This window comes from Globicephala melas, chromosome 7 (assembly GCF_963455315.2).
Source record: "Globicephala melas chromosome 7, mGloMel1.2, whole genome shotgun sequence".
Lineage (NCBI taxonomy): Eukaryota > Metazoa > Chordata > Mammalia > Artiodactyla > Delphinidae > Globicephala > Globicephala melas.
This window is the reverse complement of record NC_083320.1, coordinates 20,684,397-20,745,344: the sequence shown is the minus strand read 5'-3', so window position 1 is coordinate 20,745,344 and position 60,948 is coordinate 20,684,397. Positions and strand designations below refer to the sequence as shown.

Below are 60,948 nucleotides of genomic sequence, written 5' to 3'. Positions count from 1 at the left end.
CTGAGTAAAACGCTGACGTTGCAGCGCCCTCACTCCATTTCTCTCACTGGAATAGTTGACCGTGCTTGGAATGGTAGAGGGGGATCTTCAGATTTGCCATGCGGAACCCTTGAGGGCGCCCAGGCTCGGAGAGGGGCTTCAGTGGATGGAGGTGAGACCGTGGAGTTGAGAGTGACCCCAGGCCCCAGCCCAGTCCTACCGGCTCCCAAGGCCCCCCGGGTAAACATGTGGTCAGCAGCTCTGGGTCCCAATGATGAACTGTATAGGGAGGGGGTGGGACCAGGTGCACAGCAGCCCGGAGCCAGGTCCCAAATGACGTGGGTACCTGAGCGGGATGTCCGGAGGTGAGGGTTGTAGGAGTAGGGGGCATGGTGGAGTGGGCCTGGGGGTGGCATGGGCCCTGAAGGGGGAGCAAGTCTGAGAAGAATCCTGGCCCCCTCCTGCCCCCCACCCACCCCAGGCAGTACGTGGATGAGCAGCTGCCAGCGGAGAGGCCAGGAGACAGTCCCGGGGCAGGTGATGCCATGTGGCCTGACCTGGACCACACGGCCTTCCTGCGTGCCACTCTTCCTGTCCCCGCCCAGCACAACTCATCAGCACTCCCGCCCAGGAAAGTGAGGAAGGCCGGTCCGTCTCTGGCCTCCCAACGCAGCTGTCACACCCTCCAATCTCTGCCGTCAGGGCGCTGGCTGAACGGCTGCACATCTGCAAAGCTGTGTACGGGCCCAGTGGTCTCAGGGAAGAGAGCTTCAGTGGTGCTTCCGAAGGACACATGCCCAATGACAGGCCAGCCCCTTGCCAGGCAGGGACACTCCCAATGTCTCTGCTTTGCCATGTGACTCGGACGGGGCAGGGCACCGGAGGGGGGGGGTGTCCGGGTCGGGCAGAGTGGAGATGCCCCCAACTCTGTCCCCTTGCTGTGCCCATGGATGGAGGCCCTTGTTGGAGGTAGTCAGGGGGGTGCATGAAGGGCAGTGCCCTGCTGTGGGCTCGCAGGTAAAGAGGGGACATGGAGATGAGGAGAAGCGGCCGGAGGAAGGAAGGGCGGATGGTAGAACAGTGTAGGAATTGTGGTCCTTACGTCGCTGGAGGGTTGAAATCAGAGTTACTAGCCATTTCATAACTTTCCTCTTCAGCGGGTGGAAATGGCAACGGGGTGCTGGGCAAGAGCAGGAGGTAGGATTCACCTCTGCCAGAGGTTCCCAGGAGTTGAGAGCTTGAGAGGAACATTCTAGCATTGCCTTCCTTAAAGTCCTCTCTGAGGAGAAGAGACCCATCATTTGCTTAGGAGTTGATTAAGATCGCTTTCTTTAGCAGCGGGAGCTGAGATTAGATGGTAAAAATGATAACAGTCCTAGTGCTAACGCTGCTGAACTGCAGGACCACCCTCCCGCCTAAGCGCCTTGTGTAGGGAACTCACTGAAAGGGTTTCCGAGAGATGGAGAAGGGGGCACCTGGGTTTGGGTCTGGGGGCCCCTCTGGAGGGAGCAGGCCCTGGTTTTGCCTCCACCTGGTCCTCTCTCCTTCCCTCTGTCCTCTCTCTCCCTTCGCCTACCTTCCCTGGACCCTCGGAGGAAGGTGACGCAGGCTAACTGAATGCGTAACTTTATTAAATAAATGCTTTGTCACGACAAAAGACAAAGATCAAGGAGTAACATAAATTATAAGTTGAATAAATAGTATACAGCAATCTTCACTTTTTTAATAAAACGTGAGATCCTCAGGTTTTTTGTTTTGTTTTTTTTTGTTTTTCTCGTTTTTTATTTCCTTACGTACAAAACACTAAACAGGAGGCGAGCTCTTCCACATTCAGGTGATTTTTTCCCCCCCGCTTTTTCTTTTTCTTTTTTTTTTTCCACAAACAGGTTTTGTTTGTTGGTTTTTTGTTTTTTTTTCATCCTTTTCACCAGTAAAGATTATGAGCATTTATTAACAAAAAAAAGTTGAAAACAAAAAAAGAGGAGAGAATAGCGCTATGGTCTGTATGTATGTCAAATTATAAAGAACTACAGTAATATGTGCTGTGGTTATTGCTGTCTAAAAAACAAACAAACCGGTAGGCAACTCGGAATCTGAAGGAATCTTGTCTGACAACTGTCTATCCGTGTGGGCTACTGTGTGATGCTGGTGGTGGACGGTCCGGGACTCAGGCTGGTGGCCGAGGACCAGAGAGGCGGGGTGAACGGGTGCAGGGCGGCTGACCCCCCTCACCTCCCCTTTCTCCCATCCAAAAAAAGTTAAAGAGAGGAGGCCAGAGTCTGTGGAAATGGCTAAACTATATATTCCATTAGAAAACCAAGAAAGTATGTTTATAAAAAGACACCAAAAGCCTATGAGAAAAAAAAAGTGGAGAATAGTGCAAAATAAGTCTTGCACTTTAGTGGTTTTAAAAATAAAGACAGTACAACGCCCAGGTTGCTGGCCGGTAACCTCTGTTCCCTTGGCCCACTACCTCTCAAAATAGAGCCTCCTTTCTCTTGGAAGCCAAATCTGTCCTCTCCGAGACCAGAGGGTTGCTTCTCCTTGGCCCACTCCTCTCTGCAATTGTCATCTGAGCTGGATCCCTCTTGGGGGCTAAGTGGATGGAGGGGGGGGCACTGCCCCAGTTGGAGGGGGGCTGGGCAGTTGCTTGGTAGCCCTGTGGCTGCTGACGAGCTGGGCAGTGGGAGAGTGGTGGTCCAGGCCCGCCTCCCCGGAGGAGGTTGGCCCTGCTGGGTTACCATGGAGACCACAGAGGTGGTGATAGGGAAATGGGCGAGGGGACAAGGGATGGGACCACACAGGGCCTCCCATCCTCCCCCCCGTGTGGGGGCTAAATGTCTCCAGGCCTGTCTGTCCAGGCCTGGCTGTCCGAGAAACTTTCGAGTCTCTTCCGTCCCAGATGCCCTGCTTTGCCCCTGTGCGTGGGGCAGCTCTAGGGGCAGGGGGAATCAGTCCTGGCTAGGCCTCCCTAAGTGACCTGGCAGTAGAGGCGGACACAGGTCTTCACTGCCAGAGCGAGGCATGAGTCAAAGGGGGATGGGGAGAGACCTCCTGTTGGCGCAGTGGGCCAACGTTTAGACTTGAGGCCACAGAAAACCCAGAGCCTAAGGCCTCTGGGTGAGCAGACAGCGGCCAACAGGCAGCCTGGGGTCAAGAAGGTCCCTGCTCCGGGACTTCACAGCTGGAGCTCACCACACCTGCCTTCCCGCCACCTCGCCCAGGGGAGGGCTCACCTTCCTCAATGTCTGCCTCCCCATGGGCTCCCACTCTGGGCTCAGGCCAGACCTCCCTCTGTCTGAAGGTCCAGCATCCTCTAGGGAGTGGCCAGCTGACCAGAGTCCTCCCCCCGCCCCGTCCTCCCTGCAAGCACGAGAGAGAGACTCACAGGTTTGGGTTAGTCAGTGTGAGCTTTGGAGGCCTGAAGAGACGGGTGGCATTAAAGCAGGTCCCAATCCCCCACCTTACGGCTGACGGCAAAGAGCCCATGGAAGGAGCACAGGCCCCTTCAAAGTCCAGTAAACAGCGGGAGGAAAAGACAGCCCCTCTCAGTAACCAGGAACCAGGTCCAGGCCTCAGGGGGTGGGGAGAGCTCTGCAAATCCCTGGTTCAGTCTTTTCTTAGGGGGAATGACCCCCCAGTATCCACTCGGTAGATCCCAGGTAGACGACTGATCAAGATGCAAAGAAAGAACGGGCGGAAAGAACAGTGAAGTGGGAAAGGCTGACGATACTGGCCTAAGACATTGAAAGGTGAATCGGGGGCTTGGGGACAGTTGCGCAGAGAGCTGGGGCACGGTGACACAGCAGGTCAGGGAAGTCCTCACGACTGCCAAACCCCTCAGGCCCTTTGTCCTGCGAAGATCGACTGCCTCTTCCATCCCAGCCAACCGTCCTGGCCAGGGAAGCAGGAGACATCCCCCCAAGTTCCAGAGCTGCAGGCTTTCCACTAGCTGGAGTGTGTTTGCTCCTTAGCTATCCCTCTTCACCGTCCCCAAGTTAGATGCTGGTGTGGTCTCCACGGCGTCGTGTCATCAGGAAAGAGTGGAGAAAGCTGCGTTCACAGCGAGAAAGGGTCTCCTTCTCCATGTCCAAGACCCTTCTCCTGGCCGGCGATCTCCATCCTCAGAGGGCAGCCCCAGGGCTGCCCACTTGTTGGGGGGAGTCCGTGGAGGATGGGATTTTTCTTGGTTCAAAGTCTGGCTGTCAAATGACAGCACCCCCAAAACACACATTCCCCGCTTGTCCTGGGCTTTTCCGCCATCCTCCACCCCAGGACGGAAGCCAGAACTGGCCGGAGTGGATGAAGAGCTTGAAACCCTCTCTGGCCTCAGTCCCTTATTGCAGGGTGAAGGTGGGCAGGTGAGCACATAGGCTTGTCCCTTCCAAACTATGGCTGGTCTCTACTGATCCTGTTTCTGTCCAGCCACTACAGTCTAGAACCCATCGAAAGTTACCCACCTTCCCTGGATCCAAGGCCTGGATTAAGCACATTTCTCTCTTACAACCTGTTCCCCCAACTTCCTCTCTCCTTCCCCTTAAATTCCAGAGGCATTATCAGGTGGGGACCCAGGGAAGTGTCTCTTGGCTTTGTTCTCTTTTCTGTCGCTTCGCTCCAAAGCTAGAGCGGGACAGTCAGCCCCCTGTCTCTCCAGCTCTCTGCCCCTCGCTTCAACTACTCTGGCCTGAACAATCACTTTTACTGTTTCCCCATATTTAAACCTTTCACCTCCATCTCCCTCTTTGCCGTCTCTCATTTCAGTCTCTCTCCTGCTCTGCCAGCGTGAAGGCTGAAAGAGGCTTTCCAGAGGCAGGCTCTGTCCAGATGAAACAAAAAGGCTGGGCAGGACCAGGGGGTCGAACTTGGACCTATCGGGTTCACTGGGTGTGGGAGTCCAGAGACAGTGACTTCCCAAGGGTCTAAAGGTGAATGGGATGTCCTGGGGAGCTCGGTGGGTGCACCGCGGGGTGTGCTCATCCACCTGGCTTGGTGGTACATGAACACACACACATGGGAAATCACGAAAAAAATCCAACACTGTGTCCCACAAAGGGTTGAGTTTGCCACTGCTCATGGGAGGCAGGCATTATGGGTTGTATTACAAGAAGATGGGTTTTCTTGGTTTTCCCAGAATAAGGACGCTCTTCAATGCCCCCAGAGGAACTACTTGGAAAAGTTAATGCAAACCTTTGACAGAAAGGAAGGAAGAAAGAAAAAAATCAAGAAAATAGATTTATATGCCTATATAATACTATATGGAGCCTTGTAGATAAATACAAGCCCACTTTTTGTTTTTCCAGCCTATCCTCCCCCACAAAGGCTGTGCTAGCTGCGAACTGGATGCAATGAAGGGCTGAAACTACAGGCTTCGTTCAGCGCAGAGTTTTAGCCGCCCTGGAAGAACCCATCTTCCCACTATTGGGGGTGTGGATTGATTTCTCAGAGTCTGCAGGGGGAGTGAACTATGCGCACATACTTCATATTCACGGAGCCACTTAGGGACACCTGCCTATCTAACATCACTCAGTTATGAATTTGCTGTGTGTTGAGAGGAATGGAATGCATTTTAGGTTTTGTAAATTTGAGGGAGAGAGAACAGTGTCGGGGTGGGAGGAGAGGAAGGACCCGTCGAGCCGTGCAAGCTGCTGGCTGCAGGCGGAGATTGATCCAGGAGAGGCACTGACGCCTGTTGTCTTTTCCTTTCTCCCCCTGTGACCCATCCAAACTGGGCAAATTCCAAGGGTGTCATCGAAGGCCACACCTGGGGCTGCACCCGCTCCTGCCCAAGCGGCTCCCCACCTCGGGCCGGGGCTGGACGTAAAGGCGGCTGCTTCCGGCCCACACTCTGCTCTTCCTTCTCGTGACTACTCGTCCTCCCCTCTCTCACACACATCTGCTTCCCTCCCTTTTCTTTCTCTTGTTCTTCCTCTCTTGCCCTCCCTGTTCATTCAACTTGCCTCAAAAAGAAAAACTTTTTTAAAGGGGGGGGGTGTCTCCTTAGCTTTGTGCATCTCCATTGTTGCCGTTTTCAAAGTTGAGACCTTGCCAGAGATTCCGAGGTCCTCAGTTTCTTCAAATAGATAGATATATGTATTTTCTTCCCTTAAATGAGATGAAATGAGTGGCGTCCTGGGGTGGAGGGAGGCACTGGCTGGAGTCGGGGCTGGGGGGGTGGGATGGGGTGAGGGAAAGATGGGGAGGGGACGCGTCACTCAACATTGCTGCTGTCGAAGGTGTGGCACTGAAAGTCCCCGTCCACATATTCCATGCCTGGCAGCTTCATCCCGTACTTGTCCACGCACCAGCAGATGCCACGTTTGCGGCCACGGGAAGGCTTGCACTGGGGTGGGAGAGTGACAGGCAGTGAGGATGGCTGTACCCCGAGGCTCTGCTCCTGCCTGGCCCTTCAACCTCCCTTCCTCAAGACAGATCCTCACCCCCGGAGAGTTGAGGGAGCTGTACCCAACCCTGGGGGTTCTGATGTCCACACTGCATGGGCGGACGGTGGGGGGGGGGGCGGGGGGGAAGTGCTGATTTAGGCAGTCTTCCCTAGGCTAGCTCCTACGACTTTGTTTCATGTCACCCATTCAGGGTCCTCCAACTTGGTATTTTCCAGAGAATGATATAACCTGATCATGATCATGATGATGAAAATGATGATAAATTAAATTGTTAAATAATAGTAGTAATAGGAGGCATCACATGTATAGCTGTATCACCTACAAGGCACCGCCTAACACTTACTATATTGTAGGTACTGTTCTAAGTACTTTATAAAGATTAGTCCATTATTCCTCATAATCATGTGAGAATAATAGGTAAAATTATTCTCCATCTTACATGAGAAACTGGAGGCAGAGACATTGACTAACTGGGGTAAGAGGACACAGCTAGTAAACAGGAGAGCCAAGCACTCACGCAACGCTGTCTGGTTCTTGACTCCTAACCTAGAGGAGGGATGCCCTCATCAGAGTCATCTGGGAGGGCATTTGTTAGAAATGCGAATTCTCAGAGTCTGCCCGAGACCTACCATCAGAAACTCTGGGGTGGGACCAGCAATCAGTGTTTTAACAAGACCTCGGGGTGATACTGATGCCCTAGGAAGTCTGAGATCACTACCCTAAGGTAATGTGTACTCCTTAACGGGCTCAGATGACTGCTTCATCAGCCGTTGCCCAAAGGGTAGCCTGGCTGTGAATGGGACACTAAATGATTTCAAGTGGTATGTGGTTAAAACACGTTTTAGAGTCATGTATATGTATATATTTATGTGTGCCTATCAGAAAATATCACATCCAACGTGTGACGTGACGCGGTGATAGAAAGTTTCCTTTATAGATGAATTCATGTATGTAAGGTGAATCATTAAAACGTCAGCAGATTATAGTGTAGGAGGGAATGGGGACAATCACGACTGTGACGGGGGCAAGGATTTTGGAGGTTTGGGACAAAGTGTTGTTAATGACAGAAATTCAGGCATTTAGAGGTGGAGGTTTCTGGCAAGTGCCCTGAACTTGGGGCTTGGCACGGGGCGTACCTGCTTTCTCTTGTAGAATCCTTTGCGGTCACAGTTGGGCAGGTACACGGCGCGGGGCACCATGCGCGGGCTGGCTTTGAGCTCCTGAAGGGAAGCCTCCATGTGCCTGCGGCAGGGACCCTGTGTGCGGACAGGAGAGGTGAGAGGCGTGCCAGGACCCGCGGGAACCACCAGGACGTGCAGAAAGCATGGCTGGGGTATGGGGGGGGGGGCGTGGTAAAGGGTCTGTATGGAGAGTCACCGCCTTCCGTCCCCAATACCTGCCACCCAAGGTCTCCCTCCGCCTCGCCTGCCGCGCCCCCTGGGCGTATAAAGTGCTGGCACGCACGCTCATTTAGACGCAGGCTAAGGTGGAAACCTGGGGCGATGGCGGAGGCTGCGGGGTGTGGATGCAGAATCCTTGAGACTCACCTGCTCAGACTCCTGTCTCATCTCAGGTGCAGAGATGACCCGGGGGTGGGCGGTGTTCTCAGCTCCCCCCACGAACTTGGACTGGGTCAGCTTCTTTCTGCGGTCCTTCTTCACGGCCTCGGCCTTCAGCTCGGAGATGCGGGTGTGCTTGGGTCGGAAAATCTTGGGTGAGTAGGTCTCCTCCGCCATCTCGGAGGTGGTCGGTTCCTCGTGCTCGCGGGAGTCTCTTTCTGCAGGGAGAAGGGGGCTGAGGCCCAGCCGTGCAGAGACCGAGGCTCGAAGGATTGGGGTGAGGGCACGGGCTCTCTGCCCTCCTGGACTCGTCCAAACTGGGGAGAGCAGGGAACTGAGAACCAGGGCACGAGTCGACACTCGTGTAAGTGGTGGGAAATCCGGGGCGACTTCATGGGGTAGGAGAGTGTTGGAAAAGTCAGGCTGATACAGGAGGGGACGTTGGACAGGAGGGAGAGGATATTCTGGGGACGGGGAGGGCGAGGGCTGTGGGAAGGGTCTTGCTTGTTGGGGGGCTGGCTAAGTAGATGGGGTGGTGGCCGGAGGCGGGGCTGTGATGTAAGAACACATTCTGGAGACCTAGGCTGTCGGGGGAAGTAGGCGACGACCAGAACGTGGCCAAGAGGCCAAGTCCATCCTTTTGGTGTTTTCGGAACTGCTGGAGTTGAGATATATCTGGAGCCGGGAAACCAAGGGCAGGAGGGTCCTGGGGTGTCTGGATGGGCAGGGGGGTGGGACCATCAGGCAGAACAGGAAGAGGGGAGCCGGGAAAGCCAGAAATGTAGGGTCTGGAGGGGATCAGTGCCGGCGGCTGGGGGTGACGTGGAAGCCCGGGGCCTTGCTTCCTTCTCAGAGCTGGCTCTGTGCTCTGTGCCCTGGGAGGCTGGGACATAACTCAGCTCCAGGCCAAGAGAGGCAGACTGCTGGCTGCGGGTGGAGTGGTTATATATAGCAGTGACTTGGTGACAGTCTATATTTAGCTGACTTATGACCTTTAAAGAACTAGGACTTTGTTCATTTATTTGTCGATCTGTTCATTCCAGCCTCCGGCCTTTTCTTGGTTCACAGATTTCCATGAAATTCTCATCTCACAGGCGCCCTTCTCTGGGTCCCTCCTCTCAGCGCCCTGATCTCACCAGCCTAGGCAGACCCAGGGCAGGAGGTCTTCGATTGCTCTTCCCAGGTGGGCAGGATGCCCAGGGTGAGAGCAGGTGTAGGGCAGGGGGGGTGCGGGCAGGGAACCCTGTCTTCACTGCCCTCTTTTCTTTTCAAATTCTAGAAAAAGAAAATAGGGCTTTGGGGGTGACCCTGAATAACTCAAATAGACTGAAGAAGAATCCGGTTGTCCACCCTCGCTGCTCTCACCGGGCTGCCCAGGAGCTGAGATGGCAAGGCATGGGTTGGGAAATGGAAGGAGAGGAATCTGAGGAGGTGGTGTCGAGGAGAGGTGCAGGGAGGGAGCAGTTCTGTGAGAGGACACTGTTTGGTGTGCCCGGGGCAGGAGATTTCAGCCCAGGGGAAGTTCCAGGTGTGTGTTAGGAGAGGTATGTGGAGGCCTGGCCTAACCTGGTCAGGATGGCAGGTGGCAGGAAGCACCCAAGCACCTGTTTGTCTCTTGGCTCGGGATTTGTCAGATTTAATCAAATAGGTAATCCAGTCCTTAAGTCCCGGGCAGGGAAGTACCCCACCCTAAAGAAGCCTCCAGAGGTTCGCAGTGTCCTGGGTGGCGGCTGATTTGGGTATTTATCCACAGGAGAGGAAGGGAAGTAGTTTCTGGAGAAGAAGGTGTGAGAAAGCAAATGACAAAGCAGTGGGCAGGCTCTCCCTGAACAAAATTCAGTACCAGGATCCCTGTCCCCTTCCGGCCTTTCACTCCCTCTTCCCACCATGTCCTGCCCTGTGCTCTGACTCTATCAAAACCCACCGGGATGATAAATCAACAAGGTGATGCACCTGGCAGGTGGAATGGAGCCTTCCGGAGATTAGCTAACAGAGTGATGTTTTTGGCGTAAACCAGCTTTTCCTGGTTGTGGGATTAGCTAGGATGGGGGTGGGATGCAGGGTGGAGCAAGCTGATGTGGGGGACTCTGTGCAAAGTGAAAGATTAGGGCTCTGTTATCTAGTAATTCAGGCCCAAACCTGAGGCCCAGGTCTTGAGGGAGGGGGTGAGGAGAGGAAAAGCGAACCATTGCCTAGTCACATCTTACTGAGTGACTTGACACTTCACTCAGACTCTCTGGGCATCCCCAAGCGCTCTGACCCTCGCTTGAGCAGTGGGGGAGGGGAGAGGGCAAGAGATGCTTGCCATGGAAAGGCTGGGAGCATTCTGGGTGCGCATGGCCGCATGCCTTCCCCAATCAAGATTGTAACCAGGTGAAGGGAGGGGAGGAGGGCGAGAGGGCTGCGTGCGGGACACACGGAGGAAGGATGAGCATCTCCTTTGGGGGCTGCTCTGGCCTGGCCCAGAGGGAAAGCAGACTGTCCTCAGGGGCACCTGTGGATCTGGGCTCTTCACCGGGAGAGGTCCCCGGGGCTGCTTACTCCCAGTGGCTGGCTGTTCCAGCTCCCCGAATCCCTCCGATAGTCCATCCCTGTGTCCACAAGTACACACACCCATCCCAGCGGTACTATTTCTGGCTCTTAAAGATATCTGGGGTGGGAGTGCCACCCACCTTCTTCTGGTCACCTGTTTTGGGGGCCCCCTGTCCCTTTGGTCAGAAGGTGTGATTCTCCAGATGCTGTTTCACCTTCTCTCACGGAGCTTCTCTCTCTGGCTTTGGTGGTCGTGGAAGTACATTGGCTAATGCCCACCCTCCCCCAGCGTCAGCAGCCCTTCTCAAGACTCTTCATATTTTAGGATCTTTGAGAAGTGCTGTGGCTGCCCTTAACCTTGACTCACCCTCCCTGGGAGGAGAATAGGGCTGTTAACAATGGTTCAAGAAACTTTGGGGCAATTTACTTTGACCTCTCTTGGTCTTATGTCCAAAAGTGTTAGCTTTGAGACTAAGCAAGGATGATACTGGAGAACAAAGTGCCTTCTTTAAGGAACTCAAAGTACTTTTGCAAACCCTCTGTCCTTCCCCTGGCCTCACCAAGGCCGGGTTCCTGAGGGCATACCCTCCCCAGTTTGCAGTCTCTTTGGCTGTTTCTGAAGGGCAGACTTAAAGTTTTGATGTGCCTCCCGGGTTTCGGTGCCACTTAACCCCATGGGACCTATTACTTAGGCAGCGGGAGAGTCGAGTATCAAAGATACTAATCAGGGTCTTGTGGTCACCTGTAGGCTCCAGAGAGACAGTGGAAACTTGGAGCGGAGCCAGGGCAGAGCCATGAAGATTAAAGGGCTGGAAAGTAAGACTGGAGCTGGGATGCCGGAGCCAACTAGCCCTACTCAGCTACTTTGTAGCTGAGTCATAAATAGGCTTGCAATTTTGGAAGGGTTTAAGTTTTAGATAAAACAAGAAGGCACAAGTAGACTGGCAGCTCCTGAGCTGTTTCATCCAAAGAAAATGGAGCAAGGTTGCAGAAGGGATTTAGGTGGGATATAAGGGAGGACTTCCTGGTGAAGTTGCCCTGCACGTGAATAGCAATCTAGGGAACTTAGCAATGCAGTAGGTTCTGGAACCCAGTCGACCAGCATGTCAATACCTCCATACGGCCAGTAGGTGGCGGAGGAGACCGATGGCCGCAGAACACGTCCGTGGCGCTTCCTTGTAGGGACTGTAAACAATTTTAAAATCTGGAATTTGTGTGCCTCCCTCCCCTACTTCTCTGACAACCACCCCAATCCTCCCCTCTTTGTGTGTCTGCGGCATGCATGGAAAGAGTCAGGGAGATGGACATGCACGGACTGGGAAGGACCCACGGGGGGTCAGGGTGGAGAAGGCAGGTGTGGGGCGGGGGCAATGCTATCAGTGTGTAACCCCCTGCTGTTTCTTTAATCTGCACCTGAAACACGGTCAGGGAAAGAGGGAAACCTCCCTTCCTATCTCTAGATGTTATTTTGAAAGGATTCTGCAGAGAGTGGGCAAGGGAATGTTCACTATTGTTCCCTCCACTGGGAAGCTGTTGAGGCAGGGCCCTTTAACTCCATGATCTATCCAACAACTAAGGAAGCAAGGGCTCTCATACTGTCCCGATATTTACCTTTGGATAACTATGTGATCCTCTGCTCTGTGCTGCCCCCAGTCCTGCCACCCGGGCTCTCTGACGCTCCCAGCCCCTGCAGTGTCAGGGTGGGCGCTCAGTTCCTCCTTCCTTCATAAGGCGCTGTGCATTCACACTGATGCAGCAGCATCCACTCCCCAGGGCAACACGAAAACCTGCCTGAGGACTGTGCCATCCTCATGTCCCAGTGAACCTTTTTTTTTTTTGGCCACACCATGAAGCTTGTGGGATCTTAGTTCCCCAACCAGGGATTGAACCAGGGCCCCGGCAGTGAAAGTGCTGAGTCTTAACCACTGGACCGCCAGGGAATTCCCCCAGTGAACCTTGAGTGTGTCTGGGTGCAGGCCCAGCCAGTGTGGACCCAGAGGCATCCCAGGGCGGGCACTGCTCCTCACAGCACAAGTGCCAATGCATGCTCCCTCCCCAAGCCCCACCATGGTCTCCAACCCGCCCTCTCACTGTAGTTCTCCCGCAGGCGCGGGGTGCTTTAGCAGCAGGACCAGGTACTTGCTCTTAGGAAGCCTTCTCATCCCACCTGCTCCCCGAGCCCAGCGATGGGGCGGGTCCAGTTGGGGACCTTCTGCTTCCTGCGATCGAACCTTCCACCCTAGGGCTGTGAGTCCTACCTTGGCACCATTAACAGCCTGGGCCCAGCCTGGTGTTTGTTTCCCACACTATCTTGACCTCATAATCAAACTTAGAGAAAATGGGTGGACCAGATATTGTGACTTCGCCTACGGAAATTGAAGAAGCTGAGGTGTACTTGGAACGCGCAGCTCAGGAAGGATGTGGGGCTTTGCCAGGCCACTTGGACCTGGGAGTAGTCTCTTTTCCTAGCCAGAAGACAAGAGGGGTTCACCCAGAATCTCTCTACAAGGAATGAAAAGGGGAGCTGGGTTTCCACTGCCTCTCATTCTAGCTCCCTCTGTGGAATTCAAACAGTAAGCTTCTTAAGGGGAGAACTTTGTCATTTATCTTGGTCTCTCCAGCCTATGGTCTTCAATAATCTTTAAATGGAGAGATGCGTGAATCTGCTCACGAGACAGCGCAGGAGGTCTAGGAGCAATTCTGTAATGCCAGCTGCGGCATGTTAGAGCTCAGTGGATACCCTGAGGGGTCATGTCACCCATGCACCTGCCTTTAAACACAGGAGCTGCTGCAGAGGGAAGCAGGCGGCAGGGAGGTGAGCCTCACAGGAGCGGGAAGAAGTAGGGTCCCCTGGATTTACTGGGCTTCTTTGATCTAAGACTGTGCTGTCCAATACAGTTGGAATGAATAAATATTAAGTCAGATCACAAACTCAGCTTCTCAGTTGCTCCAACCACATTTCTGCTGCTCAACAGCCACATGTGGCCAGTGGCTACTGTGTTGGACAGCGCAGATCGACGACACTTCCATCACTGCCGAAAACTCCCCTGGGCAGCTCATCCGAGGGCACTGATCCATGCCTGGGTATGGCTGGATTCTCCGTGCCTCCTCTCCACTTGGCCTTGTTTCCTAGCCAACCTGCAGTCTCCTGCTCTTTGCTACATGTAAGGCTTCTGCGAAAATGCTGGATCAGCTGCTCACTGTTTAAAAAGATGTGAGACGTGTCTCAGTCTCCTGAAGTTTGACCATTTCCCAGCTGCAGATGCCAAGAGACTCAATTACACTGTGTGTGCCTTTGCATAAAGAAAAAGGGGACGGGGCAGTAGGGAGGGCTGCAGAGCCTTCCAGGGGAGCTGCCCCATCCCCGCTCCTACCCGTAACATCACTGACCAGAGCCTACCTTGCCCCAGTCTCTCTTGGAAGACTCTGTTTTCTTTTCCTCTGTGGTTAGTAACAGACATGCATGTTCTGGGCTCTTCTTCACCTGAATTATGGGCTGAGAAGGGAAGGAACACTGACTTCCCAAGAGGAAAAGAAACCCAAACGACTGTTACCCTAAGGAACCCGTTGCAAGAAGGGAGGAGTTGCAAAAAGACACTGGAGGGGAGCCTTGCTGACCTGGGGTACATGGCAGAGGCGGGGAGCAGATTCAGAGAGTTAGTGACTGGACAGAGAGAGCAACAGGCTTAGCCCCCTGAGCTCCTTTACAGCCCCCCGCCATTTCAGGCCAGGAAAACCAACGTGGGTATGTGACATCTCTATCCTGAGCACAGAAATAAAGACACCATAGAGCAAAGCAAAGAAACAGAGTCAGGAGCCAGACTACCAGCCCTTGACCTTCAGTCATCCTTCTTGGGAGGAAGATGGGGCTGCTAACCGTGGTTCAATAAATCCTGGTGCAGGTGTACTTTGACCTCTCTTAGTTGCTTCCTCTCCTCTCCTTGCCTTAGTTTTCTCATCTGAGTTATGGGGAGGATGACAACAGCCACTTCTCCATAGGGTTGTGAGGATTCTATGAGCTGCTACGTGCTAATGAACTCTCAGCGTAGGTCTCTGCCTTGGTAGGTCTCTGTTGCCTCCCACCTCCCTTGTTCCCATCATCAACTAAAAATCTGGTTGCTGTGATATGTGGCTGACAGGTGCCTACTTGTAGATCACAAGATCTCAGGTGCCTTGGACTGAAGAAAGGTCTGCTGGGAAGTGATGGCTCTACCTTCATCTCTGGGGAGACTGATTGCCAACCTCAGGTGAGAGGGGCTTTGCCCATGAGCTTCTGAGGACTGCTTCCCACTTAGAGAACTCAGCCTGGGAGTCTGTCCTTTGTCTAATCCCATTCCTTCATGCTGCATTAAGGCACTAGGTCTTTTTACCTAAAGATGGAGAGAGAAAAGGTGACCCACCACCTTTCCGCAGTGTAGATACGGCAGGTGTCAAGTTGGCGACACTTCCCCAGAATGAAAGGCTGGGGTCCCACTCGCACATCCTCCACTGTAAAGGAAGGATCCTCCTTATTTTTTCTCCCTGGGGACAAACTAGGATTCAGGGCCATGACTCTGGCACACGTTTCTTGATCCCTGGGCGGCAGCTGGTGATAAATTTACCCATAAGAGACACACACTTATGCGCAACTCCCAAGATGAGTGTATCCAGCCATCCAGTATCTCTCTAGACTTGCGGAAGGCACATGCTCAGTAGAAACGTCTCTATCTCTTTCCTATATACACCCCAAACCAGAAGGTAATGGAGGGGTGAGGTGGGGGGCAGCCTTGAATGGGGGAAGGGGAGATGAGGAGAGGCAGGAAGTGAGGGACCATTTCTCTGACCTGGCCACACTCCCACTGGTGACTCATCACTGCCCATTCAGAACAGCACAATTAAGTAGCCAAATTCCCTGAAAAGTCCTGTATGACCAGAAGGGGGCGGCAGGGAGCGGATGGTTTGAACACTTCTTTCTTTTTTCCGCTCCCAACCCTGGTTCCCCTAAGAAGAGAGACTTGCTAGGGGTCAAACAAGGGAGTCTGTCCTGTTTGGCAATTAAAGCTCAGACTCTTTTCCTTTTTGACTTCTTTGGGGCAGGAGGAGAGTAGAGACAGTATTTCCCTTCTCAGGTATGGGAGGGGCTTGCTGGTGGCCTCTGCCCTGTCCAGTTCGGTGGCCACTAGGTATATGTGGCTTTTGGCACTTGAAATGTGGCTAGTGGGACTGAATTTTAAGATTTATTTCATTTAAATTAAAAAAATATCCTTGGTTATTGGAAAACTTTTGAGTATATTTAGGGCAACTCAGGTATACGAATCTACTTTTCCAACTGTAAATCTTATGAAAACTAAAAATACAGATCAAGTATTTCCAATGAAAATTTGGTGTTTGAATTGAGATGTGCTGTAAATGTAAAATACACTTCAGATTTCAAAGACTTAACATGAAAGAATGTAAAATATCTCATTATAATTGCTTATTTTGAGTATATATGGAAATTATAATATTTTGGGTATGTTGAGTTAAAACATACAGTTAAAATTAATTCCACCTGTTTCTTTTTACCTTTTTTTTTTTTTTTAAAAAGGGACTCTTAGAAAGTTTGAAATTACATACGTATGTGGCTTGTATTATATGTCAGTCGGACAGTGCTGTTCTAAAGGGTGTGGAAGGAGAGCCATCTTCACTGAGTTGACAGGGAGACTGGGGAGCAGCTCCCCAGTACGGCTGTAATGGTACAATCTACCCAGTTCAGGATAATAGGGGCCCATGTAAAACATCTCTGCAAACCAGCAGAGGTCATATGAGGCTAGGTTCTGAGTGCAAATTCAATCTGGGTTTTGCTTCAGGATTTGGTAAGAGAAGGGCTGATCTCTGATGGTTTAAGTGAGGGATCAAAAATAAGATAACCTATTTACTTTAAAACACCCCCCAGGGCTCACCTGGCGGTCTAAGCCAGGGGTCCCCAGCCCCCAGGCTGCAGACCGATATTGGTCCGTGGCCTGTTAGGAACCGGGTCTCACAGCAGCAGGTGAGCAGGGAGAAAGCAGAGCTTCACCTGCCGCTCCCCATCACTGGCATTACCGCCTGGACCATTCCCCCTCACCCCTGCTTCCGGTCCGTAGAAAAATTGTCTTCCATGAAACCGGTCCCTGGTGCCAAAAAGGTTGGGGACAGCTGGTCTAACCTATTGGGAAGACAGCCTTATCTGCCTCCTTCTTAAGAAACCCCCAAAGGAGGAGCTGCACCAGCAACCAGGATGTATGAGGATGGCTCTCAGCAATTCCTCAGATCAACGTGAGGCCCCCAGCTGTAATCTGGAGGGTTTCCTCTCCTCTCTTTCTGAAAGAGCTCCCACATACCTGACTACGTTCAAAAACCCGGTGACCTTCTCGCTCTCTTCCTTATCAACTTTTGTGGCATATGGTTTTCTCTCTTTTTCTTCTGATGCGCAAATCCCCCAATCACTCCCTCACCCTCATCCCACCCCACCCGAGCTCAGATCTCATCATCTTGCTGCCCGGCTCCATGGAAGCCCGTGCTGGTGGAGGCTGGTTGCCATGGGAAGCCGGCCACTTCTGTGCCGTGGGCTCCTTAGAGACTATGGACTGCTGCCTAGCCAAGGAGCAGCGAGGGCCTGCCTGCCTGCCTGCCCGCATCAGGACAGCTCCCTGTCATTCAGGAAATGAGGTTTGGCACATGGACCTGAAGTCCTGACTGAACACACTGCCCTCCTTGCCCCCATCCCAAACCACTGGCTTAAGCCAGCCTTGCTTGCAAGACCGTGCAGAAAAAGGGACAGAACGGGGAGGGATTGAAAATAAAGGGGTACTGCCTTCTCCACTTTGGGGTCACTTCACTTCTTCCCCTCAAATGGAGCACTCCCAGTTCTGAGTTCTTATTTCATCCTCACAACCCGCCCCCGCCAGCTCCTCCCCACCCCCCCCCAAAGCTATGGGATGACAGCCTCGGGTGATATTTGCCAAAGACCTCATTGCAGGTTAGACCAGACTGAGGCCAGAGACCTAGTGACTTAAGGAAGAAAGCCAGGGAGAGCGGAACGGAGGCCTAGGCGCAACACGATTCTAAGGCTGAGTTCTTGCCCTGGCTCTGCCTCTAACCCTGCGCCTAATTCTGGGCTAGTGACTTGCACTTAGGGCCTCAGAGTCCTCATCTGTAAAATGAGGGCCTTGACTGCCATGATGCCATGATCACTGCGGGTTCCTTCCAGCTGTAGCATTCTTTGGCCAACACCCAGGCAATTCCTGGAGAGACTCTCGGACCTAGCTAAGTTGAGTGGCCAGGCAGGAAAGGCTACTTTGCCTCTCATAGAGATTTCCAGTCACTTCTCTGGATTTATATTTAAGAAGGAAAAAAAAAAAAAAAGACATCATAACAGATATCATGGCAAGAATTGGAGCTTGAAACAAGAATGGGGGATTCTGTGGATATGGGGAGAGGGGACCAGAAGCTTAGAACTGGCTTTTTTAATTTCCTTATTTCTTCCTGCAGATATGTAATAAATCTTATTTTTTGGAAAACATATGTCCAGATTACACTTGAAGGATGGTCTCTGGGGGTTGCAACTTTTGGACCTACCATAGTAAAAATGCAAAACAAAATCTCAAACAAAACCTCACCAAACAGCCTCCTCCCTCTTCACTTCTGCTTCCAGTGGGACCTCATTGGTACCTGGTCTGTTTACGGTGTTCTTCCAATTTCTGGAGGCAATAGACCTGGAGTGTAGTGGCCCTTCTCCAAAATTTTATTTTCCATACATTAAATAACTGAGTTTCAAAGACACTGCTCAGGTACAAAGTAAAAACTTTAGATAACAAAAATCACCTTCTTTTCCTGTTAGCACCTTCCCCCTTACCCCACCCCCCCTTCCCCATTAAGGGGACCAGGGTTTCTGCTGGGATTCCTGCTCCCATGCCCTTTGCCATGACCCTCATGGTGACCTCTGGCTCCTAGGTCAGGCTGGTCCCCCCTCTGCAGCTGCAAGCCCACCTGCCTGCTCAAATCCAATCCAAGCCCCAGGACTAACGCACAGCTGCTCCAAGTTAAAACTGAAGCCCTCAGGGGAAGGCCTTGGAGTTGGGGGATGGAGAAGTGGGTGGGATGGGAGGGAGGGATAAGAAAGGGGTCAGGGTGGAGGTGGGGAGGGTAGGGGGAGAAGTGGAAAGAAAATGAGCTCTCACTGTGGCCAACTGTGCTTGCTCTTCCAGTCTGAACTGACAAAGCAGAAAGAGGGGGAAGGGAGGGGAGGGGGAAGGCAAGAAAAATCAAGTTAAAAGCACCCTCTCTCGTCTTCCCAGCTCCCATTTTGGTTGGCTCAGGGCACAGCCAGCCTCTTAAAGACTTGTTTCAAAGGGAGGGGATACGGGTGGGAAAGGAATCTGTCTCCTTCAGTTTTCCGTGATCTTGTTCAACCCAGACAAAAATTTGGCCAATAAACCTAACTCTGGAACTTGATTTCAACATGGCATTTGGACCAGGCTGAGAATAGAAGCCAGGGTGCTGGAGGGCCAAACCCCTCAAAGAAGCAAAGGCGGAATTCATTTTTATTTAGGTAATTTTTCTTTCTTTCCCAGAAGCATATTTTCTGTTCTTCCTCTCTTATTTCTAAATGACAGAACTGAAACCCAGAACCCACTTCTCCCTGTATCCCAAACTTAATATCTCACAGGCACAAGAGAGATCTTCCAGACCCGGGCAAGTATGTGCGCCAGTAAAGCCGCAAGGCTCCTTCTCCAAACAAAGCTGAGAGCAAAGCTCGGTCCTTCCTTGACTCGACCCAGCTCGCCCATATTTATTGAGCTCGGTCCAATAAATAACTCCTGTCTCCCGCCTCCCTCTAGCCCTCCCTCACATTGCCCTCTGTTTCTATATCTATCTTTGCCCCTGAACTGGCCAGAATAAAATGCAGGGCCTGGAGCGCTCCCGGCACCAGGCTCGCGGGCGGACGCCCTCTCCCGTTGCTCAGCAACGCGCCTAGCAAAACACCAGTCCCCTCCCGCCCTCCGCTCTTCCTCCCAGAAGCTTTGGCTGCCTGCCATCTCGCTCTCCTCAGCTCCCCATTTCTGATTCTAGAAATGCACTTTTTTTTTGGTTGGAAAACCCCCCTAAATCTCTCTCTCTCCATATATTTTTTGATATATGTGCATATGTATATTATCATCTATGTCTGTATCTAAATTTGGGGCAAATCCAAGTTCGCACTGCTGGTATCGGTAGGGAGGAGTGGTGGTGGAGTGTCAGGGGGCAGTAATTTTGCCTAAAGGAGCTGACACTCTCCTCCCTCTCTCTGTTCGTTGAGCTCTCTTTAAGTACCGTCGCTGCACCATCTCCAACTTTTGGGGGACCCACCCAGTGGTTTTCGGGCTGAAAAGCTCCAGCCAGGAGAGCCCACTCCCATCCCATCCATCCGGGAGGAAGGCGTCAACTCCGGCCACCGGTCAAGGGCAGCCATCCAGCGACTACAGTGGGTTAGGCACCTGCTTTAGGCGGGTGGAGTCTTCCAGAGGGATGGGGATGGGGATGGGGATGCGGGAGGGGGAGGAAGGCTGCTCCGTGTTGGTCCAGAGGCACCTTGAAGGTGGGGGCTGAGGAAGGGGCTGCAGAGAAGTCTAAAAGGCATCTTGCTTGGGACAAAAGCGTGTGTGTGTGTGTGTGTGTGTGTGTGTGTGTGTGTGTGCGTGTGTTGGGTTGAACTGGAAAGTTGGATGCGCCCGTTTGCTCTCCCAGCAGCTGCGCGCGCGGGCACCTTCCACACCAACCACATCACACCAACCATACGGTTGGGCAAATAAAAATGGGGCCAGAAGGCGGCTGAGCGATAGCTTGCATGCTTTCGATGTGACCGGATTGTTACCCAGAGCGCTCGCTTCCAAGCCAGGAAACCGATTCATACCCCACCCCCCACCCCGTGCTAAGCTTTTCCAAATCCACATCCCACAAGATGAAGGCGAGGGGGACCGCCTTTGAAAAGTGGCTCTTAATAAAAATAACTTCACAAACCGGCCTCTGGGGCCTCCGGGGCCTGCACGTTGCTCTCTCTCCCTTTTTGCAGGCTGCAGTCTGGAGAAAGACTACCTCTTGCAAAGCTGGAGTGACGGCCTCCTGCGACAGGCAAAACCTGCAGGGTTTGTGGGCATCCAGGTCGAACCCAGGAAAGGTCTCCTGCCTCTTCTCAAGCGCCAACGCACTCCTTTCTTACACGACAGTGTCTGTAGTGTGCAGTTAAGAAAACTCACGTTGGGGTGCTCGTAATGGAAGGGGATAGGAGGTAAGAAGAGCATTGTCCCAGTAATAAAATACTACACAGAATAAACATTATTTAGCTAAGTCTGAACCCCTTTGGGAGAGGACCGATAACGACGTCTCAGAACCCAGACTCTTGTGTAGAGTTCATTAAACTTTTGCTAAAAATTTAAGATCAAGTAACTTTCCAAAAGGAAACCCAGTCTAAGGGGCGCAGAACTGTTCTGATTGAAAAGTAGAGCTCTGTCAACCTTTTAAACCCGAGACTCCTGGCGCTGAGACTTTGGGGGCGGGGCAACCCGGAGGCGGGGCTACTTGGAGGCGGAGGGGAGGCTCCGGGAGCTTGGCTTTTCCGTCTCCGCCCCCTTGATTTTGCATTCTGCGTTTCCAGGGCCCCTCTTCCATTTACACCACGCCCACTTGTGATCTGGTTTGAGAGCTTGAGGGGCAACGCGGGAGAGTGGGCGATTAGCACTGGCGGGGAAGCTGTGATGTCTGAATTTCATGCCTCTTCTGGCTTCCCGACCCTGTATCCACCTTTCTTCCTAGGTAAAATCTGAACTGGGGCACGGGAAAAGGAGTTAGATTCGGGGACAAACACCAGCCCTGGAACACCAAACCCTTCCTTCTTATCTCTTTCCATCACTCCCGCCCTCCCCCACTTACCGCCTCACCACCTTCCCGCCGCCTCTGAGCTTGGCTAAAGTAATCTTTCCTTTCCAGGGAGGAAAAACGGTATTTTGCATTTCAGTATGTTGTATAATTGACCGCGGTCAATCCGATCGAGTCAAGAGCAATGGGTGTGCACGTGGGAGGGGCATCGAAGTCCCCACCCAAAAGGCATTAGCTACCAAGGGTGCGTGCGTGCGTGTGATATGTGTGCATGTGAGTGTGCGTGTGTGTCTGGTGGGGTAGGAGAATAGAAACGTCAAGGAGGGACTGGGTGGGGGGGGGTGGGTAGGGGGCTGGGAAGGACAAAGGTGGAATTACCACAGAAGACCGGTGACGCCTCTCTCTCTCCAGGTCCCCAGTTAAAGCAATATTTTAACAAAAGACATTATTTTTTTTCAAGTTCAGGAAAAAAAAAAAACCCCAACAAACCCACCCCACAACATATTGGGTAGATGGGGGTGGTGGAGAGGGAGTTAATAATGTAAGGTGTACATTTTCGGACTGGAGATTCAGTACCTGGGGATTTGGACCTGGAGACTGAATAGGATCTTAGAGTCAGTGTTTAGTCGAGGGGGGAGGGGTGGGGTGGAGGAGGTGTGGGCAGGAGCGAGGAAAAGAAGCGAAAACAGGGAGAGCCTCGGCTAGACAGTAACCCGGGTAGCAGGATCGGCCAGGGTTCCAATCCCGAGGGGCAAGGACCCTCCCCGCCCTCCTCCCGGGATGCACCCAGGCTCTAAGCCACTTGCTGGGCAGAGCGCGCCGGGCCAGCCTGTGCCGTGTCCCCCGCCCGTGCGCCGCATAGCTGCCTGGCACACTGAGCGTGCTCACCGATCTTGGCTTGCTCGCGGTAGCTCTTTTCGTTGAGGCAAACCCCGCGGCCGTGCAGCAGGGCATGCAGCGGCTTCTCCTCGTCCTGCCGGGGGAGGCAGCGCAGCCCCTGGGCGCAGCGCTCAGTATAGACGCCGCACGACTGCCCCTCGGCCAGGGCGCAGGTCATGCAGCAGCCGCAGCCCGGCTCCTTGACCAGCTCACAGCCCAGGGGGCTGGGGGGGCACATGGAGAGGGCTTTCTCGTCGCAGGGCTCACAGTGCACGAAGGAGCCCAGGCCCTGGGCCGGTCCCGCACAGGCGGCCAGAAGCAGGAGGACCGCGGTGAGCACCATCTTCTCCGAGTCTCCCCCTTTACCTGGGGCGGGGCAGGAGCGCGAGAATGAAGGGAGAAGGGGGCCAAGAGGGCGCGCGGAGAATTGATTTTTCTTTTGAAAATTTCTGGCAGGTAGAGCAGGTGGCCTCCGCCAGACAACTGCAAAATGTAGGGAGCGATGGAGGGCTGGGGTGCCTGCAAGCAAGTCTCAGTTGCAAAGATTACGGACTTGCAACAGGTAGGGGAAAAAAGAGCAGCGCCAGGTGCACGCAGAGGGATCGGAGGCGGGAGAAACAACCCCTCCCCAAGCCTGACCTGGTCAGAATTGCGGGGCGGGGGCCAAAAATTATTCACCCCAAAACCACCACCGGAATAATGAGATCGGAGGTTGTGAAGGAGGGGGTGCGGGGGGAGAAAAATAGATTCGTCTTCAAAATTTTTGTTTAAAATCTCCAAGTGCACCCGGCTCCTTTCTAACCCTCAGCTGCCAGCGGCGCGCGGCTGCCTCGGAACAGGTAAAAGGCGGAGGCTGCAGCCGCGAGGGTGGGGGGAAAATGTGGAAATAGAGAGAAAAAAAAAAAAAGACCAAATCCAAGCCCCTAACACCTCTTTTCTCCCACTCTGCCAGCACCTCTTCGAAATTCGCAGGTTCTGCGTGAAGCCCGAAGCAGGGTGCAAACGGAGAAGGGGGTGATGAAAAGGAGGAAAAAAAGAAAAGAAACAAAAAAAAAAGGAAAAAACCCACACCGCTTTGCAGCTCTTTCCTAGCTCTTTTTCCCCGGCAGAAGTTTCCAAAGAGACTACGGGCTCCGGTCGAGCAGGCGCTTTTAAATAGACGGCCCCTGGCTGCCAGCCAGTTTGTAGCTGCAATTTGAGCTCCCCAACACCCAACCCAGGCAAGGATGCCAAGGAGTACAAACTCACACGGGGTGGGGGTGGGGAGAGGCCTTCTAGACACATGGGGGCTCCCCTTCGCCGCCCGAACAGCGCCCTCCTCTCCCGGAGTGGAGAAAGGGCCGCGGGGGACGGGGCTCGGACTGCCCAGAGCGGGCAGGAGGCGGGGGGCGAGTGAAGGAGAGTTCTTCGCAGCACGGTGGATACAATACGGAGTAACCCGTCTCCCGGTCCCTCCCACCCCTTAACTAGCCAAGGCCCAGGCTGGAGGGAGAAGTATTTTCTTATTAGCCAACTGGATATATACAGTGCCCAAGAAATCCTTCCTTAGCTTTGGGAAATGGCTGTCTGCTGGTTTTTGAGTGACCAAGTAAGGGTGTGTGTGTGTGTGTGTGTGTGTGTGTGTGTGTGTGTGTGTGTGTGTGTGTGTGTGTGTGTGTGTGTGTGTGTGTGTGTGTGTGTGTGTGTGTGTGTGTGTGTGTGTGTGTGTGTGTGCGCGCGCGCGCGCTCTGTCTCTGTCTCTGTCTCTCTCTGTCTCTCTCTGTTTGTCTCTCTCTGTCTCTGTCTCGCATGTATGTGTTGGGGTGGGCGTTAGTGTAGGGTGGCCAGTGATGGGTGGTGACTGAAAAGAAAAAGAAAGAAAAGAAAAACTGAATTTCCCCCTTAAAAATCTGGGGAAGGGGATTTAATGTAGTGTTTCTGTTGCTGGCGGAGTGACTGTCTTTGGTCACAGGGTGAAGAAGTGGCCACTTTCCTTCAGTTACACTATTAGCCCCGGGCAGCTGTGTGTGTGTGTGTGTGTGTGTGTGTGTGTGTGTGTGTGTACTTGCTCGAAGGGACAGTCATAGCAGCAGCCTGTAGGCAGCAGTGAGTTACAGAGACTGGCACTGCGGAAGAAAGCTAGGTCTGAAAATCTTGCCTGGAGGCCTGAAGTGTCCTGGTGTGGGGTTGTCAGAGGGAAGGTAGGCAGAGTGGTCATCCTTCCCCTCCGGGTTCTTTGAAAGGGGTATTTCCATTGGTCAGGGCCGCATCCCTGGAGGGACTGGGTGACAAACCAGAGGGACCCACTGTTATGAGGGACACTGGTGCCAGCAGGCACAGCCTAGGAATCGGAGCTGACGTCACCACAGGACTTGCCGATCCTGACCAGGAGCACTGTTATCCCTTTTGGAACCTCATGTGATCTATGGGGACCCTAAGGACCCTTCTTTCCTAAGTAAAACGAAAGAGAGCTGAAGTCTTCAAAGAATGAAGGTGGGGCTTGTCGTTTTCTCCTGCACTTGGCATGGGTGGGTCGTAGACTTCAGAGGCAGATCAGAGAGAGCTGGGCAACTGTTGCTGCCCCACTTGGGGGAACTTGCGGTGGGACTGTCACCCCTTTACATTTCTCTTCGTCCCTCTGGAAGTGCTCTAACTTCCCTTTGGAGAAGGGGCTGCATTTCATGAAGTTTGCCACTAGACTGCACCCTCATCTATGATAAGAATTCCTTCTGTAGGGCTGCTTTGAAGAAAATATTTCTCTTGCCAGTTTGGTTCAGAAGCATCTCGCTCTATGCTGTTAACACCCCCAGATCCTGATCTCTCTTCCCACTTATCTACTTGCCGAAAGGCACGTTTAAAAGTCAAGGCAAAAGTTTAAAGTTGTGCTTTTGTTCGTATCGCCAGAGGGGCTTTAGGTGTTGGCTGAGAGACGAGGAGCTGTGTGCAATGATTAAAAAAAAAAAAAAGCAAGGCTCGTTAACATTGCTTCTCCTCTGTGTCTGGGGCTCGGTAAGGTAGGCACAAAATTAATATTCAAAACTCTGGTTGGAATATTTGAAGAGTGAGGGAGATCACGTATTACTTTCCCCTTTGTGTCAAGTGCGGACAGCGTGGCGTGTGTGTTCCAACCCCTGATCCTATTTCTGCAGCAACTCCGCAGCAGAGCCGGCTAAGGCACAGTGGTAGCATTTCAGATGAATGGGGAGATTGTGGCGCTCCTTCCAGAGAAACATGAGTTGCCTAGTTCCAGCCACCCTCTATTCTGAGGGAGACGGCCTCAGTGACACGTCTTTTTGTCTAGCCGACTTCCAGTGGCTGGAAAATAAAATGTGTGAAGACGGGTAAAAGGGAGAGGGGGATGATTCATAGAGAAGACGAAAAGGGTAGAGAGAAAGGAAGCCAGAGCTGGTCCATGGGGTCTGGTGGCAGGGAGCCGGGGAGAGGGGGAACTCTGTAAGTCTGTAGACATTAAGTGACTGTCTGTATTTCCACTTAGAGACGGGCTTATGTCATGAGGGGTTGAGAGCTGGCTGATGGGAGCTCATGTAGGCTCCCTGCGAGGGCTTAAGAGAGAAAGAACGCTCAGTAGCCTGGGATTGTCTATGGTAATTCGGTCCAAAGATGGGCTCCTGGCTGGATGGGTTTGCCCCTGAGAGCCCATAATTAACGTCTGACGGCAGAGTGGGAAGGTCTGTTCCAGGATGTTGGATTATGGAGGGTGCCTAGGAGCCTTTCTTTATTCCATTTCCCCCTCGCCTCTGTTCTGAAGCCCCAGATCTGTTCACAGTCACCTTTAGAAGATTGCTTCCAGAAAAAAAGTCGTTTGCGTCAGTGAATTTAGTTTGGGGGCTGGGGGGTGGCTCACTTATGCCTGCCACATTCAAACGTCAGAGGCCGGGGTCCCTTCCCTCTTTCTCTGCCACAAGTTTCCCAACTCTGCTTCCTAACTCTGGCATATTCCAGCTTTGATGCCTTTCAACCACATCTTTCTTGGAGGAGTAAGAAGTTAAATATCATCCACTTGTGTCCAGTTCCCCAGAGATCACCCTTTTCCATTCCTTTAAAAGATTAACTGCATATTTCAAGAAATGCAACCCAGTAAAGATTTGTGCTTTTATATGGACAACTTTTCCAAGGGTACATAGCATTTGTGTTTTATAAAGCGTGAGTCCTTTCCTCTGGTCATTTTCCATGAGTTTCTAATTGGTTTTTGAGGCCAGGATGATGCCTGATGTGAGAAAGCAAGGCTTTTAATGAGACATAAGATATCATGGATTCCTCTGGTTGGAGAGGAAGAGTGTCAGCTAAGGGTCTTGCCTTCATTCACTCCTATGAATGGCTATCCCCACTGTTCTAGACAGATTTGCCTAAACTGTTCCCCACAGTGAGTTATTATTCCATTATAAAGCCCTTTTGAGATTGACCAATCCCTTTCCCAAAGGAAAATACCCTTTCACATTGAGCATTCTAATGCTACCATCTCACCCTGGCCCAAATCTAAGGTACGGTGACCCTTAAGAAATAAAGTACCTAATCGCTCAGGTCCCCCAGCCAAGATTAGGGAAATCCAGCAAGATTGAAGTCTGTGCAGAAGAGCCTTTTAAGGCAGCTTTGTTGTAGTGATGCGGCTGAAGGCTAGGTGGCAGAATAGATACATCATTTAAAACACGCCTCCTTTAGAGAAGGGAAAAGAAGCTGACACTGGTGAAAGTCTGACAATGGGGGTGGGGGAACGTGGGAAGCAAAAGCACGGACGGACGGCCACTTCGACGCCCACTGGGTGCACTGTGCACCGTCCCGGCCTTGGCACTGCCCTTTGCTGTGACAGCACCAGTCCAGCTGGAGGTGGGAGACCCTCCAAGTCCCCCCCTGCGGCTGTATGCATGAACCTTTCCCTCTGAGCCTAGGAAGGGCCAGGTCAGAACTTGATTATTTGGGGTTCATCAAAGGATGCCCTAAAGCTTCTCTGGTGAATAATTATAATATGGTCTTCAGCCAAAGTGCGTAAAAATGTCCTTTTTTTTTTTTTACATTTTAAAATGTTAATTATGGTATATTTCAAACATTAAAAGCAGAAGATAATGCAACAGATATCCTCTGCCCACCACACACATTTGCCACACTAAGATTTCACCATCTTGTTTGAGGTTTTGTTAAAAAGAAATAACAATGTTACAGAGAACAGCTCACCTCCTGCTGCAGCCCATGCCTGTCTTCCCTCTGCAGAGGTAGCCATCCTCCTAAAATAGCTTTGTATCCTTTCTGCACAATGTTTTTCTAGGCTTTTTAGGAAGTTTCTTATAGAACAGAGTTAGGACGATTTTGAGGGTGAACCCATGTGCCCCTTTAGAGCTCATTTTGTAGCAGGGCTTGCTACGGTGGCCATTTAACTAACGTCTAAATAGACCCAAGGCTGACTTTTGAAGGAGTTGGAGCCAACTACAGCTCAGAATGATTTATATTTCTATGTGAGCAATATATAAATTGATAGTTTTAAGAATTCATGTTTAGGAGGCTTCTGGAGCCGTTCCAGAAATATATGGCAGAACAGGGAGGGCTCCATGAATACAGTTTCTGGTTGGAGGCCTCCTGTCTTTTTGGGTCATGGGACCTCTTATGTTCCGGCAACAGGCAGGCCCAGGGCTGTGTTTGAGTTCTGGAAAAAATGAGATTAACCAGGAAAAGTGATCTGTTGTGAGTCAGAAGACAGTGTGGATCGATCCAAATCTAGGAGGGATAGCGATGGACCAGGTAGGGAAGCTGGAATCACATGGGATAGGAGGAAATAGAAAGCGTTACCTGCTTGAAGCAGGTTTGATGTAATGCATTTGAGTCATGAAAAGGCCAAATAAGATCATGGTGTGCCATTGGAATAGGTTTCAGCACAGTGCAAGAGGGAAAAGCAGTAAGAGCTAGCTTACCACCATTAGCTCATAGGACACATTTAAATGAATTAGGAAGAGATGTCCCTCCCTAAGATACCTTACTTCTATTTGTCAGAAAATTGTTATAACATACAGATTTTATTAGAAAGAAGAAACTTTACTACCCCTTCCAGGAAACCGTCATAATGAGTGTGTATATCTGTGACGTCTGCTGTGTGGCTTGTGCCACTTCGATGGGGCTCTTCTCATGCAGCGCACAGTGTGCACAGCTGTATGCGGTGGCACTGTTTGGAAGAGTTGAGCCTGGTTACCATACCATCAGGAAGCACTGCATTTCTTCTAGTGTGGGAAGGATCGGTCCAGTGACATGGCTTGATCCATTACCAGGGTTGAAGGATGGGCGTGAACCCCTTCAGGGCAGCTAACTCCGGCCGTGTTCTCAGCTGGGCCAATCTACACCTTTGTTCCGTTACTTAGAGAAACCATGCTTTTCCATGTCCCCATGGCTTTGCACAAATTGTCTGTTCTTTTTTTAAAAAAAATAATAATAATTAATTAAATTTTGGCTGCGTTGGGTCTTCATTGCTGCACGCAGGTTTTCTCTAGTTATGGTGAGCAGGGGCTACTCTTCGTCATGGTGCACAGACTTCTCATCGTAGTGGCTTCTCTTGTTGCAGAGCACGGGCTCTACGTGCGTGGGCTTCTGTAGTTGTGGCACACGGGCTCAGTAGCTGTGGTATGTGGGCTCAGTAGTTGTGGTGCATGGGCTTAGCTGCTCCACGGCATGTGGGATCTTCCCGGACCAGGGATTGAACCCATGTACCCTGCATTGGCAGGCAGATTCTTAACCACTGCGCCACTAGGGAAGTCCCCAAACTGTCTATTCTGACAAGAATGCCTTCCCTCTCTGTGCTGACTGGTGAAATCCCAGTCATCATTAAAGACCCGGATGAAATCACACCTCATTTGGAAGGTTTCCCTGACTCCCATGTGTAATTTCCTAAGGGCATCTAGCTGAGTAGCACCATTTATCCCATGAGGTCCTCTGTGTCCTCATCAGTAAAATGGAGGAATAATATTGCTCATCCCCTAGGGTTGTTGTGAGCCTTCAGTGAGACAGTCTATGTGAACCTCACTAGTGCTTAATTAATATTACCTGTTGTAGCCCTATCTTCCATTAGACTGAATGTCTTGAAGGACCTGAGGTCTTACTCATCTTGACATCTTTTGAATAATTTATAAATAAAATTATTTAGTTTATTTTTGGCTGTGCAGGGTCTTCATTGCTGCATGTGGGCTTTCTCTAGTTGTGGCGAGCGGGGGATACTCCTTGTTGCGGTGCACGGGCTCTACGCACGCGGGCTTCAGTAGTTGTGGTGCACGGTCTCAGCAGTTGTGGCGCATGGGCTTAGTGGCTCTGCGGCATGTGGGATCTTCTTGGACCAGGGATCGAACCCATGTTCCCTGCAATGGCAGGTGGATTCTTAACCACTGCGCCACCAGGGAAGTCCCTCATCTCGATATCTTATTTCTGCTTTTCCTTCTTCCTTCCCTACCTCTTAGCCATAAGCCCCTAGTACCGTTCCTAGCTCAGAGGGCACTGAATAAATTATTTTTGAATGAAAAACATTTACCACCCCCTAATTATTCCAACATCTTCCTAAACAATGAGTTTTATCTCTTCATCATTCTGATTGTTTTACTATCCATGTTGATGTGTTTCTACTTTGTACCTTTATATTCTAGTCTGGTCAACGCTTTGTGTCTCAAATTGAGTAATTTATGAACTCTTTAAAAATTCCAGTAAATTCCAGTATACTCCTATTGTTGGACTTAAAATATGTTAATTGTAGTGTAACCTAAACATGTACAAACATATAAAGGTATAAGCTCCGTACGCTTATCTCACTGTAAAATCCAACAAATATGTAAGTAAACTCAGTCAAAACTACAAACCCAACAAAATCCAAAATGACAACATTAATTTAGTGTGTTGTTTGATGTTTGGTTGATGTTTTGCTGGAAATAAATCACTACTCACGTTGTGATTATGGTTTAACTGTTACGGTGCAGGGTTTTTGAGCTTGGCATACACAGGCTCGATGTCCTATTTGATGATTTAACTCTCTCACTATTTTTGTTTTTAAGCTACAGTGGAGCCATGGCCTATATAGTGGTTAAAGTCAGCTTGACGTACAAAAACTAAGGATAATCAAAATTACCCATGAAAACCCCTTAAGTCACTTGAAAAACAAAACAGTACTGCAAAACCTTCACTTTTATAACATAGCATCAGGACACCCAGTCTTCACTCAGCTCCTATGCATTGTCTCAGGATCAGATCCACATCTGCTTTTTAGCTCATTAGCAAATGACAATCACAATGAAATTACGTGAATCCTATACCTTTGAAAATGGAAAATGTCTTCTAGTGCTGGATGCAAGGCTGAGGTAAGGAACTTACACAACTGGGTGATGAGCTTTGGAGAAAAACAAATTAAAAAAAACAACATGAACAACCTGTACTATTATGGCTGGTCTGAGTGTGTGTGTGTGTGGTATATATTGGAGGTCACACACAGAGAGGGCCTGAAGTGAGGGGAGTTGACTACCAGTTTGTTGGTAAATGAGTCACTGCATACAGCGTAAACATCACGACTCACTAGGTCATTCTGTTTGTATAGCCTTAGAACAGGTAAAGGCACCAATTCGACCACCAAACATGAAGTGGGGGCATCTTAACCATAAGCCAACTGAAGAGACAACACCTGTTTGGAGCAAGGATTGAAAGGCCGAGTGGAGAGGTAGGATTTACCAAATTAGGGTAGATTATGGGTGTGGAGGGCAGGTTTCCCTGAGCCCCAAGCTTTGAATACTTCTGTCCTTTTACATTAAAGCAGCTCAACTTTGGGCAAGTTACTTGACCTTACTCTGGTTCCATTTATTCTGTAAAATGGGCTATAGTACCTATCAGTGGTTGTTGTGAGGGTTACATGAGACAATCTATGTAAATCGCTTGGCGCAGCACCTATTACATTGTGTGTTAATTTGCTAGGGCTGCTGTAAAAAGGACCACAAACCGAGAGGCTTAAACAACAGAAATTTCATGTCTCAAGTTTGGAGAGGCTAGAAGTCTGAGATCAAGGTGTTGGCAGGGCCATGCTATCTGGAAAACTCTAGGGAAGGATCTGTTCCAAGCCTCTCTCTTAGCTTCTGGGAGCTCCTCGGTTTATGGCGGCATAACTCTGATCTTCACGTGCTGTTTCCCTGAGTGTGTGTCTGTGTCCAAAATTTCCCTTTTTATAAGGACACCAGTCATAGTAGATTAGGGGCCCATTCTACTGCAGTATGACCTCATCTTAACTAATTATGTCTGCAGAGACCCTACTTCCAAATAAGGGCACATTCTGGGGGTGAGGACTTCAACATGTGAATTTTGTGGGGACACAATTACATCTACAACACATAGTAAACACTCCAGTGGTAGTTATTATTATTCACAATGCCTTCTTCAATCACCTTTCCATGGTGTAGTTTTATAGTCAGAATTTTCAGATCTTCATTTTTATTCTCATTGTCTTTCCTGGCCTGTTTATGTCTAGAAAGTACCCCAAGAACAGGCGATTGGGCTGTTGTGTTCACCATCATGTTGCTGGGTGCCTAGAACAGCGATGGGTGCATAGCAGACACTCAGTGAAGGTTTGTGGATAAATAAATAATGTCTGTTTCTTTCCCATTTTTTTTCTTTTTTTTTTTTTTGCGGTACGCGGGCCTCTCACTGTTGCGGCCCCTCCCACTGCGGAGCACAGGCTCCGGACGCGCAGGCTCAGCGGCCATGGCTCACGGGCCCAGCCACTCAGCGGCATGTGGGATCCTCCCGGACCGGGACACGAACCCGTGTCCCCTGCATCGGCAGGCGGACTCTCAACCACTGCGCCACCAGGGAAGCCCTTTTTTCTTTTTTTGATTTCTCAGTTAGCCCAGACTCTCTCTCTAGTTATCTTTTCTCGATTGCCAAAGTATTAAAGGCAAAAGAAGTGAAACCAAACAAAATTTAATTTCCTTTTTGTTGATAGTTATTAAATCCTCCCTAATCACTTGCTCTCTGCAGCCAGTTAGAAACCCAACCAGATGGCAAAGGGCAGTTGGGGTGCTGGTGGGGGAGGGGGGGTGCAGGTGCCTGTGTTGGAGCCAGCTAGAGTCCACTCGGAGCACTTCCTGAGACTTGATGTTGGCCAGGTCTAAGACTTGGGAATGAAGGAGACCCAACTCTACCCTGAGAGTCTGGGAAGGAACCAGTGAGGTCAATATTGGCTCTAGAGGTTGAAAGTCAATGTCTACATCAGGAGCCACAGGCCAGAAAGGTACAGGGGCTTTACTTGGTCTTCAGAAAGATGCATGCTTCCTTTGTCTGGTGCAATGACTCCCTGGTCCACAAACCACCAGCGCAGGCCCCAAAGATGTGACCACCCGTGTCAGATGGTTCCCTGGTCTGACAACAAGGAGTTCCATAAATCTTGAACTCAAGCAGGAGCTGGTGTGTCAAGTACGGGGAGACAATGCTCTGTATTCTAGAGACCCAGAGATGAGTTGTCATGGGCTAAAAAGAAGTGTCTGAAAACTAAAAACACACTAATAATTTACTGATCGACTGGCACCATCCATGCGTATACGTATCTATCCATCTACTTAGCTATTTTCTCACAGCTGTAGAACAGATGTCACAAATGTACATAGCCCTGGTAAGTCACAGGATGCAGGCTGGGTGGGGACTGGGGAGAAACATGGGTTCAAGAGGGGATGTTACAATTCACTTTCAGACTATTGTTACCATTTGGGACTATGAAAACAGCATTGCCCCACCCTACTCTGACTTTTTTTTTTTCCGCAAAGATTTAATTGGATATTTAACTTTATTACAAAACCCTTTTTATTTTTATTGTGGAGACAAGCATACATAAAAGTAGACAGAATAGTATAACAAATCCCCACGAGTCCATCCTTCAGCCGGAAACAACCATTATTCTGTGGCCATCCTGCCCCCTATACACAGCTCTCTTCACTTCGTCCATTTCCATTGACTGAATTTTAAAACATATGGAAAACATAACTCTTCAGCTTCACGTTCACAATTATGTTTATGGAGCCTCTTTCTTTTCCTTTTTAAAATAAATTTATTTATTTATTTATTTTTGGCTGCATTGGGTCTTTGTTGCTGTGTGCAGGCTTTCTCTAGCTGTGGTGAGTGGGGGCTACTCTTTGTTGTGGTGTGTGGGCTTCCCATTGTGGTGGCTTCTCTTTGTTGTGGAGCACGGGCTCTAGGCGTGCAGGATTCCGTAGTTGTGGTGCGTGGGCTCAGTAGTTGTGGCTCATGAGCTCTAGAGCTCAGGCTCAGTAGTTGTGGCGCTCAGGCTTAGTTGCTTCACGGCACGTGGGATCTTCCTGGACCCGTGTCCCCTGCACTGGCAGGAGGATTCTTAACCACTACACCACCAGGAAAGTCCTGGAGCTTCTTTCTTCTTGAACCCTGAAAATTCACCCAAACATTTCCAAATAATAAGTAGGGAGATAGATTATTGCCTTCTAAATTATAGAGGAGGAAATTGATGCCCAATAAAATAATGTTTGAGGAAAGTGGTTCAGTGGAGGATAAATGACTTTGAGGTTCCAGAGTTTGGACATTTGAGAGGATGGTGGGGGAAACAGATGATCTGGGCAGAGGAAGCACTGAATAAAGGTGGAGAATGAGGTGGAGAGGGTACCTCCAGTGAAGCTGCCCTGAGCACACAGCAGGTCTGGAAAGAGCAGAGCTGGTGAGAGAGACCTGGGGGTCATCCACAAAAATGTGGCAGTCTGAACATGAATGCCCAGAAGGGAAAGCACTGGGCAGAGAAGAGCACCTCGTTCTGAGCTTAGGAGGAGAACTCAAGTTATTGCCAGGAAACTAGTTATTACTGTTTCCCAGGAAGGCAGAGAGGTGGTGCTGGAGGAAGTGATGGAGGGCACCTGTTTGACTTGAACTTGGTGAAGGAAATCAAGAACTGGTCATCATGTGAAGGTGGGAGGAGATTGGGACATGTGGAGAGACATGAGCATTTGAAACAGCTGGGATGGACTGGGTGGGAGAGAGGACTCCTGGGAAACTCATAGGAGGAAGTGACTGCCTGCTTACCCAGAAGGGAAACCTCTCTACCCACACCAAAAGTTATCTGTTCCAGGAGACAGAGAGCGAGAGTGAGAGCGAGAGAGAGCGAGAGAGAGAGCGAGAGTGAGAGCGAGAGCAACAGAGAGCGAGAGCGAGAGCGAGAGCGAGAGCACCTCTGCTGGTTTGAGTTTCAAATTTCAGGGAACATCTAGAGCCTCTTTTAAAAGCCACATCATTAGGTCTGGCCTACCCAGGAAAATCTACCTTTTGATTGACTCGAAGTCAACTGCAAATTAATTGAATCTGCAAAGTCTCTTCACCTTTGCCATATAAGGTAACATAATCACAGGATTTGATATTCTATCATGATGTTCTAGTGGTTAAAAGCAAGCTCCATGTCCCACCAACATCCACGGGAAAGGGATTATAGAAGAGTGTGGGTCACTGGAGGTCATTTTAGAATACTGCCTACCCCAGTGCTTGACAGGTCAATGCCATTTTTGTCCTCAGGTTCCCCACCAGTACAATAATGGGACTCTGAGTCCTTGGAGCAGTGCTAAATCTCATGTATAGATCTAATTGTCAAGAGAGAATGGACTTAAGAGAGGAAGAAATATTCAGTTGTCTTCAAGCTTCTCAAGTTCTGTAGTGTTTCAAAAAAGTCTGAGGAGGATACCAGCATATGAACTCAAGTCAACAGACGTTTACTGAGAGCACTTTAGCACCAGGCACTGTCTTTCATTTTGTGTTACCAGGGACACAAAGATGAGTGTGTTTCTTTTTTTTTTTAGCAGTACACGGGCCTCTCACTGTAGTGGCCTCTCCCATTGCGGAGCACAGGCTCCGGACGCGCAGGCTCAGCGGCCATGGCTCACGGGCCCAGCCGCTCCGCGGCATGTGGGATCTTCCCAGACCGGGGCACGAACCCGTGTCCCCTGCATCGGCAGGCAGACTCTCAACCACTGCGCCACCAGGGAAGCCCGAGTGTGTTTCTTGATTGCAGAAATCTTTACAGTTTTCTGTGAGATCAGACACATATACTGAATACAAAGTAGCCTAAAGGAAATATCTTATGAGATGTAGGCAGCCAGCCTGGGAGCCATAAGACCCTTACTCAGGGGTATCCCTATAGTACACACACCTTGATAGATGTCCTATGGCTTCTGGTCACTTAAGTACCTCCTTTTATTTCTGATTGCCATAGGGAGCATGACCAACTCCGGGGAAGAATATACAGACTGTTATTGCCAGGCTGTGCTTCAGTATTGGCTGACATCTGGTCAACCCCACAATACTAAAGCTGCACAGCCCCTCAGCGCAAAAGAGGATGACAGCCCTGGTGAAAAATTGGGTTTTCCAGTTCTAACTTCCAGGGCTTATTCAAAGTGTCAGGGATATGAGAGGAAGGGAAGACATTCAAGAAAACTGACGAGGAGTGTTTGGGCTGGGAGTGGAATCTGCTCCCTTCCTGAGCCTGGCCCATCTCACCCCCAAGTCTTTGAAGTGTGTTACCTGGACAGTGAGCTAAGCCATGCTCGGCAGGAGGGGGAGGGAGGCTCTGTGGTCTGGCAAAGAGCAGAGCAAGGGGCAGAGGGATGGAGCTTGGGTCTGCGGCTGCCTCACACCACCTCTCACGCTAGGCATTTCACCATTCAGTCCAGCTGGAAAATGAGGAAAAGACCCAAGTCGGGATTTCACTGAGAAATCCAGAGGCCTTTCACAAGAATAAACAAGGCAGTGTTTCTCCCTCTCTGGTCTCTGTTGCTGTGTGAGTGTGTGATTGTGTCTATTTCTGGGTCTTTAGGGGTGTGTGTGTGTGTGTGTGTGTGTGTGCGTTTTAGCTGTGATCATTTCTCTCTGTTCCCTGTCCTCTTACTTTCTCTGTGGACCGGCTTCAGGATGTGATTTTGGGCTCCACTTCTGTCACTGTCTTCAAGTATGACTGGGTCGAGCCACAGTGCCCCTCACCCCCCTACGCCTCTCTTTAGCTTACTTTCTGGCTCAAGTGAGGTCTGCGTTTCTGCTGCATCTTCTGAGTGGCATGTCTCGGCAAGCCTCTACCCCTCATCTTGACAATGGAAATGTTGAGGATCGGGGTAGTAGGAAAAGCTCTTGACCTGGCAAAGGCCTCGCAGGGCCCTGGTTCTGTCTGTTGCTGGAGCAACGCAGGTTTTTTTTTTTTAAATAGGCACTTCTGGTACAGGGACAAAGAAAAACAAAAACAAAAAAAATCACTCCTTTAAAGTGAACACTTTTCTATGGCCTTGGATTTCACTTTCTCTGCCCCCGACCCCTGCTCAGAGTCCTCAGATGGGCCAGACTTCTTCCACATTTCTACTATTTCATCCTTCCCGTTTACTCAGGAAAAGCAAATCCATTTCTCCTTCCTCTGGCCTTCCTCCCTCTCATTCTCCTTCATTTAGGGTGCTTTGGGGAGTAGATTGCCTTTTACTGTGTGCACTTAATTTGACTCCATTTAGAGAGGGAGAACCTTGTTTGGTGGCTGCTGCATCTGAAAACATCCTGGTTAGGAGTCATACAGACCTGAGTTGAAGCATTTAGCTGAGTGACCCTCGTGAGTTAGCTTTCTGTAGCTCTGCTTTAGTTTTCCTAACCTATAAAATGGAAATAAGCCCACTGTGCAGGATGGGAATACTAAACAGGAAAACATATGTAAAGTTCTTAGCACTCTGTCCACTAAATGCATGGGCTTTGACCTTCATACTCATTGTGGGTGGTGGACACACAGTAGTGCACACATCTTTTAAAGATGCCTTCCCTTCTCAATGTATTCCTCTGTCCCTTTTTATTAGGCTTAATGACGACTGCCCTGCCCCTGCTCATAGCCAAGCTCAGTGCCTTGAACCCTCTCTGCCAATCAGAGTGATTGGCTCCAGGGAAGACACCTGACCCTGTCATGGCTCACCCATGGGTGAGGCTGGGCCAATTAGATTCTCCCTTTCATAAATGTGAATGAAAAACACAGAAGGAAGGACCAGTTGGTGGTGGTCATGGGAGCTGAGAAGTCTTAGGAGACTGAGGTAATAGGACAGCAAGATGAATGAACACATACTCAGCAGCAAATGGCCCTGATTCACAAAGGCTTTCGGTTTTCTTGTTCCACGGTCTTATGATTGTCCTCACAATCCCATGACATTCCTTCCACCCTTTCAACAGCCACTTTCTTCCCTTGACTAGTTGGAGAGGGTTTTGGCATTTTGCAACCAAAAAGCTTTTTTTAAAAATTTTAATTTGTTCTTAATTTTATTTTTTTAAACATCTTTATTGGAGTATAATTGCTTTACAATGGTGTGTTAGTTTCTGCTTTATAACAAAGTGAATCAGCTATACATATACATATATCCCCATACCCCCTCCCTCTTGTGTCTCCCTCCCAGCCTCCGTATCCCACCCCTCTAGGTGGTCACAAAGCACCGAGCTGATCTCCCTGTGCTATGCGGCTGCTTCCCACTAGCTATTGGTTTTACATCTGGGAGTGTATATATATCCCCAAAGAGCTTTTATTAAAACATCTTCATGCATTTTCTGATTTGGGGTGGTGCTGGCCTGTCATGGAAGTCCTCTTCTTCTCCAGCCTTGAAGACTGTTGGGATTGTGTGTCTTTATGGAATGTTGACTCTACAAGAGTTTGTGTGATAAGAGTTCATCATCCTGTCAATTTTCATACATAGAAAATTTTCACTCTTAGGAAACTCTTGATGTGCTAAACATTGGTCCTTTTGCTGAAGTTTGGACTCTTCTTTCATAATTCTTTTTATTCCCTCTGGGATCCTTGTAGCGCTACCTATTTTTCTCCAAATTATTTGGGTTCCGGGACACTGGAGATCTTCTTTTCTGCATCCCAAAGTGTTGGAGTTTCTCAGCAGAGAGATCCTGGAGATACAAAATCTGTTTTGAAAGTCTTAAACCATATATTACCCTTGAAAGATGCTTGCTATTTCAGATCTTGATGCCGTGCCTCTGAAAATTCATCATATATTCACAGACAGCATTTCTTTGATCCTCCTGACAATACCTGGCTGGTTAAGTGAACCCATTCTACCAACCTGGACATAGAAGCTCAGAGGAAGTCTGGTTGACAGTAGGGGTCTTTGAAGCACATCAGCTTTGGAAACCTGGGTAGAATGCCTCCTTTCCTACTATCTCAGGCTCACTGCCAAACTTCCAGCTACAGTCCTGAGCCTTGGGCAGAGCTCATTTTAGGGGGAATCAAAAACATGAGGGATTCTGTCTACATGTGCCCAATAAGGGAGACTTATCTCCAACAGAGATGTTTCAAGGAACCCTACCAGGGACTTGGGAGATCTTTGCTTTTATCCACTTGGAGAGAGCTCACCAACTTGGAGGATACACAGCTCTCCAGGGAATGAACAGGGAAGGGACTTAGAGATGTCCCGAGACTCCGTCTCCATGGCCGTGGTAGTCTCATGGAGCACAGGGTTGGGGGACATGGATAACAGGCACAAAGCACACCTCTAGTCCTTTAACACCAGATCTGCTAAGACAGCACCATTGCTGTCATGGATGTCTCTGGGATGTTACCTTAGAAACCAGCTAAGCTGCTTCTTTGATTTTCTCTAGCACCTGGGAATTAAACTCTTCATATGAGCTAATACCTTCAGCCTTTTCTTAGTCCAAACCAGCACTGTCGTGGAGGGAAAAATTAGAATGAGTGAGCTAATAACCTTTTGGGATACCAAAGGTCTTTGACGTTTGGTGAGTTTGTGCACCCCTACCCCCCCCCCCACCTTTAATTACTGACCAGATTCCTGAGTGAGATCAGGAGTAAGGCAAATGGGTGAAGGGCTTGAAAATAGCCTGCTTCTCTCTAGAGCCTCAGCCCTGGTTATTTTCAATGACTGTCTGAAAATTCACAATGGATCAAGGTTCATGTTCATGGTAGAGTGTCTATGTGGGGCTAGGTGAGAGTACTTCTGTGGGGCATCTAGTGGTAGATGCCTTAGGGTTAGGGACGCCAGACAGAGTATAGAATGGCCAGTTAAATTGGAATTTAAATAACAGTGAATACATTCAGTATAAGTATATTCCATGCAATATTTGAGACATAGTTAAAATTTATCTGTTGTTTATCTAAAATTCAAATTTAAATGGGTGCCCTATATTTTTATATTTATCTGACAACTCTGCCTGGGGTGAGCACAGTCCCTGGTGACTCCAAGTTTGTGAGAAGGTAATATGTGCATATGTTTGCATGTAGGAGGCATGGGTACCAAAGCAAATAGGAACGGTGTATGTGTAAAAGTGTGTCAGTATCTTAGGAGGAAACAATATCTAGGTCAGAGATATTGATTCCAAAATTATTTTTTATTTGCAAACATTTCCCAAGACCTTAGAGATCCTTGGAGAATTCCAAAGGCCCTCCTAAAATTTGAGCGATTGACCTTCCTAAATTAAATAGCCCCATTAAGTCATTTGGAAGAATGAGCTAACTAAAATTCTAAGAGTATAATGTAGAACTTTCCCCCTTCTTTTTATTATTAGTTTTTAAAATTATTATTTAGGATTTTTCTCATTACACTCCTCTTTCTTCTCTTTGATGACCACTGAGGAGATAAAATATGAAGACAGAAGCTGTAGGAGTTTAGGAGTGGTTGGGGAAAAATAAATCGACTCTTAGAGGTTCCTGCGCAAGAGAGAGGGGCATCCAGAGAGGGCTTTGTGGGTGCGGGGAGAACAGGTTCTGGGCCGGGACTCAGGGAAATCTGGCAACAGATGAATCAGTCCTGGCAGGTCTAGGAATGGAAGACTCTACACAGCTGGCTCCTGGTGGTGCAAAGGGAGTGGCAAGTGAGGGCTTTTAGCCCCAGGCTAAATCCTGGAGGAGGACGGGAGGAACAGGCAGATTTACAGGTTGCAACAAACTCCAAAGCCTTGCCCAGAGTTCTCTGGTTGCCCTGGAATGGAGGTGTAAGCTCAACTGCCAGTCTGGGGTGTCTGGATCTTTCTGTTCAAGGCAGATTTGACACTACTTGAAGCTAGTTGTCAGAGGACTTGACCAGGGTTAAGCAGTGTTAAGTGCAGGGCAGGGGTGGGAGGCAGGCTGGTCCTAACTTTCCAGCTCTGGCAAGCTCTCCCTGCTTGCCTGGGTAGGACACACACTTTCGAGCCAAGTGTTCCTGTGACATCCAGGTGAGCTCCTCTCCTTCTTGGCGACCTTCTGTGGGGATACACTAGTCCCAGGTCTGATACCTGGGAGCACACACACACCTTGTCTCAGTGAGCGGCCATCAGCCAATTAGGAGGATGTTCAGCCTCGCTGGTATCTCATTCTCCAGATCCAGACAATATGCCTGGCTGCAAATCCTGGAAAACTTGGGTTTGATCAAGCTGGAGACTCAACCTGTTTGTGCAAGTGGGAAATCAGGATTCCTACTGGCTTCCCTGTGCCTTCACGTTCCTGGCCAACGTGTGCACCAGCCTGTTCTCTGCAGACACTGCCAAAGCATTTCCCTTCTGTGCTGCATCTTTGACTCCCATTTAGCTGAGGGTCACAGACAAACTGATTTATCCCTTTGGCCTCAATTTCCTCGTCTGTAAAGTAGGTGGTACTTCATCCATCCCTCAGCTTCAAACTAGGACATCCCTTCCTTAAGCTTATGATGCTATAGATTAGATATGGAGTTAGAATCTCTCTCTTTTTTTTTTGGATTTTATTTATTTATTTATTTATTTATTGGCTGTGTTGGGTCTTCGTTGTTGTGTGCGGGCTCTCTCTAGTTGCGGCGAGCGGGGGCTACTCTTTGTTGCGGTGTGTGGGCTTCTTATTGCAGTGGCTTCTCTTGCTGTGGAGCACAGGCTCTAGGCGCGCGGGCTTCAGTAGTTGTGGCGCACGGGCTTAGTTGCTCCACAGCATGTGGGATCTTCCTGGACCAGGGCTCGGACTCGTGTTCCCTGCGTTGGCAGGTGGATTCTTAACCACTGCACCACCAGGGAAGTCCCTCTCTTTTTTAGAAATATTGTTAGATCTTTATTTTAAATACATTTTTTCTCTTTTCTTTTTTTTTAAAAATTGAAGTATAGTTAATGTAGAATACTCTGTAAGTTACAGGTGTACAACCTAGTGATTCACAATTTTTAAAGCTTATACTCCATTTATAGTTTTAGAAAATATTGGCTATATTCCCTGTGCTGTACAGTATATCCTTGTAGCTAACTTTATACATAATAATCTGTACCTCTTAATTCCCTACCCCTATTCTGCCCCTCCCCTCTTCCCTCTCCCCACTGGTAACCACTAGTTTGTTCTCTCTATCTGTGAGTTTGCTTCTCTTTTGTTATATTCACTAGTTTGTTGTGTTTTTTAGATTCCACATATAAATGATATTATATGGTATTTGTCTTTTTCTGACGTATTTCAACAAGCATAATATCCTCCAAGTCCATCCATATTGTTGCGAATGGCAAAATTTCATTCTTTTTTAGGGCTGAGTAGTATTCCTACATATATACCACATCTTCTTTATTCAGTCCTCTGTTGATGGACACTTAGGTTGCTTTCATGGAGTTGTAATCTCTTTGTAAAGCCCCTAGAGGTTGGTGGCCCCTAACATTTCCACTTCCTTAACTCTGGAGATTCATGAACCTCTTGAGATACAATCCTTGGGAATGTCAAGGATTTACTGCACATCAGAATATTGATAGTGTGTTATCTCTGGTTGTTGGGATAATGGATGATCTCAAGTGTCTTCTTTGTACCTTTTGTGTGAGTATGCATTACTTGTACAAGGAGAAATTATTACCTTTAAATGCTGTCTTGAGAAGGAGAAGTCCAGGCTGTTTGCTAACCTTTTTCTGGAAGATGCTGACGGGGGAGCAGTGATTTTGTGTAGACGCTGGGATCTGATTCTGTGACCTCTGGTAGTTCCTTCCAACACCTGAGTCTGTGCTCAGTGGGCCCAGCCAGCTCCTACCTACCTGCAGGAAACTGTTGCCAGGAATGAGAGACAGAGGAAGCAAGGGAGAGAGAATGGAGAAGGGAGATGTGGAGGAGAAAGACAGGAGAGTAGAAAGAGAAAACTGTGCTGTCACGAAAAGCCCAAAACTTCCCTTTAACCCTTTCCCTTGTAATTAGTTGGTGCAGCTGGAGGGGAAGAGCTCTCGGTGAGTTAGAACTTGTTGGGCCCCAGTCCTCAGGACGTTTTTTATTTTATTTTATTTTTTTACATCTTTATTGGAGTATAATTGCTTTACAATGGTGTGTTAGTTTCTGTTTTATAACAAAGTGTATCAGTTATACATATACACATGTTCCCATATCTCTTCCCTCTTGCATCTCCCTCCCTCCCACCCTCCCTATCCCACTCCTCTAGGTGGTCACAAAGCACCGAGCTGATCTCCCTGTGCTATGCGGCTGCTTCCCACTAGCTATCTATTTTACGTTTGGGAGTGTATATATGTCCACGCCACTCTCTTTGTTTAAGACTTGCTCAAGTGTTTGGGGAAAGCTTAATTCTCAGATGGTTCCTCCTTCTTCTCTGTCCTCCTTCTTCTCTTCTTCTTTTAATTCCCTGCCTGGAGGGGGTTTGTGAAGGGTTGGAAACTTTCTAGTGTCCTGGCCAAGAAGCCTTTTCCTCAGGGCTGGCCCGGAGATGCTGGCAAGAACTTGGTTGAAGCAGGTTTCTCTCCACAATGATTTGGGGGCTGACTTTGCAAAGGTCTTGAGGGGCAGCAGTGGAGGAGGAGGGAGGGTGGCCAGAGTCCAAGAGGGGCAAGTGAAGTCTGCCTCTTTTCAGGACCCTTGTGATTGCATTTTGAGTCCTCTCAGATAAGTCAGGACAATCTCCGCATCTCAAGATTATTGGCTTCCATCTATAAAATCCCCTTTGCCATATAAGGGAATGTATTCACAGGATGCAGGGATAAGGACATGGACATCCCTGGGGGGGTGGGGCATTATTCAGTCTACCGCACGGATGGTTTGTGCTTCTAGAAAAGTCCTCCTACCTGCCTGAGCATTATACCAGTAAACAAAACTCCCACTTACACAACACGGACTCTGGGCTTGGAGCCGGACCAGAAGCTCTGTGAGGAGCACCTTGCTGACTCCTCATAACCCTTTCTGATGCTGGTGCTATTATTTTTATTCTCATTTTACAGTGATGAAACTAAAGCCTGAGATTTCAGTGACTTGCACGAGGTCACACAGGGAGTAAGTCAAGGACCTGAGATTTGAACTCAGGTCTGTTTGGTTCCAAGATCATTCTCTTCCACATCCCACTCTCCTGGGTATGGGAGCCAGCCCCCTAAGAAAGCCCCCATTGGTCCTTGCTCGTTCCCTTATGTAGGCCCCTCCCACATTGTACCAGGATGAAAGAGACCCCCATGAAAGTGAGAGCGTGTGTCTTCTGAGGTTAGGGCATCAAAGTCATTGTAGCTGTGCTCTCTCTTGGACACTCGCGCTGGGGAACTAGACATCATGCCACGAGTGCTCTCAAGCAGCCCCGTGAAGAGGTCCATATGGTGAGTAACTGAGGCCCCCCGCCACCAGCCTGCACCAAGTTGGCTGCCACATTCCTGAGCCAGCTTGGAAGTGGAAACCCCAGCCCCTATCAGGCCCTCAGATGACCACAGCCCCAGCTGACATCTTGACTGCAACTTCATGAGAGACCCAGAGTTCAAACCTCCCAGCTAGGATATTCTCAAAAACTATGAGAAAATAAACTGTTTTTTTTTAGCCACTACTTCTTGAAGAAATTTGTTACACAGCTATTTATGACTAATACAAGGCCCAAGTTCTAGAAAGGTGGGCAGGTTTTGCTCTGAGCTCTAGCTATGCAAAGGAGGTGCTGGTCAGACCTTGATCCTCTGAAACCTGTGTTCCTTTCCAGCTGGTTAACGCCTAGCCCTGGAGTGAAGAACCCAACAATTCCAGGGTATTCCCCATTCCTGAGCCACTTCCCAAAAAGAGCAGAAAGAGTGTTCATCTATTATCCTACTGCTCTAACACCACCCATGGCTCCCTCATGCCCATAAATGGTTCTCTCCAGCCTAAACTCCTTAGTCTGGCATTTCGCCTCCCCATCTCCCTTATATCACAGCCCTTCTGGTCTCATTTTTCATTGATCCTCAGGCTGCCCCTTCAGGCCTGCTTGGACCAAGGTGTTCACTGCTACAATCTCTTCTTGGTTACTGGCGTGTACTGCTCTCCCCGCATCAGTTGCAAAAGAATGAACAAATCCAGACTGAGGATCTGTGAGCTACTAGGAGACAACGAGGGATGCTCTTTACGTGCAGTGTCTCTATTTGCACAACAAGCCATTTTTACAGAGAAGGAAACTGAGGTGAAATGAACTGCCCAAAGTCCCAGGGGAAGTAAGTGATGGAATCAGTACTGACAGAGTCAGGCCCACTCAGCCCTGTGGCTGTAAGTTCAGTGTTTTTTCACTATACAGTATTGCATCTGACTCACATGTCTATGGAATTTTACAGTTTATAAAGCCCCTGCCTATGATAATCTTTATTGAGTTCCACAACAACCCAGGGTGATAGAGAGAGCAGAAACTGCTCACCCCATTTCACAGATGATAAACTTCACAGGAGGAAGAGGATTTGTCCTCATGGGGACAAGTATCAGAGCTGTGATTCCAATTTAATCTCTGTCTCCAGACCCACTGCTCTTTCCTCTGCCTTCCCTTTGTGCCTTTCCCTAAACCTACCAGAGGTTTTTGCCTATCATTGATACTCAACGTGTATTTGTAGGCTGATTGATTAATTTTGTAATGTATTCTTTAGTAAATGGTGCAAAAAGGGGTCTGGTGTCTGGAGAATCATCTGTGATGACTGAGACTGACTTTAAAACAAGAACTTAAAAAGCTCTGGCAGAAAGGTATGAGGGCAGATGGCAGAAGAAGCTTTATGATGGAAAGGCTGAGAGTACTTACACAATGTTGAACAAAGGAGGTGTGGGATTAATTCTGCTGGGCCATCTCTAAGAATGACCCATCCTTGCCTGGGTCTAAGAAAGTACTGTTTATTTTTAGGGGCAGGGGGATGGACAAAATGAGCCACGGAGAGTCCAGATAGTCCAGCATCCATAAATCTGGTGTGGATGTCATTGTCACCTGAGTCACTGAACCAGAGCAAAGAGGAGGAAGATGGTGTCAAGTTCTTTGCTGGGGACTTCTCATCCCCTGAGCTGTTCTACAAAGAGACTCTTTGAGGACAACTCATACAGGGTTAGGTTCCGTGGGCTTGTGAGGACTCACAGGTTGTCCCACCCATGCAGAGTCCTTAGATATCCTGAGATACTCCAGTGGGCACTCAGCGAGTGTCTGCTGAATGATTGCCTGAATGTCACATAAATGGATAGCTGTGGCTTTCTCCTGTCTCTCCAGGGTTCTCACAATGTTTCACCCTGTCCTGGGCACCCATTCCGGTTCCAACTGTTCTTCTTCTGGCTTCCTTCTGCCCTCTAACCACACTCTAACCAAACCCAGTGGACTCTTGTCTTGCCTTCTGTGGACATAATCCAAAACTGGTCACCCCCAGCCTGTAATCATCAGGACCTGGTTTTGTTTTGTTTTGTTTTTAATAGTAGGGTCATTTTTCTTTCTTTTCTTATAATATTTATTTATTTAGTTTGGCTGCACCGGGTCTTAGTTGTGGCACATGGGATCTTCGTTGCGGCCTGTGGGATCTTTTAGTTGCAGCATGTGGACTTCTTAGTTGTGGCATGCATGTGGGATCTAGTTCCCCGACCAGGGATTGAACCTGGGCATTGGGAGCATGTAGTCTTACCCGGTGGACCACCAGGGAAGTCCCTTGACCTGTTTTTTTTTTTTTTTTGCGGTACGCTCTCACTGTTGTGGCCTCTCCTGTTGCGGAGCGCAGGCTCAGCAGCCATGGCTCACGGGCCCAGCCGCTCCGCGGCATGTGGGATCTTCCCGGACTGGGGCACGAACCCGCGTCCCCTGCATCAGCAGGCGGACTCTCAACCACTGCGCCACCAGGGAAGCCCGACCTGTTTTTTTTATGCACCTTTTTGTTTGGAGTCAGAACCTACTTGGTGTAAGAGATGTGAAGAGACTCAGGTGCAGCCAGAAAGCAACCTTGAGCACCGGGCTCTCTGGGGCTAAGTCTCCCTTTCAGAGTCCACTCTGGGGGTGTGTGTGAGTGAGGGGGCCATTCCCCGTATCACAGTGGCCTCCATCTGGGGGCCAGGAGACACGGCTGACTCGGGATCTGCCACACATGAGCCAGCACATATGACCTTGAACAAGTTCTTCCTGCTCTGGGCCCTGGGTTCCTCACTGCGAATAAGGTGGCTGGAATACTTCATTCTGTCATCCACTCAACAGCTATTTCCTGAGCACCTATTACATGCCAGACTTTGATGACATGGTGGTAAACACAGTACAGTTTCTGCAGTCATGGAGCATATGCACAGGGGGAGTCAGACAAAAGCCAAAGGAAGCAGTGAGTGACTGGGGAGCAGATGTAACGTCAGATAGATGGGTGTGGGGAAGGTAAGTGCAGCGGGGCAAGTGGGAGGTGACGGATGGGGGCCTGCCTTAGGTAAGGCGGTCATGGGAAGCATTTCCTAAGAGGTGACATTTGAGCAGAGACATGAAGAAAGGAGGGGAAGGGCCAGGCATGTCTCTCAAGGAGTGTATCCTCAGAAAAGGAACAGCAAGTGCAGAGACCTTTGGAGGGAATCTGTTTGGTGTATTTAAGAAGCAGCAAGGACAGGTGGGGGCAGAGTGCAAAGAAGTAGGCAGGGGCCAAGCCACATGTTAAGGACCTTGGATTGTCTCCTGAGTGACTGGGGCAGCCATGGGGCCCTGGGAGCAAGGGAGCGGCATGCTCTGACGTGGGTGTTAAAATAATAAGTTGATCCCGAGTTACCCGACCTCAGGCTCCTCCCAGTCCCAGGCTAAGTGGATGTGGCTTGGTATGGGAGGAGGAAGTATAGACCCAAAGCGAGGTCCTGCCTGAGAGGCAGACTTCATGAGCTGCGCCAGGACAGACCGAGGGAACCTGCTTACCCATGCCTCGTCCTTTTCTTGCTCTCTAGCTGCAGCCCGGGCCTTGCTGGTATACAGGAACACAGAGCTGGCTGACAGAGGAACCTACACCCCACAAACCATGGGCCATGGTGGCTGCTGGGTTGGGGTGTGGGATACTAACTTAAGGATTAGATGTTTGGGGTCTCAAACACTCCCAGATGACGTTCTTCCCTCTTTAGAAAAATCCTTCCTCTTTTCCCCCTTCTTCCCTCTAGTTTCCCCCATCTCCATCTTTATTCTTCCAGTCAGTTCCCTTTTCTTCCTTATCTATAACCACCCCGCAAGGACTGACTAGCATCTCCTAGAAGCCGAGGGCTTATTAAGTAAAACCTAATAAGATGGGCTCCCTGGCCCATCAAAAAGCTAAGACACTTGCCTTCGGTCTCAAAGCTAGAAAGTTGTAGAGTCTGTACTTGAAGTCAGGGAGTATGATTCTGGAATCCTCTAAAACCTCCTAGTAGGTCCCAGGGAATCCTATGTTGTGATAAGACCAAGGATGCAGGTACACCCAAGGCACTCTTGGAAGACAGGGAAGGGAGCGCTGGTCCAGCAGCAGGTGGGGGCGGGGCGATCAGGGAAGTCTTCACAGAGAAGCGGGTGTTTGAAATAGGGTTTGAAAGATGAATCGGATTTTGCCAGACAGAGAAAAGATGTATGTGGGAGAATGTGAGGAAAGGCCAAAAGCAAGGAGGCTGGGAAAATCCATGGTGTGTTTGGGGAGTGACTAGTCAATTATTTAAATTAAACACCAAAAGAGATTACCTTAGTGGAAAAATCAGACACACTGTTTGTTTGAACAAATCTGATAGTTTTTGTTTTGTTTTCAAGTAACTGTCACTAAATAAACAGAATAAATACAGATAATTTTCAGGTAATAAATGAGATTAAATATTTATATTATGTTCAGGTCAAAGGATAAATATAATGAGGGGAGAAGGGAGGAGAAGATTGAGCTCAGGGATAGGGAATTTCCTGTTTAGACAGAATAGTGTCTGGTCAGTTGGCGACATTTGATCCTGAGAGGAAAAAAAAAGAAGTCTGGGAAAACTGGTTGAAAGGATCTGAAACACTCCACTCTATTGGAAAACCATTTCTCAAGTCTCCTGCTCCCTTTTCCTAGAAATAGTTCATTTTGTTTAGAGTATTAAGTGAAGAAGGGATTTAAAGAGAAGAAATTTTGATTCATAATAATAATACCACACCTTTCTCCCAAGGAGCTCAGGAAATTACATCATTAATTCCGCAGCTCATTCCCACCTCTTTTGCCCCCAAACTATTCCCCCGGCACAACCTGGAGAGAAAGGGGTAGCCCTGGCACAGCTTCTGTGGCTGGCATGGTGCTCCAGTGGGATCTGCCGGGATGTGCAGGCCTTGACTTCTAGGACTTGGGTCCCAAGGCTCTGCTGTCTTTGTTCTGTCCACCCCAAGCCTTCAAAAGAACACTTAGATATCTGTCTACTTAACCCCAGAGGGACCTCACCCAGCCGTCCTAGAAATCAAGCAGTATCTACCTTCTCTAAAAATCTTCAGAAAAGAAAATACCACGACCTTCTTTGAAAGTGTATCTAAGCCCCAGTAGAGTGAAGAAGTGCTTGATACCCAACTCAAATCTCTTCCGCTGTAGTGAGCCCCATTCTTTTGGGTCTTGTTTCCAGCTGGCGCAAAGAACAGCTATTTTGTCTCCATCACGTCAAAGAACCCCGGAACCTTCCCTTAACTTTAAAGTTAATTTGTTAGATCCTCCATCTTGCAAAAGAGAAAGCTAGGCTTTTCTAAAGCTGACAGAAGAGAAATTCTTGCATCCCATCTGCTGGTGGAGGTGGGTCCACTGAGTCAACAATTCTTTGGTGAGTACTCACTGAATGCAGAGCCTGTCCTGGGTGTCACAGAAGATAGCAATCAATTATGACAGCTCTCTGTCGTGAAGGAGCTTTTGGGAGAGGATAAAGCATGTATCCACAAAAAACTAAACATCAACTTAAGACTTAATACAATGCAAGATAATGTCAATACAAGATAACCATGGACAGTATCATGAGGGAGAGTATTATTGTATCAATTCAAATAATAATAGCTAATATTTATTGACCGCTTGTTATGTGCAAGGCCTGTCCTGAGTGTCTTGTATTCATTAACTGATTTCATCCTTACTACTCCCTTCTGAGGTAAGAACAATTACCTTGTTTTAGAAAGGACAAAACTGAATCATAGAAATATTGAAAGACTTGCCTAAGATCACGGAGTTAGTAAATGGAGGAATCCACACTGTGAACCCAGATTATTTAATAGCCGAGTGTGAATGATTAAGTTCCAACAGGGAGAAAATACAATTTTTATCACGATGAAACACCGGGCAGATTCTGATACATGTCTGAGGGAGTCTATGGAGAAGGTGGAAGGGGTTTTGCATATCAAACTCTCTGTGACTGGCAGAGCTACTGTGCTTTCTCCAACTTTAGTAGGACCAAAGATTCAATTGTCAATGTATCGTAGTGATATCTGGATGGTTCCCAAGGCAGAGTAGGTGGAGAGAGCTGGGGGTCAGGGGACAGAGGCAGAAGCCTGGATCAGCCCGACTTGTTATGTGTCCTTGGACAAGTCACTTTCCCTGTGGGCTTTGTTCCCATCTGGAAAATGAAAGGGTGTTGGACTCAGTCTCTTAGGCCCCGTCCAGCTCTAAATGCTAGTTGTTATGCTTCTTATAGAAACAGATACTATACGGAACATAAATGGTTCAACCCAACCCAGCGCTGGGTACATCTTATGCCAAGTGTTCAAGAAATGGGTGTCAATTTGATTGAGTTTCTTCGGGAGTGGTTGGGGGGGCACCCCTTGGGGCTGGAGCAAATGGGCAAGACAGATGTCACAGAGGAGATGGAACTGGGGTGCAGAATACGTGGGGGAGGTAGCTGAGGTCCCCCTTTCCTGCCCTAGAGATGTGGCTCTATGTGTCTAAGTTATCGCATTGACAAATGTCTTTAATCATTGCATCAGATACGATGTGCTCAGTTGCAAATAACAGAATTTTCCTGAAATCTGCTTCACCATGAAGGGGATGTTTTAGCTTGCATAATCAAGAAGCCCAACTGAGTGGTGGACTTCAGGCATGACTCAGTCAGGGTGCCAGGTCTCTGTGGTTCTCTCAGTTCTGCCCTCTAAGTGTTGGCTTTGTCTTCAGGTTACTTTTCTCATGGTTGCAGGATGGCAGTGTACAGTAGCCGTGGCTACATACTCCTTGTTCTTGTCCACCCTCAACCAATAAAGTAGAGTCCTGTGCAGGAGTGGTGACATCATTTGTGGGGTCCAGTGTGAAGGAAAATGTGGGCTTCTTGCTCAACAATTATTGAGAATTTCAAGAAGGCAAAACCAGAATATTAAACCAATTATGGAACCTTAGTAAGTGTAGAGCACTGTGTGACTGTATAGGTCACATGCACGTGAGGTTGGTCTTGGTCCTGTGCTTAGTCTTATTGGGCCAACTTGAACTAATCACTATGATTTCCAGAAGGATCCCATGAGCCGAATGGCTTATTTGGGTTATTGCTCATTCATGGACCAATTCTTTCTCTTTTAATTTAATTTTTGTTTTATATTGGAGTATAGTTGATTTACAATGTTGTGTTAATTTCAGGTGTACAGCAAAGTGATTCAGCTATACATATACATATATCCATTCTTTTTCAGATTCTTTTTCCGTATAGGTTATTAAAGAATATTGAGTGGAGTTTCCTGTGCTATACAGTAGGTCCTTGTTGGTTATCTATTTTACATATTGTAGTGTGTATCTGCTAATCCCGAACTCTGAATTTATCCCTCCCCTTTTTCCCCTTTGGTAACCATAACTTTGTTTGCTATGTCTGTGGGTCTATTTCTCTTTTGTAAATAAGTTCATTTATGTCATATTTTAGATTCCACATGAAAGTGATATCATATGGTATTTTCTTTCTCTATCTGACTTACTTCACTTAGTATGATAATCTCTAGATTATCCATCCATGTTGCTGCAAATGGCATTATTTCATTCTTTTTTATGACTGAGTAATATTCCATTGCATATATGTACCACATCTTCTTTATCCATTCATCTGTCGATGAACATTTAGGTTGCTTCCATGTCTTGACTATTGTAAATAGTGCTGCAATGAACATTGGGGTGCATGTATCTTTTCAAATTACGGGTTTTTCTCCAGATATATGCCCAGGAGTGGGATTGCTGGATCATATGGTAACTCTATTTTTAGTTTTTTAAGGAAATTCCATACTGTTCTCCACACTGGTTGTACCAATTTACACTCCCACCAACAGTGCAAGAGGGTTCCCTTTTCTCCACACCCTCTCCAGCAATTATTGTTTGTAGACTTTTTGATGATGGCCATTCTGACTGGTGTGAGGTCATACCCCATTGCAGTGTTGTTTTTTAAATTAAACTAAATTTAATTTAATTTTTTAGGTAAGAAGTAGATTTTTTAGAGAGAAACACACTCCACAGACAGAGTGTGGGTCATCTCAGAAGGCAGGCCCAAAATATGGCATGGTTAGTTTTTAACCTCATTGTAATTTTGAGTTGCATTTCTCTAATAATTAGCAATGTTGTGTATATTTTCATGTGCTTTATGGCCATCTGTTTGTCTTATTTGGAGAAATGTCTATTTAGATCTTTTGCTCATTTTTTGATTGGGTTGTTTATTTTTGATATTCAGCTGCATGAACTGCTTGTATATTTTGGAAATTAATCCCTTGTTGGTCTCTTTGTTTACAAATGTTTTCTCCCATTCTCTAGGTTGTCTTTTCCTTTTGTTTATCATTTCCTTTGCTGTGCAATGTGGACCAATTCTTATGATAAGTTGGATGGAATTATCTGATTGGCTCAGACCAATCAGGGCTCATTTTTGGAGTTCAGGTTGGGTCATGCTCCACCCAAACTACAAGTGCTACTAAAACAAAGGAGAGGCAGCCACAAATCAACACAGTTATGTATCAGTGGCTCTGTGCATGGTTTCAGAATGGGTGGATCACATAGTATCTTCCCACCAGACAAGCATCTGAAATGAGCTCCCATCTCAAGAAGTAGTCTTGCTGTTTTCTCCTTCCTCCCTCTTGTCCAGAGCAAATTATCCATCCCTCTGTTGAGTGGAGAAGAAAATAGATTTCGGGCAGAAAATAGATTCGGGCAGCTAGAATTAGGGAAAGAACTCTGAATTCACACTTCTAGGTTTCTATCTAAAGGAATGAAATCAGTATCTTGAAGGGATATCTGCACTCCCACGTTCACTGCGGCATTGTTCACAATAGCCAAGGTATGGAAACAACAAGTGTCTGTCAAGAGATGAATGGATAAAGAAAATGAGTATATTTACAATGGAATATTATTCAGCTTTAAAAAAGAAGGAACTTTTGCCATTTGCAATAATGTGGATGAACTTAGAGAACATTATGCTAAATGAAATAAGCCAGACACAGAAAGACAAAGCGTGCATAGTATCACTTATATGTGGAATCTAAAAATGTAGACCTAGAGAAATAGAGAGTAGAATGGTGGTTTCCAGGGGCTGGAGATAGGGGAAATGGGGAGATATTGGTCAAGGGGCATGAACTTTCAGTTATGAATAAGTTCTGGGGATCTAATGTATAGCATGGTGACTATAGTTAATAATATTGCATTGTGTATTTGAAATTTGCTAACAGAATAGATCTTAAGTATTCTCACCCCCCCCCACACACACATGCACAAATGCTAACATGTGAAGGGATGGATATGTTAAATAGCTTGATTGTGGTAATCATTACACAATGTCTACTTATATCAAAACACCACATTGTATACCTTAAACTGTTTTGTTAATCATACCTCAGTAAAATTGGGGGAAAAATGATGATTCTGTGTGAGCTACTCGCATGCAGATTTAAGATCAGTGTTATTGCAGTGAATGAATGTGACCACCACACTGTGAAAATTGTAAATAGTATTTAAACATACATGTATGAAAGCTGTTTCTAATACTAAGAAAAAAAAGATTGGGATTAACCTCTCCACTTGATTCCTTACTAGGTACGTCATCTTGAACCCATAACCTTATTTCACTATCACTGTTTTTTTTTTTTCCCCCCCCCCCACATCGGGCAGCATATGGAATCTTAGTTCCCCGACCAGGAAACGAACCCACAGCCCTTCAGTGGAAGTGTGGAGTCTTAACCGCTGGACTGCCAGGGAAGTCCCACTATCACTATTTTCTTGGCTTTGAAGAAAAATAATGCCAGCCTCACCTGCTTCAGAGGGCTATTGTAACAATTAAATGAGAGTGCGTAAGTGAAAACGCTTTTCAATCTGGTCAGGATGATATGTATGGAAAGGATTGCCGCTATCTATTCTAAAGTCTGCGGGCTTTAACATCTTGAAGGCTTAACATGCAAGTCTCTTCCAGATTTTAAATAGGAAACAGAAGAATGGCTAGTAGAAAGAAAGATAAATTGGGCAGGGCAATTTGGGAAGGTCATGAAAAGACCCTTGAGCTTTAAAAATTAAGAGAAAGGTGATTGGTATTAGAGCTAGAGGATAGAATTTCTTGTCCAAAACAATAATTTCAGAGGCAAATCATACTAATTTCTTACTGATATGGAAAATCACCTCTTGGTCTCTCCCCCTGGGTCTCCACCCCATCATCTCCCCCTCCCATTACCATTCTACTTTCCTTACCCTCTACCCCTGCTCCCCACAAATAATTCTTAAGCTGTCCCTGCTACCTCTCCAATCACTCTTCTGGTGCCTTGGCTCCGATATCTTCTAGGCAACTTGGAAGGGACCACCAATCATGGGTCATCAGTCCTTGACAGTTGAGGGTAAAGAGAATGGAATTAAGTTCCAACAGGTTCCCAGGGCCCAGACCTCTGGTTCCTGCCTTCCTCCAGCTTGAGATTTCAGCATCCATCATTCTTGACAGTTGCTTGCACGGGGAGGCCTCTTCCAAATCTGTAAATCCCAGGTGCTCCAACAGGGAGGGCAACTTGCCTGCAGCCTATCAACACATCTAGATGTCTATCTTGACGTAAACACCTGCAACACTGAAGGCACATCTGCACATAAATTAGACGTTACCCATCCAACCTAAAGTTGGTTATTTCAACAGCTCACCCCATTGGGTCCCCTTCTACCCCACCCCAGCACACCAAAAATGAAACAGCATGATTTCATACTTTCTCACATAAAAAAAATACACTAATGGACAATATCAACCCTTCCACATTCCCTTGGTTGTCCTGAAACTCTGATTCTTGTAGATGTGGGAACAACTAAAGATGTTACTTTGCTCATTCTCCTATTTCTAGACAATGTTCTATTCAAATAATCTCAGGAACAGGTTTGTATATGATTTTCTTTTGAAATCACCATAGAAGGAGACATCATATGTCGTCTCATTCAGTGCTTTGCATTCTGACAGTTTGGTAAAGCTTAGTGATGATGGGACGTATGTATTGGCTGCTCGACATCCATTTTCTCTTTCTTTTTTTTTTTTTTCTGCAAACGCCACCCTAATTTCAAATGGTGGAATTACCCATGGGTGCAGTCTTCGTCTCAGTAAAGTCCTGTCCTGGTCTAACCAAGGGGTGGGTCCATGCCCCAAGCTACGCAGTGGATTTTCTCTCCTGGGGCTTAGTTGAGATGAGCAAGTAGGATGAGCCACACTGGTGGAGCCCATTCTGGAGGAGCTCCTGGCAGGCTGGGCTTCTTTCCTACCCCACACGTGCCCTGGCCTACTCTGGACCCAGCCTTTCTAAACCTGGCCACCAGCTTTTCCTCTGATCTTGTGAGCCACCTATGTTGGCCCCCAAAGTAATCCCCGATCCCCAGGTGAGGTGTTTTTGTTTGTGTGGTTCAGCTTGTTTTTTGTTTGTTTTTTTGTTTTTCTTTGAGTCTGCCAGTGTGAATTCTGTTTTCTCCTAACCAAAGAAACGTATCTAACTTCATAATGCATATACTTTCCCTGGACAAGAATATTTACACTCATGGCTCCAATATACAATCAATATACTAGAATTTAAAAATCTGATTTTAAGTCCCTGATCCTTTCCCCATTTCCACATCGATAACTTCACTTTGACTAGGCTTCTCTACCAGGGTGTGCATAGCCATGCCTCATATACAAAACCTACAAGTTTCTTCAACAGAGCCTTTCTTTCTTTCTTTTTTTTTTGCATGTACCAGATACCAATCACCATGCTAAGTACTATGGACTTAATAGCAGGCCCTTTCCTTAAGGACCCATGGTTTAGTGTGTGGCTTAGAGAAGTAAACACTTCATTCCATATGGTGTGCTCAATGCTGTGCAGAGAAAACAATGGAGGGTCCTAACGCCGGCTAAAGGCTTCAGGAAAGGCTTGATCAAGGGGATAATATCCGGGTAGAATCTAAAGGTGAATTGGAGTTAGCCAGGTAACTATGGGAATGGGAGTTAGATCTGTCACTGGTTCTCATGGCCTTGTTTACTTGTTTATCCTCCGAAATGCCCTCACTTCCTGCTGGAATGTAAGTAGCACCATGAGAGTGGTGAGCCCGTCTGTTGGTTCACTTCCTGTATCCCAAGAAGAGAGCCTGGCACATTGTAGATGCTAAAATAGTTCTACATAAACTTGTTCTGAATATGAGGCATCCCCTGAGGTGGGTGCCGGGGCCCTGCTTTCCTCACCTCGTGCTGCACTGGGTGACACTGGGGGACACTTGGGGACACTGGATACCATCAGTTGTTAGAACATGCTGTGCTGTTCCAGGCTCTGGGCCTTTGCACACGAGGCCTGCAGTGCTGTCCTTCCTCTGCCTGACCGGTCTCTGTCCTTTCACAGCCAAGCATGGGGTTCTCCATCACCTCCCCCTGTACCCTTGTCCTGACCCCACTCTTCCACCTCCCCTCCCCGGACCCCACAGGACCCTCTCCAGCCTGCTGTCACGGTGCTTCCTGCCAAGGCTGCTAGATTTAACAAATACAAACACAGGGGCTTCCCTGGTGGCGCAGTCTGCCTGACGATGCAGGGGACATGGGTTCGTGCCCCGGTCCGGGAAGATCCCACACGCCGCGGAGCGGCTGGGCCCGTGAGCCATGGCCGCTGAGCCTGCGCATCTGGAGCCTGTGCTCCGCAACGGGAGAGGCCACAACAGTGAGAGGCCCGTGTACCACAAAAACAAACAAACAAAAAACAAACACAGGCTGTCTAGTTAAGTTTGAATTTTAGATAAGCAACAGTTGTTTTTTTTTTTTTTTTAAGTATAAGTATGCCCCACGTAGTATTTGGACATACTTGTACTATAAAATTATTCCTTGTTTTTCTGAAATTCAGCTTTCACTGGGCGTCCTGTACTTTATCTGGCAGCCAGACTTTCTGAACTGGGTTTTGGCCACTGATTTTCCTGTTTCTCCCTGTTCCCATCATTGTAAGACATTTCTTCTCCCATCTCTCCACTGAGCCCTGTGACCCACTTGCTGTCCCTCAGGCCCCAGACTGCTACCTGTGAGGTCAGCCTCTTGACCACTTGGTAGAACCGGACAGGGGTCCATGTTACCTGTGGGACATGGACTGCCTCTCTGCAGACCCCCTGCCAGGAGCCCTGGGGCACAGCTGTGTGTGGAGGGCAGATTTAAAAAGGGACCTTTCTTCTGGTTCATCACTGGGGGTGATTTTTCCTTCCTGCTTCCTCCCTTCCATCACCTCCTCCAAACTCAAGAACTTCAGGAATGAGCAGTAGCTCCGCTGTCGGGATGCGGCTGGTCTAATGACAAGATAACAATGACTGCTGATACTACTAACAGTATTGGGTGTGTCATAGGTTCTGGACACTTTACTGAATGCTTCCTAAAATCATCTCCCCTTATACGCATGAGAACCTTAGGAGGTGGGTTACTTGTATCCCCATTTTACAGATTATTATCATCCCCATCATGCAGATGAGGAAACTGAGCTTAGAGAGGTTACTTACAGGATCCAAGTAGTACAGTTGTGAATCAGGGGTGGGACGGGGGCCAGGCACTCTCAGCCCCGGCATGCTCGCCCCGGCTCTACCCTGCCTGCCCGGGCGCTGTGCTAGGACCCGGCTGAGGAATACGGTGGGGTATCTTGGTGCCACCCCCATCTTACCCATACAGTGGGTTAGTGTTCTCTGGACTGTAACTCTGGATATATATAAATTCTTATTTTTGCCTGCTTTCTCTGCTATCTCACTCTTTCTATACCCCATTCTTCCTCCCTCAGTAATGACCTGCCCAGTGCTTTCCCAAGCCCTGCTAAGAAACCTTGGAAGCCTCACCTGGAATAGACCCTGCCTCCCCAAGCCCCTTGCGGGCCCAGAGCCGTGCTAGGTAGGTGTGCCTTCTGAAGCTGCAGCTTGAGTGGGAGCTCTGGGTACCCTTTCCCTTAGCCCGTCAGCTGTCGGGCAGCCGGGGCCATTCCATCCAGGAGGCTTGAGCTCCTGACCTCACTCTGTGTACTTGGAGCCTTGGACAGCCATCCAGCTCTCCAGTGTGAATACACTACTTTTCATGTTTTCAGCCTTTGCTCATGGCCAAGGCCATTTCTACCCGGAGCTCAGGTGTGACTCCCACGTAAATCCTGAGTCCCCTCTCTCCTCCCACCTGCCACTTTACCAGCAAGAGTTATCACAGGATCGTAGTGTTAGCCTTAGATCAGATTTCAGTGAGAGATCGTCTGATCTGATTTTCTCATTTTCCAGATGAGGAATTGGAGGCCTAAGAAAGATTAGACAGTTAGTCAAGTTCAGAGTTAGCAGTGATTTGTCTTTTTTGAAAACTGAAGACATGAACCGAGTATCCTGGAGAGCGTCGGCCGGTGGGTTTGGGTTATTCCATTGAGAGACTGTAGCCCCAAGGGACGTGAGCAACGGCAGAGTGGAGTCTCATGACTGTTACGGCTTGGTTATCAACCAGGCTTTGTGTCCTAGGATAATTCAGGACATCTGTCCCTCATGGGATGGACATTTCCAGAGGCGTTTGCTTAGTATCTTTCCAAGGGTCCGTTAATAGAAGAGGCTCTTTGGGGAACCAGGGAGATGTGGTCAGATGGAGGTTGGACGGTTGCCAGATGCCGAGAGGGTGGGAAGGATTTGCCCTTGGACAGGGGAGGGGGATGAGAAAATCCCTGAAGTCCCAACGAACACCCAGATTCTACAAACTCTGTAAGCTGGGACTCAAACCCAGGCCTGGAGGTGTTTTGTTATTTGCTTATTTGTTTTTCAGATTCTACAAACTCTGTAAGCTGGGACTCAAACCCAGGCCTGGAGGTGTTTTGTTATTTGCTTATTTGTTTTTCAGTTAGGGCATGCTGCCTTTGCCTAGGCCATTAGGGCCATCAAAGGTCACAGTAGCCATCCTTCGACCTCTTCACCCCTGCGAAGCTGACGGAAGTCTATCATGATGAGAAATATTTCCAGGGAGGTAAATTTGTTTTCTCTGGACCCCATGTTTTGGTTTCACATGCTTAAGAGTTAGGAAGTCCTCCCAAATGTTCTCCCTGGGGGCAGCTTTCATTCTTCCCATCTTTGTAGGTCGTTGGTGAAAATGAAAATCTTATTAATTAATTTGTTAAACATTTACTGAGCCTTACCGTGTAACACGGTGCTAGACTAAGGGGTTATGGAGATGGACAAGTCAGAGCTCACATGTTCTTTCAGCTTCAACTGTCCACAGGCTGCCAGGCCCGGATGCCAAGTTTCTGATTCAGGGCCCTTGGCATCCCCCTCCTCTCACACCCAAATACAGGATTCAGTTACAGCCATGGCCCCCGACAGGGTTTGCTTACATCTGGGGATTACCATCCCCCCAATTCCCTTTTCTCTGGGGATTGTTCTTTGAAGCATAGTTACATCCAGGTGTTGGTGGGCAGTGAGGTGACTCCAGAGTCCGAGGGATTTTCCCCTCCCTCCTCGCAATTCCCAGCCGGCTTGCTGATGAGAGATCTCTCTTCTTCCTTTTAGGAATTTGCTACTCATTAAAATGTAAATCCTTCTGAAGAGAGGTCTCACTTATGCTCTGATCAGTTGCAACTGATGATGATGTAGTTGGTGATGAAATAAGATCTTTTTCTTATTTTCATATAATTATAAAAGTTATTCCTGATCACTGAAGAGAAATGGAAATATATAGAAAATGCTTAAATAAGGAAACAAAAATCACCCATGTTCTTATAACCCAGAGACAACTGTGGTTGAGATTTTGTTCTAGTTTCTAGCAGGCACATTGCTTAGTTTACTGAGAGGCTAAAAGCAAAATCTCTGAGCAAGGGGCTAAGCCAGTTATTAGCTTTGTGTTCTTAGCACAAATGCTTAGCAAATGACTAAGCTTTTTCCGCCTCAGTTGCCTCATCTGTAACATGGGGATAATTGTGGTGGCTACTCTATAAGGCTGTTGTGAAGATTTAGTAAGTTGATACTTGTAAAGTGCTTAGAGCACTTCCTGGTATATAGTAAGTGCTCAGGAAATGATCATTGTTAGTATTATTATTATGATTGTTGTTATTGTTTTGTAACACACACATAACTAAGCCTCCCTGGACTGCCTCCGTGGTTCTTGTTCTGTGCTATCTGGAGGCCAATCCCTGTAGTCCCTGGACTCATCCAATTCCAACTCCTAAATCATTGCTGAGTGATGTAGATTCTTCTAGAATTTTGGGGAGATGTTGGAGAGGTTTATATCACACTATGCAGCAAATTCTCCCTCTCCCCATGCACTTTAAACATCTGTGAGCTTTCTCCAAAGTTTTAATCCTGGTGGAAATTATCCCATCCTCTCTTCTCTGTCTTTCCCAAGAAACTCATCCTCAGCTTCTCCAGCCACCTGGCACTTAAATCCTCCCACCACCGCCTCAAAATCTCATCAGCTTACAAAGCTAGCAGCTGCACTCAGTACAACCAAAGAGCCAAATCCTGACCAAGCACACCCCCGGGGCTTCACTTTATCTAGCCATGGGTGGGTCAATTTACACACATGGACACACTCAGAGCAATGTGCCTAGGTAGACCCCCTAAACAGGAATCCTTCTTCTTTTTTTTTTTTTTTCGATACGTGGGCCTCTCACTTTGTGGCCTCTCCCTTTGCGGAGCACAGGCTCCGGACGCGCAGGCTCAGCGGCCATGGCTCACGGGCCCAGCCGCTCCGCGGCACGTGGGATCTTCCCGGACCGGGGCACGAACCCGCGTCCCCTGCATCGGCAGGCGGACTCTCAACCACTGCGCCACCAGGGAAGCCCAGGAATCTTTCTTCTTACACTGTTTGGTGTCTTGCTTTTTTTTCACTTGTTAATATATTGTGAGCACTTCCTATCACGTGATGGTACACCCATGGGGCAAAATATTATATGATCATTAAAAATATTTTTAGAGGTTCTTTTATGCAGGTTTCTTGTTTTTTTGTTTTTGTTTTTTAATAGGGAGGAGGCTGGAGGCTGCAGGCACTGGAGGTAATAAGAGGCTAACCATGAAGGCTGCCAGCAAGGCAGCTTCCGTGCCCACGCTCACAGCCTTCTAGAACCTGGCTTATACACACCTGCTTTGCCATCATCATTCCCTTCCTGAATGCTCTCAAGACCATGGATTGGAACATGTTTTTGTAGCTTTCTAGCAACTCCTCTTCCTTCTCCTCTGCCTGTCTTACCTCTTGTACCCACCCTTAAAGATGGGGTCTCCACAGGGTT

At 48.5% G+C, this 60,948-nt stretch overlaps 1 protein-coding gene and 1 long non-coding RNA gene across 2 annotated transcripts; one reads left to right on the top strand and one right to left on the bottom strand.

Moving 5' to 3' along the window:
* Positions 1-2,303: 2,303 nt before the first annotated feature.
* IGFBP5 (insulin like growth factor binding protein 5) lies at positions 2,304-23,474 on the bottom strand. The gene is made up of 4 exons (XM_030852581.3): positions 22,214-23,474; positions 7,928-8,157; positions 7,517-7,636; positions 2,304-6,319 (listed from the first exon to the last, which is right to left on the bottom strand). The coding sequence occupies exons 1-4, from the start codon at positions 22,545-22,547 to the stop codon at positions 6,188-6,190; spliced, it is 816 nt and encodes a 271-aa protein (XP_030708441.1). The 5' UTR covers positions 22,548-23,474; the 3' UTR covers positions 2,304-6,187.
* Positions 22,045-23,792, top strand: LOC138842754 (uncharacterized). Its single transcript, XR_011377571.1, has 3 exons — positions 22,045-22,536; positions 22,661-22,766; positions 23,157-23,792. It is a non-coding gene; the product is annotated as an uncharacterized lncRNA (long non-coding RNA).
* The last annotated feature ends 37,156 nt before the right edge of the window (positions 23,793-60,948 follow it).

Excerpts from the sequence above, each read along its gene's own strand:
- IGFBP5 (XM_030852581.3), bottom strand. The coding sequence starts at position 22,547 with ATGGTGCTCACCGCGGTCCTCCTGCTTCTGGCCGCCTGTGCGGGACCG. Across the intron at positions 8,158-22,213 it reads CCGCGAGCAAGCCAAGATCG|AAAGAGACTCCCGCGAGCAC; the intron begins GTGAGCACGCTC and ends TTCTCCCTGCAG. Across the intron at positions 7,637-7,927 it reads TGAGACAGGAGTCTGAGCAG|GGTCCCTGCCGCAGGCACAT; the intron begins GTGAGTCTCAAG and ends GTCCGCACACAG.